The sequence below is a fragment of the Molossus molossus genome, unplaced genomic scaffold, assembly GCF_014108415.1.
Source record: "Molossus molossus isolate mMolMol1 unplaced genomic scaffold, mMolMol1.p scaffold_m16_p_5, whole genome shotgun sequence".
In the NCBI taxonomy this organism is placed as follows: Eukaryota; Metazoa; Chordata; class Mammalia; order Chiroptera; family Molossidae; genus Molossus; species Molossus molossus.
The window spans coordinates 54720813-54792901 of record NW_023425388.1 but is presented as its reverse complement, the minus strand read 5'-3'; the positions used below and the strand labels follow the sequence as shown (position 1 = coordinate 54792901).

The window sequence follows — 72089 nt, the reverse complement described above, 5'->3', positions numbered from 1 at the left end:
GCCACGCCAGCTGGGCACTTTATTAGGGTTTTTAATTATTCTCTAAAGTCACTTTTTTTCTTTCTAAAATTAAATTTATTGGGGTGACACTGGTTAATAAGATTATATGCATTCCAAGTATACATTTCTATAATTCATGGTCAGTATAGTGCATTATGTGTCCACCACCCAAAGTCAGATCTTTTTCTGTCACCATATATTTGACCCCTGTTACCTTTTAATACCTCCCTATCCCCTTTTGTAAGCACCATACTGTTGTCTGTGTCTATAAAGTTTTTTGTTTGTTCCTTTGTTACTTTCAGTTTTATATTTCACATATGAGTGAACATATGGTTCTTAACTTTTTCTGTCTGACTTATTGTACTTAGCGTGATATTCTCAACATCCATCTATGTTGTCACAAATGGCAGTATTTCATTTTTTCTTGTGGCTGAGCAGTATTCCATTGCAAATGTGTACCACATCTTTTTATCTAATCATCTATCAAAGGACACTTTGGTTGTTTCCATGTCTTGGCCACCATGAATAATGCTGCAATGAAAATAGGGGTGCATATATCTTTGTGAATAAATGTTTTCAATACTAAGATATCTCACAAATTCAAAGACCAATGGCCCAAGTTGGAACATAGTGTTCTAATAATGAATTAATGTCAGGTGTAAGCCTAGAGCATTATGTAAAAACTTGGCATACTTTCTATTACTATTAAGACAGATTAGAAAATAAAAGAATAAGAAAGATTATTTTTTCAGGTTTTAGAATTTATATTTGTTAAGTAATTTAAAAATATCTGATAAATACAAAACATACCACAAATTCAGTATCTTTTCATAATGTTTGTTGTATGGCTCATTAAAATATTTGAGTTTCAATACAAGCATTAATTAGCATGTACTTTGTTATAGAAGATTTTGTGTGGAAAATCAGAATATTTATATGTTGAACAGAATAAAAGAAAAACTTCATAAACTTTATGTAAAAATATGTTTTGAATAATTTCAATTCACTATATTCACAATAAACATGAATATACAAACAGGTAATTGCTGCATTTATAAGTTAATAAACTCAGGTTTCCCTTTGAATAGCAGAATACAGAGAAACCATCCATTCTCAAATGCTGCTCTCTCTTTATCTCAACAGGTGGGCTTCAAGCTTTTCTATACCCGTAGTTATTGCTGGAAAAATCTTTCTTCCTTTCTCTAAGCCATTCACTCCTCCCTTGAGCTCCAGTTCTTTATGATGAGATGACTCATTAAGCTTTCTTCCCTGTGGGGAGCTGACACCCAATTAATGAGCTGACACTGTTCTGTGTCTGCTCCCACTAGTGCAATAAGGCTCTGTTTACAAACACAGGCTGTTGTGCCTATTAGGGGGGGCAGGTTAAAATCTCCCTGCTGAGCCAGTTTGTTCAAAATCATAAGGCTTCTTTAAACAATGTCTTTGTGCCTTAAACATCAGACATACTGCTTTCAGCAGGATGCAAGTCACCCTAATGGCAACATCCTATTTGGCAAGTAAGGGACCAATGTGCCAAGTTTTTGAATTATAAATGGCATAAATGGTAGTATTTTATTACAAAGTTATTGCTACTACTATCTAATGTAAATACTTGCTCTTTTGTAAGATAAAATTTCAGTTTTGCAGACTTTTATTTCCAACTAAAGGTGTGATTAAATCTAGACTCATCTGTGTTGTCCTCCCTCCACCTAAAACAGTTTGCCTTCCGCATTTGTAACCCCAGCCCCTGCTAAAAGAACATTTCTTCTGTGAAATCTTTCTTGACTTCCTGGGGAAAGGGTGACTCTCTAGACAGTTTCCCATAGGAGATTTTTTTAATGTTTCTGTAGTAACATTGATCACATTAGCTCTCATATATCAATGTGAGAAACATCAATCGGCTGCCTCCTGTGCGCCCCCTACTGGAGATCTAGCCTGAAACCTGGGCATGTGCCCTGACCAGGAATTGAACTGAGACGTCTCAGTCCATGGGACGATGCTCAATCCACTGAGCCACACCAGCTCTCTTTTAATTATTCTTCTTCACTAAGGAAATGACCAAGATATAGCATAGTGCATAACACATAGTAAGTGCTTGCTTACAATTTCTATTTTCTGAATATGAGCTTCCTACAGTTGTGCTCTGTAGCTACTGGTACTCACTTTTTCTTCATCTTACACCTAAGGAATTCTGGGTAGTAAAGTACATCTGTTTCTGACCTGTGTAGATTTGACATCTCTCTTAGCTAGTGAGTTAATCATCAGCCATATCAGCATCTATGTAAAACTAGTAGACAGGTGCCAGCCATGAGCCTTCTTCTTCATACTAAGTTTTGTATAAATAATAAAACATGCTTTCATAAATTCTAGGAAAGAATAACAACTGGAAAGACTGCTAGGTAGTTACGTCACAATGGTCATCTCAAGTACTGAGGTTAGTTTAAATGGAATTGAACGAGGAAGACAGAGAGAGGGAGAAAAGAGATAGAGAGAGGAATAGAAGGAGGAGCAAGAGTCAAAGCGGGAGAGAAGTAGATAAAGCACAGGTCATGCTGAGAATAACACATTATTTTAAAAATTTTGATTTTTGTCATCAGAACAATGTGAAAACATTAGGTGGTTTTAAACAAGGGTAGACAATAAGATAAAATGTACATTTCTAAAATATTATTTTGACTGCATTCTGGGATTTGGATTGGAGGAAGGTCTAAAAGGACATAGGAAACCTAGTTTGGAGTTTATCAATAGACAGGTTATATGGCAGTTTGGGTAAGATTGGTGCTGAGTGTGATTATTGTGAAGAGGTGACAAGGCGGGATGGATTTGAGAGATATTTAAGAAATAAAAATACAAGAATTTGGTGGCAGATGTACCATGAGAAGCAAAGTGAAGAAGAGAGATGTATCAGGTTTCTAAAGTCAAACTTGCTAGATGGTGGTGTCATGAACTGAGCCACACTGGACAAGGTCTATATTTAGGGAGTGGGGTGGGATTCAGGCTCAGGGGTGAGAGGGCCTGTGTGAACTCTGGAGTTTATTTTTATATATGTTGGGTTAAAAGTATTTTGCAGATATTCATTAAAGATGCATGGAGGGAGAAGATTTTGGTTTCTAGCACTAAGAAAAAAAAGTCTGCTCAGAGATATATATTTATAGTAACTGGCATGGAGTTGGTAGTAGAAGCCATGGGCATGGATGAGAAACCTGAGGAAAATGGTGAAACATAAAAATAAGAAGGTCTAGAACTGAGTTTTGAGAAACCTCAACATATAGTGATCAGGTGCGGGGCGGGGGGGGGGGGGGTGCGTCATGAAGAGAAGGAGGGCCTGAGTTAGAAGAAAACCATTGCTTCAGTACAGAGTCAAGAAGCCAAGGAATGAGGGGATTTCAGCGAGGAGAGTTAACAAATGCGTCTGAGAGGTTAATTAAAATAAGGATTTAAAATTGTTCATGGAATTTAGCAACTTGGAAGTTATCCTTTACATAGCAGAAACTATTTCAGTAGAGTGATAGAAAGCAGAAGCCAGATTGGCATGGTTTGAAGAGTTAGTGGAAGATGAAGAAATAATAATATTGAACATTAGTAATTTATATTTTTTACATATACATAACATCAAATTTACCATTTTAACCATTTAAGTGAACATTTTAGTGGCATTAACTGCATTCACATTCTTATGCAACCATCACCATCATCCATCTCCAGAACATTTTTATTTTCCCAAATTGAAACTCAGTACCCTTTGGACAATGACTCCCTCCTTCTTCCTCCTTTTAGCAATTTATTTTATGGGAGGAAATAGAGAAGAGGTAGAGAAGGATCTGGCGTTGAGTGGCCTCCCCCACTTTTTTTTTTTATCCTCACTCGAGGACATTTTTGCATTTATCTTTAGATAGAGTGGGAGGAAGAGAGGGAGGAAGGGAGAGAAAGACACATCAACTGGCTGCCACCCACACAACCTCAAATGGGGCTGGGGACAAACTGCAACCAAGGCATGTGCCCTTAGTGGGAACCGAACCCGGGAGTCTCTGGTCCACCGGCCAACACTCTAACTGCTGAGCCACACCAGCCAGCCCCCCCCCCTTAAAAAATAAAATAAATAAGCAGTTTTAAAGGTTCTTGAGAAGAAGCCATCTGAGACAAATAATAAGAAAGCTTTTTAAGAACTAATGATGCAATGAGACATGTCTTAAATAGGAAAATGAACAGTTTTGTTGTGGAAGGAAAAGAAATAAATTAATGTGTGGCATCAAGGAAACTGGGGATTTCTTTTGTGATTATAGTCCTCTTATAAATTTTAAGGTGGATGTCATTAGTCAACAGTGAAGGGGCTGGGGGCTGCTGGAGGTTTAAAGAAAGTGGAGATGATTTGATAAAGTTACTATAGGCAGTAGCAGAATGATATAGCCCTTTTAGACTTGCTCCTGCTCCCACAAATGGTGCAGAAAATGTACCAGCTACATTATTTCAGATGCAGGAACACTTTGAATGAAATAGGCCATGAGATATACATAGTGGTGAATAGTATGGGTACTAGAATCAGACATCAGACTTAAGTTCTGACCACAGTAACTTCAAAATTTGTGAGCTCTTGAAGAAATTACTTATCTCTTAATTTTGTCATAAGTACATTGACAATTATAATGAAAATCATGCTTGAAATTTAATAAATTATCAATAATTATTGATTAGAAAATTCTTAAAAGATGGGTAATTTTCAATAGTCATTGAAGAGGAGGAAATAAGACAAAGACAAGTATGTCCAAAGCTATGAGTAACTGGAGTAAATAGAGAAGTTGAGAAATTCAGGTCAAGTTGGCTATGCCAGGATCATATTTAATGGAACTATGGCACCTAGAGCCAGAGTTTGGTTGAAACCATGGTACAGGGCTACAGTCAACTTAAAACTTACTTGGGCTGGAAGATCTGCTTCCACGGGGCTGATGGCAGACCTCAGGTCCTCATCACTAGGGCCCTCTTCAAAAGGTAGCCTGAGTGTCTTCACAACATGGTAACTGGCTTTCTCCACAATGAGTACTAGAGGAAAAACAAGGCAGAAACCACAATGTTTTTAATGATAGAGTCCTAAAGTGACCGCCTGGTCACTTTTGTCATAGTCTCTTTGTTCCTAGCGAGTCACTAATCCTAGCTCGTACTTAAAGGAAGAAGTATTACACTCCACTTCTTGAAGAAAGGAGTGTCAGAGAAACTGGGGGCATATTTTAAAATCACCACACTGCCCTTTGAGTGTGGTGGGCAAGCTCAGAACACTGTCTGTGTAGTCACCTCCTGTTCTTCACTGCATCTTTAAAATTTCACTATGGAAACCCCAGCCTTCCACAAAAATGGTTTCCAGCCTTCCACAAAAATGGTTTCCAAACCGTTGTTAGCCTAGATAATTCTTAATGTAGAAAATATTGCAGGTGAAAGTAAATATGATGTTCATCATCTACTTTACCACATAATAACTTTTGTGAATTCTGATAAAATTTTACTGAGAGACTATTCACTTAAATATCTTATGATATATAATGTGAGGGTACTAGTTCTATTTACTCTTCAATTTAATTTAAAAATTTAGTAACCATGGATTCTTGTAATTCTGAGACAACTGATAAGCATAGGAAGTTTGATTTAAGAAGGGGTCCTGTCCTAAGCATTAAAACAACAAAACATTCTCTAAGCAAGATGAGGCTCCCTTTTGTGTAGATAAAATTGCAGTAGTGACAACTTGATTATTTTCCCCAAAATATTGCATATTTCTTTGCAATTCTTTTAGAAATGTGACACACAGACATTCTTGGTTTCGGTTTCAATTATGTGAACTTGAGCAAGTCATGCCACTCTTACCAGCTTGCTTCTCTTCTGTAGACATAACATAAATAAAATATATTGTTGGATTAAATGGTTTAAATGCCCTCTGGTACAAATAGTCTTTGGTCTTAAATTTTCCATTTCCAGTTTAAAGTAAATCTTGGTAAAATCTTAAACACACACACACACACACATTCACTCACACTGTTCAATGTATATTCTTTATAATGCAAGAACATAGAGGTGAGTCTACCAGGTCACATCTGTAACACTTCTTCTATCTGTAAATTCACTAATAAATGCTGTGAAATTGTTAGTGACTATCTAGTAAGAAAGCCTACACAATCACTGTTATATAATTAACAATATGATTTTACATAATCCATGTATTATCTATATTGTCTATACCACCCTGAGTAAGTAAGATAAGAAACTCCGTAAGTAGAGGACAAGGATTTGAAACTATTTAGCAAATCTTTCAAGAGCAAATGTTTCTTTGTAGGTAAACTAGTCTCCAGAGAATTCATGGAGTATTTTTTGAGGATCCAGAAAATTTAGAGTTTTAGATTAAGTTTATAAAACTTAGACAATGGGTCTAAAAGTCATTGAACAAAAACCAATGCTATTCCTATTGACTGTGGATAATTTTGAGTGGAAGCCTTTATAATACTAAGACTATAAGATCTTAAATATTTGAATACAAATGATATGTACAAAGTACATATACAGATGTATGGATGATGGAAAAATTACTATTTGGTATAGCTATGCAGTTGAATATCCAATTTGTCTGACAGACAATTCAAAGATTATTTTAAACTACTATTAATTTCTCAAGAAACCTTCTTTTCTATAAAATAGAACACCAACTTTTTTCTTCATCAGACCCAGTCACAACCCATTCTACTATATTTCCTTCCAAACCTTTTTACATCTGCTTTTTTCTCGAGGTATTTTCACTATAAAGAGGGTGCTTGCAAAGCTCTTGCTAAGGGCTTTCCTGTAGCCTTTTACTCAAAGCTTCTCTTATTCCTCTGATGGCAATCACACCAATAAAAGATGACATCTGTGCCTCAGATCATAGTGAGCCATTTCAGGTAGGCCATGTGTTGTACCTTGACCTGACATCTATTTCTGTTCCCACCATTGTGGCCAATTAAACAGGGCCTTGTAAAGAGCCAGTTGACTGGTCGTGTGCCCGTTATCACCACAAGAGCTTAAGGGCCACAAATCTCTGTTATTACCAAGCTGTTGCTGCCAGAAGCATGCTGATTCCTGACAAAAAGAATAGATTAGGATCAATCAAATCTCCCCCAGGCTTGTCAGTGGGACTTTTAACCACACCTTCTACCTCAAACTTTCCCCTTCACCTCCTTCCAACACCTACGCAGCAGCAAGCTGACAAGGTGTCTGCCAAACCATATGTTCATAATTAGTTAACTTCTTGCCTGTCGCTAGAGGCTCCACTGATTCAGCAACAGCCCTCAAGGGTGTTGGGCATCCAATCAGACACCACCAACCAGCACCAGCCCCTCCCCTCAGCGGTAGGAGAAGAGGCATACTTAATTCCAGCTGTGGCATTGTTAAATGAATTAACTTTATCCTCAATTTAAAAAGCCAGCATGAAATCAAAGGAGACCCCAGAAAAGCAAAACAGAGAAAATGAAAAAAAAAAAAAAAAATTGCTCGTCGGTTAACTCAAGTCTGATGAATGAAACTCAACTGGCCCCATTTAGCCAATCACTGCAAAGCAGGTTTCTGGCACCCTTGTTACTTCTGGCATAATTCTTTCTTTTATTTCTCAGTTCTGTGGTTAAGGTCTCTTGTTACACACAGAGGGGATTGATGATATAATTGTTTATGAGCCAGAGGAACACATTTTTAGGTAGTAGTGAGGTTACCGGGCAGCGAGAAATTAATGTTAGACACAGCCGTGTATGTACGATGCTGGCTAAGAAATCTCACCTCAAGGTAAGAATGCTACATGTAAAATTAAATTTGCAATCTCCTCTTAGGGTCTATGCATGTTTGAGTGTGTGGGATTTTTGTTTGTTTTTTAATGGGAAAGAATTGACAAACAATGTTTTTCAAAAAGTTCTAGGGCAATAAGGGCTCTGAAATCTTTTTTTTGTTTCCATTGACTAAGAAAGAAATATCTAACATTTTTAAAAAATTGCACATTTTAATGAAATTTATTTAAATGAGAATGACTGATGAATTACTTTACTTTCAATAAAATTATTTATGCAGATGCTTCAATAAATTTATTAATATTACTTTGCTTAAAGGATGAGAAGTTAATATTAAAGGAATACCTTTTGGAGCTCTGAAAACGATGGGGAATAAATTTCTAAACTTGAAAAAACTTAAGGGTACTTTTTCTGTAACTTAAATATTATAAACTTTTAAAAAGTTTATATAAATTACTGCAATTATTTAAATTATGATGGAAAATATTAAACTAAAATATGTAATTTTAATATACTTTAAAATAAAAATTACTATAATTGTGAATGACAAAATGCAATTGTATTAAAAAAAGCTATGCTTACAAAAAACACTCAAGAAACCAAAAAATGGAAATATAAACATGCAAGAAAACAGAATATTTTAAATAAAAATAATGAGATTAAATAATTAGTTTAAAATAGTTATAAATGGGAAAACAGGTTATTATTTTAAACAATGTTCTTAAAATATTCTGATTTTGTTGTTGTAGTTGATGTTATCAGGATATTCTCTTGTAAAATAATCTGAGAATTTTTGACGATATAAAGAAGAGGGGCAGCACAACAATCCAAGATTTAGATATTTACCAAGCGTAGGGTCACTGTTTTAAGTATCAGTTTTAGATCTAATTTCATTGTCAATCACATAATCTCTGATATTATATTAAATAACCATTGAGATTGGCAAAGGCCTCAGGAGTCTTGAGTAACAGACATTGTCATGATAATATGTGGCTTAAAGTGAATTAAGAAACAAATGATGTGGTTTGGGACCAGGGAATTAAAAAACATAAGCCAAAGGGAAAATGCAGAAACCACAGATTGGTACAAGTTACAGCCAATTTTCTTAATAAACCCCTTTACAATAATGTCAGATAAGACACATCAAGCTTCCTTCCTACCCTTTATGGAACAAACCAATTAACAATCAGAGCCAAATATTTACTTTCAAACACAAATTGTCATCTTTAAAAATAATTTTTAAAACTTGTCATTAAGCACTTTCTTTAGAAATAACAACAACAAACCAAATAAGAACAATTAAACAACCTGCTAAAAAATGTCCTAGATTAACAAACCCCTTTTTATTTATTTATATATTTATTCATTTAGACATTTTAGACATACTTTTTATTTATTTTTTTAAATTAATTTATTTATTTTGGTTACAGATGTTTTTCCTTTTTTCCCCACTGATTTCCCCCTCCCCCTCCCTCCCTGCCCTGTCCCCAGTTTTGATGCCCATGTCCATTGTTCATGCATACATGCATATAAGTTTTGTGGTTTATCTCTCCCCCACCACCCCCTGTTCTGGGGATTGTCAGTCTGTACCCCACTTCCACATCTCTGGGACCACCCCATTACTCAGATTGTTATGTTCATTATATTCCACAAATAAGTGAGATCATATGATACTTGGCTTTCCTGTTTGGCTTGTATCGCTTAGGATATTACTTTCCAGGTCCCTCCATGTCATCTCAAAGGATAAGAGATCTTTCTTTCTTACAGCTGCATAGTACTCCATTGTGTATAAGTACCACTGCTTTTTTATCTATTCGTCTACTGATGGACATTTGGGCTGTTTCCAGAACTTAGCTATTGTAAATAGTGCTGCTATGAACATGGGGGTACATATATTCTTTCTGATTGGTGTTTCAAGCTTCTTAGGATATATTCCTAGAAGTGGGATCACTGGGTCAAGTAGCAGTTCAATTTTTAATTTTTTGAGGTAATACCATATTGTTTTCTTTAGTTGCTGCACCACTCTGCATTCCCACCAGCAGTGTACTAGAGTCCCCTTTTCTCCACACCATAGCCAACACTTATGGTTTGATGATTTGTTGATGGCGCCATTCTGACAGGTGTGAGGTGATACCTCATTGTTGTTTTAATTTGCATCTCTCTGATGATTAGTGATGTTGAGCATTTCTTCATATGTCTCTTAGCCATTTGTATGTCTTGTATGGAGAGGTGTCTATTTAGATCTTCTGCCCATTTTTTAATTGGGTTCTTTGTCTTCCTTTTGTTGAGTTGTATGAGCACTCTATATGTATTGGAAATTAACCCATTATCTGATATATCATTGGCAATTATGCTGTCCCAAACAGTGGGTTGCCTTTCCAATTTCATGATTGTATCTTTTGCTATGCAGAAGCTTTTTAGTTTGATGCAGTCCCATGTGTTTTCTCCTTTGTTTCTGTTGTCTTAGGTGATGTATCAGTGAAAATTCTGCTGTATGATGTCTGTAATTTTGTTGCCTACAGTTTCTTCTAGAATTTTTATGGATTCATGAGTTACATTTAAGTCTTTTATCCATTTTGAGTTTATTCTTGTGTATGGTATAAGTTGATGATCTAGTTTCTTTTTTTTTTTTTGCATGTACCTGTCCAATTTTCCCAACACCATTTATTAAAGAGGCTGTCTTTACTCCACTGTATGCTCTTGCCATCTTTATCAAATATTAATTGAGCATATTGCCTTGGGTCCATTTCTGAGTTCTCTATTCTGTTTCATTGATCTATCTGCCTGTTCTTTTGCCAGTACCAGGCTGTTTTGATTACAGTGGCTTTGTAGTATAACCTGAAATCTGGTAATGTGATTCCTCCAACTTTGTTCTTCTTTTTCAAGATTGCTGTGGCTATTCAAGGTCTTTCTTGGTTCCATATGAACTTGTGAAGTATTTGTTCTACTTCTGCGAAGTATGTCATTGGTATTTTGATAGGAATTGCATTGAATCTATAAATTGCTTTGGGTAGTATGGACATTTTAATGATGTTAATTCTTCCAATCCATGAACAAGGTATGTGCTTTCACTTTTTTTATATCTTTCTCTATTTCTTTTTTCAATGACCTGTAGTTTTCTGCGAATAGGTCCTTTATTTCTTTGGTTAAATTTATTCCTAGGTATCTTAACTTTTTGCCGCGATGGGAAAGGGGATTGTTTTCTTAGTTTCTCTTTCTGTGAGTTTATCATTGGTGTATAAGAATGCCATCAATTTCTTGACGTTAATTTTGTATCCTGCTACTTTTCCAAATTCATTTATTAAGTCTAGTAAATTTTTGATGGAGTTTCTAGGGTTTTCTATGTATAGTATCATGTCATCTACACATAATGACAGTTTCACTTCCTCCTTTCCCATTTGGATCCCTTTTATTTTTTCTTCCTGTTTGATTGCTGTGGCTAGGACTTTCAGTACTATGTTAAATAAGAGTGGCGAAAGTGGGCATCCTTTTCTTGTTCCTGTTCTTAGAAAAATGCTTTTAATTTTTGCCCATTGAGTATGACGTTGGCTGTAGGTCTTTTATATATGGCTTTTATTATGTCGATCCCTCTATTTCCAGATTGCTGAGTGTTTTTATCAGAAATGGGTGCTGAATTTTGTCGAGTGCTTTTTCTGCATCTATTGATATGATCACATGAATTTTATCTTCCATTTTGTGTATGTGATGTATCACATTTACTGATTTGCAAATATTGTACCAGCCTTGCATCCTTGGGATGAGTCCCACTTGGTCATGGTGAAAAATTTTTTTGATGTATTGCTGGATTCAATTTCCTAGTATTTTGTTAAGGATTTTGGAATCTATGTTCATCAGAGATATTGGCCTATAGTTTTCTTTTTTTTGTTGTGTCTTTTTCTGGTTTCGGAATTAGAATTATACTGGCCTCATAAAACAAGTTTGGAAGTCTTCCTTCTTGAATATTTGAAATAGTTTGAGGAGAATAGGTATTACTTCTTTGAATGTTTGGTAAAATTCCCCTGTGAAGCTGTCTGGGCCTGGGCTTTTGTTTACTGGGAGAGTCTTGATTACATCTTCAATTTCTTTTGTTGTTATTGCTTTGTTCAAGTTTTCTATCTCTTCCCCGTTCAGTTTTGGGAGACTATGTGTTTCTCGAAATTTGTCCATTTCGCTTAGATTGTCGAATTTGTTGCTGTATAATTGTTCATAATATTTGTTAATGATCTTTTGTATTTCTGTGGTGTCAGTGATTATTTCTCCTCTTTCGTTTCTGATTTTGTATATTAGGGTTCTCTCTCTTTGTTTCTTCATGAGTCTAGCTATGGGTCCATCAATCTTGTTTATCTTTTCAAAGAACCAGCTATTTGTTTCATTGATCCTTTGAATTTTTTTTTGTTTGTTTGTTTCCATGTCATTTATTTCTGCTCTGATCTTTTCTGTTTTCTTCTTTCTACATGCTCTGGGGTTTTCTTTTTGTTTGCTTTCTAATTCTTTAAGTGGTGAGCTTAGATAATCTATTAGAAATTTTTCTTGCTTCTTGAGGTAGGCCTGTAGTACTATGAACTTCCCTCTCAAAACTGCTTTTGCTGAATCCCATAAGTTTTGTGTTATTGTGTGTTCATTTACATTGGTTTCCAGGAAGTTTTAATTTCTTCCTTGATCTCCATGGTAACCCATTCATTGTTCCATAACATGCTATTTAGCCTCCATGTGTTCAAATGTCTTTGCATGTTCTTGTTGCAATTGATTTCTAGTTTCATGCCATTGTGATCTGAGAAGAGGCTTGATATGATTTCAGTCTTCTTGAACTTGTAGAGTCTTAATTTGTGACCTAACATGTGGTCTATCTTTGAGAATATCCCATGTGCACTTGAGAAGAATGTGAATTCTGCAGTTTTGGGGTGTAATTCTCTGTAGATATCTATAAAATCCATTTGACCTAGCACTTCATTTAGAGTCTGTGTTTCCTTGTTAATTTTTTGTCTAGAAGATCTATCCAGTGATGTCAGCGGGGTGTTGAAGTCCCCTGCTATTGCTGTTGATTCCTCCTCTGAAGTCCTCCAGAAGATTATTAATATATGTTGGTGTTCCTATATTGGGTGCATACATGTTTACCAAGGTTATATCTTCTTGTTGAATAGATCCTTTCAATATTATGTAGTGGCCTTCTTTGTCTCTAGTTATGGCCTTCATTTTGTTTTTTTTTCTGTTTTTATTTTTTATTTTATTATTTTTTCTTTATGAATTTTTATTTATTTCTTTGTTACAGATATTTTACCTTTTTACCCCATTGGCACCCCCCACCCCACCCCCCCTCCACCCTGTCCCCGGCTTAGTTGTCCATGTCCATTGGTCATGCATACATGCATATAAGTTCTGTGGTTTATCTCTTCCCACCCCCCACCCCCCATCCCCTCTTCTGAGGGATGTCAGTCTGTGCCCTACTTCCATGTGTCTGGGTCTACTGTATTCCTCAGACTGTTATGTTCATTATATTCCGTATATAAGTGAGATCATGTGGTATTTGTCTTTTTCTGCTTGGCTTCTTTCACTTAGGATAATACTTTCCAGGTCCCTCCATGTCGTCTCAAAGGATAAGAGATCTTTCTTTCTTACCGCTGCATAGTACTCCATTGTGTATATGTACCACAGCTTTTTGATCCATTCGTCTACTGGTGGACACTTGGGCTGTTTCCAGATCTTAGCAATTGTAAATAGTGCTGCTATGAACATGGGGGTACATATATTCTTCCTGATTGGTGTTTCAGGCTTCTTAGGGTATATTCCCAGCAGTGAGATCACTGGGTCAAATGGAAGTTCAATTTTTAATTTTTTGAGGTAGCACCATATTGTTTTCCACAGCGGCTGCACCAGTCTGCATTCCCACCAGCAGTGTATTAGAGTCCCCTTTTCTCCACACCCTCGCCAACACTTGTTGTTTGATGATTTGTTGATGGCGGCCATTCTGATAGGTGTGAGGTGACACCTCATTGTTGTTTTAATTTGCATCTCTCTGATGATTAGTGATGTTGAGCATTTCTTCATATGTCTCTTGGCCATTTGTATGTCCTGTTTGGAGAGGTGTCTATTCAGCTCCTCTGCCCATTTTTTAATTGGGTTCTTTGTCTTCCTTTTATGGAGTTGTATGAGCACTCTATATATATTGGAAATTAACCCCTTATCTGATACATCATTGGCAATGATGTTCTCCCATACAATGGGTTGCCTTTCCATTTTGATGATTGTTTCTTTTGCTGTGCAGAAGCTTTTTAGTCCCATGTGTTCATTTTCTCCTTTATTTCTGTTGCCTTAGGTGATGTATCAGTGAAAATTCTGCTCCGTGTGATGTCCGAAATTTTGTTGCCTACATTTTCTTCTAGAATTTTCATGGATTCACGGGTCACATTTAAGTCTTTTATCCATTTTGAGTTTATTTTTGTGTATGGTGTAAGTTGATGGTCTAGTTTCATTTTTTTGCATGTAGCTGTCCAATTTTCCCAACACCATTTATTAAAGAGGCTGTCTTTACTCCACTGTATGCTCTTGCCACCTTTGTCAAATATTAATTGAGCGTATTGCCTTGGGTCCATTTCTGGGTTTTCAGTTCTGTTCCACTGGTCTATATGCCTGTTCTTGTGCCAGTACCAGGCTGTTTTGGTTACAGTCGCTTTGTAGTATAACCTGATATCTGGTATTGTGATCCCACCATTTTGTCCTTCTTTTTCAAGATTGCTGTGGCTATTCGGGGTCTTTTTTGGTTCCATATGAACTTTTGAAGTATTTGTTCTAGTTCTATGAAATATGTCGTTGGTATTTTGATGGGGATTGCATTGAATCTATAGATTGCTTTGGGTAGCATGGACATTTTAATTATGTTAATTCTTCCAATCTCTGAACAGGGTATGTGCTTCCACTTTTTTATATCTTCCTCTATTTCTTTTTTCAATGACCTGTAGTTTTCTGCGAATAGGTCCTTTACTTCTTTGGTTAAGTTTATTCCTAGGTATCGTAATTTTTTTGGAGCAATGGTAAATGGGATTGTTTTTTAGTTTCTCTTTCTGTGAGTTCATCATTGATGTACAAGAATGCCGTCGATTTCTTGACATTAATTTTGTATCCTGCTACTTTGCCAAATTCATTTATTAAGTCTAATAGATTTTCAATGGAATCTTTAGGGTTTTCTATGTACAATATCATGTCGTCTGCAAATAATGACAGTTTCACTTCCTCCTTTCCAATTTGGATACCTTTTATTTTTTCTTCCTGTCTGATTGCTGTGGCTAAGACTTCCAGTACAATGTTAAGTAAGAGTGGCGAAAGTGGACATCCCTGTCTTGTTCCTGTTCTTAATGGAAATGTTTTTAGTTTCTGTCCATTGAGTATGATGTTGGCTGTAGGTCTTTCATATATGGCCTTTATTATGTCGAGATATGATCCCTCTATTCCTACATTGCTGAGCGTTTTTATCAGAAATGGATGCTGGATTTTGTCGAATGCTTTTTCAGCATCTATTGATATGATCATGTGGTTTTTATTCTTCATTTTGTTTATGTGGTGTATCACGTTTATTGATTTGCGAATATTGTACCAGCCTTGCATCCCTGGAATGAATCCCACTTGGACATGGTGAATAATTTTTTTGATGTATTTCTGGATCCGATTTGCTAATATTTTGTTCAGGATTTTGGCGTCTATGATGGCCTTCATTTTGAAATCTACTTTATCAGATATAAGTATTGCTACCCCAGCTTTTTTTTTTTTTCATTTCCATTTGCTTGAAAGATTTTTTTCATCCCTTCACTTTCAACCTATGTGAGTCTTTTGTTGTGAGGTAGGTCTCTTGTAAACAACATATATGCGAGTCATGCTTTCTTATCCAGTCAGCTACTCTGTGTCTTTTTATCAGAGCGTTCAACCCATTCACATTTAAGATGATAATTGATATGTTCTTATTTATTGCCATTTTTGTTTAGTGTGGTTCTATTTTTCTTCCTGTTTCTTCTACTAATTACAGCTGTCCTTTTAGCATATCTTGTAGTGCTGCTTTGGTGTTAATATATTCCCTTAGCCTTTTTTTGTCTGTAAAGCTCATTATTCGACCTATTTTGAATGATAGCCTTGCTGGGTAGAGTAGTTTTTGATTCAGATCCTTGTTTTTCATGACCTTAATTACTTCATGCCACTCCCTTCTGGCCTGTAGTGTTTCTGTTGAGAAGTCAGCTGAGAGCCTTATGGGGTTTTCTTTGTAGGTAGTTTGTTGCTTATCTCTTGCTGTCTTTAGGATTCTTCTTTGTCTTTAATTTTTGGCATTTTAATTACTATGTATCTTGGTGTGGGCCTTTTTGGGTTCTTCTTACTTGGGGTTCTCTGTGCTTCTTGAACTTGAATCCCTTGTTCCTTCACCAAGTTAGGAAAGTTTTCTGTGACTATTTATTTAAATATATTCTCTAACCCTTGCCCATTTTTTTCCTCTTTGGGGACTCCTATGATGTGAATGTTATTATGTTTCCAGTGGTCCCACAGTTCTCTTAAGCTGTCTTCCTGTTTTTTAATTGTTTTTTTACTTTTGGTTTTATGATTGGTTGATTTTTTTTTTTTTACCTCTTTCTAATTCACTGATCTGGTCCTCAGCTTCCTCTACTCTGCTGGTTAGTCCTTCCAATGTGTTCTTAATTTCTGCTGTTCAATGGTTGGTTTTCAATGTTCTATATCTTTACTCATGGTGCTGATATCCTTACTCATGCTGTTGAGCTTCCTCAAGATTATGGCTGTGGACTCTACCTCTGATAATTTGCTTAACTGCATTTCATTTATCTCATCTTCAGTAGAGTTCTCTTGTTGTTTAATTTGGGATTTGTTTCTTTGTTTCACCATTTTGGCTATCTCAGTGGGTTTTGGTGTTCTGCTGTTTGTGGCTCCCTCTACTAGGTTTGGATGAGCCTGGGTGGGCCCACGTTAAACACCACTGTCAAATCTTACTTTCCTGGGTAGATTTGTGAGCCCAGGAAAGGTTCAGTTATCCTCTAGCCTTTTCCTGGTGGCTAGTAGTCTCAGTTACTCAGTGCCTTGGAATGTAGCCATGGTGTTCTGCATAAGAGGATTTCCAGAGGGGGGTATAGACTCTGGTTGTTAATGAACCTCAATTTGATTTCTTGGCCTCACCTGGGAAAGGCTGAATCTCTGAGGAGGGGGGCTGCTGCTTTTCCCCACAGCTCTGAGAAGGAGCACGCTGGCCACCATCCTTTGTGGCTGCAACTCAGCAAAAACTCTGAGTGCCCTCCAAATTCTGGGTGTCCCCACAGAACCCAGTCTGCTGTCCATCTGCTGTAACCTGCAGGTGAGTGGCTGTGGCTATTTTAGCAATCTGTCCGAGCGCTCTTTGCTGTGGAGCAGGCTTGGTCTTTATTCCCCAAGGGTGCTGCTCACAGCTAATACTGCTGCAGTCCCTGGGCTCCCAGCCCGCCACCCTCTCATGCCTCCGGAGATCCCTGGGTTCCCAGCCCACCACCCTCTCATGCCTCCAGTGTCCCTCATTATATGGTCCTGTCCTGCTGCTTTACCATTGCTTTTTTCTGAGGATTTGTCTTTATTTTAGTTGTAATTCCCGTTTGGTCCTGGGAGATGTTCTGTGTAGCTTCCATGTACTCCACCTCCATGTTCAGATCCTCTATGCCTATCTTATGGGCTGCTGGTTCGCACAGGCCTCTCTTGTGCCCCTGCACCCTGCAGGACCCATGGGCAGCTGGATCGCACCATTCCTTCTGGACTCCTGCTTCCCACCACTGTTGTGGGCTGCTGGGTAGCACAGGTTTCTCTGGTGCCCCCACACCCTGCAGCACCCACGGGCAGCTGGATTGCACCAGTCCCTCTTGGGCTCTGGCTTCCCACTGCTCTTGTGAGCTGCTGGACCACACAGGCCTCTGTGGAGCCCCAGCTCCTGCTGCTGGCGGCTGGGGAGTGCTGCTGCCCCATGGGGCTCAACTCCCGTTCAGCTATTGCTGTAGTTTTTGAGGATGGGTCTCAGCTGCTGGTCTGTGCCTCTGTTGCCTGGGGATGGATGTCTGTTCCCCAGCCTCTGTTGCTGGGGGTATATCTGGACTTTGATTGGGCTGCTACTATGGGGGATGGTGCTGGGCTCCGGGGTGTCTGAGGCTTCCAGGACTGGCACCTTGGGAGCTCCACTACTGTGCACAGGTGTGTGTTGACACAGAGTGTCCACTGGTCCAATGGTGCCAGGTGCGCTGGTGGGCTCAGGTTGCTGGGCCCTAGTGGCTCCCACTGCCTCCTCCCAGGGATGACCTGGGATCTTCCAAAATGGTGGGACCTCCCTGGGGAGCAGGGCGAAGTGCCTTGAAGAGCCACTTACCAAGGTAGCTGGCTGCTTCTGTCCACAGCACAGGAACCTTCTGCTCCATCCACCTTCACGTCCACTCACACTCTCTCACACATTCACCCTCCCTCCGGTCCGGCCACTGCCATCTTCAACAAACCCCTTTTTAGGTTAGTCTCTCTGAATTTTCAAGTTTGATGTACTTTAAATACAATAAAGCATAATTAAAATAAATATGTAGTATTTATTTCATAACCAGGGAGATTATTTACACTTCTATAGTAAGAGGTCTTCTTTTAGCTTTCAATGTGATTAACTTATAATGATATTTAATTTATAATGAGTATTATATCATGGAACACAAAGATTGAGAGACTAGAAATGGGAAATCATGTTGATTAGATTTTAAGAACTGATTTAAAGGAATCTTAAAATCTTATAGCCCTGTTGCAACCAGAAATAGTGAACCACTGAAGAACAGAAAATGGTGATCTAATCTAATGAATAGGATGCTTCACAAAAATGGAGCAGTGGGGAGCTGTACAGATTGCACACAGGAAACTTACTAAAAATGCTGTGTTCCATATTGGTGATAATCACTTGGCCAAGGACAGTGAAAATGGTACTGGATAGAAAGAAACAAATACAACATACATTAACTACTGAATCAGATGGCTGCAGCTAATAAAAGAAGAAGAAATTCAAGACAATAATGATTCTGCAAACTTAGGTAGCCAAAAATGTGACAATGACAAAAAGAATGTGAAAAAAGATGATTGGAAGTCATTTTTTTTTTTTTACAGAGAAAATACTGCATTTAGTTTTAGTCAAATTAAGTTGAGGGGTGTTTTGCACAATAGGACGAAGTGTCTGCCAGGTCTAGGGTTCTGATGAGCAGATCGGAGCATTTCAGTTTGGAAGTTATCAATATGATGAAAATTACCAGATGCATGTGAATGGGTATGCTCTGCAGGGGAATGGATAGAAATCAAAAGGGGCAAAAAGATAGGCCCTAAATATTAGCTCTCAGAGAAAATGGGGTGGGGGTAGTGAAAGAAGTCAGGCATGAGAACATAGGAAGAATGTAAAGAAAAGAGTCAGGTAGCAGAATCTATGAGACTTAAGGAAATTCTGAAAACTAAGAAAAGCTAACATCATCTTGTGGAACATGGTAATCAAATATAAAGAAAATGGCTACAAATTCAGTTAAACCCAATTAACCATTATGGGCACCTTTCAAATATCATTTCTAAAACATGGGAGCCACAGTGGTCAAACAATATGAGGTATATTATAGACTCTTCTATGGGTACATATCACCCCTCAAATCGGTATAGAGGCAGTGGTGGACAAATAGAGGCAACATTTTATAATGTATAATTTAGTAAAGTATGCTTATAAGGGGTATTGGTCAATAATTTTCCTTTCTTATCCTATTACTGTCCACATTTATCTTTATTGTTGAGAGTATTCTTTATTCTTTCTTTATTTTTCCTTTCTCCTACTTGTTGATTCTGTTTTTTCTAGCTTCTTAGATTAAAAGTTTATATTGAACTTTTCTTGTTTCCCAGTATTTTATTTAAGTTTCTGAATCACCTTCTAAGTTTTTATTTCTTATACATTTTTATACAAAATTATTTCACTATAAATAGTTCTAAACACTTTATAATATTCATTGTGATCTTTTTTTCTTTAACTTATTCATTATTTAGACATGTAAACATAGGCTTTTAATTTCTTCAGTTGTACTGGCTTTGGTTTATGTTATTGATTTTTAATTTTATTAAAGAGGCAGTAAATTACCAGAGATTACTCACTAATTTCTGAGTTCAGCAAGACCAAAGAGAGATACTTACTATTATAATAATTCAAGACAAAAAAATAATAATAGAAGTTTAGACTATGGTGGTTTGGTGGAAATGAAAATAATTGAAGTTTTAGGAAAGAATTTAAAATTAAGACTGCATGATCAACTAACTATAGAAGGTGAGGATGAGGGAGGAATCAGGTATGATTTCCCTGTCTGATTCTGGCTTGAGCAGCATGGTGGATGGTGTTAGCATTTCCTGAGGCGGAGAACACTGAGAGCTATAGCGGCATTTGCATTCAGTTTTGGTTAAGTTGTGCCCGTCTGACCTATGGAATATCCAGTAGGAGATAACAAGAATGTAATAAATGCACAAACTTTGAGGTCAAGAGAAAAGTTTATGCTAAGTAAGTAAATTTTGAAGTCATAAAGTTATAGAAAGTCATTGAAACAATGGCAATGGATCAGTTTTCTCAGGAAAATTTCATAGAATAAGGAAAAGGACAAGACTGCAATGCAAGCCTGAGCAATTCTAATGGTCCACCAGAGGAGGAAGAGTTAGCAATAGAGACACAGATAAAGAATGTAGAAGGCTTTGCTATCATGGTAGACAAGAGAATGGAGTATTTTGAGAAAAAGGGAATCATAAGCAAAGAGATGTCATTAACAATGAAGTTAAGAAGAATGATTAGGGGCGGGAGGGGGGAATCAGTGGGGGAAAGAGGAGAAACAGCTGTAACAAAAATAAATAAATTAATTAAAAAAAGAAAAAGAAAGCTTATACTTCACCTAAACGTTGCAGAAGTCTAACATGAAATCTCAGGGATGTGGAGGTCAACATACATAGTCCCTTCTTCATGCCTCGCCTTCATCAAAGATGTGTGTGAACAGGTGTATTCACAGATAGTTGCAAAAGAGACCAATAAAAATCTACTACTATCTAAAAAAGAAGAAGAAGAATGATTAAAAACTATACCAATACTTTAGTGTTATAAATGGTAAGACTTTATTCTTTTTTATAGCCCAGTAATATTCCATTGTATATATGTACCACATCTTCTTTATCCACTTGTCTATTGATGGGCATCTGGGTTGCTTTCATATCTTGGCTATTGTAATTAACATTGCAATGGACATAGGAGTGCATGTATATTTTTGAATCAGTGTTTTAGATTTCTTCAGATACATTCCCAGATGTAAAATTGCTGGGTCTGAAGGTAGTTCTATGTTTTAGTTTATTGAAGAACCTTCACAACTGATTCTGCACGAATCTGTATTCCTACCGACATCCTCGACAACACTTGTTTGTTGATTTATTGATAATAGCCATTCTGACAGGTGTAGGTGATATCTCGCTGTAGCTTTAATTTGCATTTCTCTGATGATTAGTGATGCTGAGAATTTTTTCATATGTCTGTTGACCATCTGCATGGATGGACTGGGAAGGTATTATGCTAAGCAAAATAAGTCAAACAGAGAAAGGCAAATACCATATGACTTACTTATATGTGGAATCTAAAGAACAACATAGGCAAACAAACAAAACAGAAACAGATTCACGGATACAGAAAACAAACTGAGAGTTGTCAGATGGAGAGAGGGTGGAGAGGATGGGTGAAAAAGGTGAAGGGAGTAAGACATTACATAATAGTTACAGAGATGTAAAATACAGCATAGGGAATGTGGTACATAATATTGTAATAACTGTATGGTGCTGGGTGGGTACTAGAAATATCAGGGGGATCACTTTAAGAATTATATAATTGTCTAACCACATTTTAGACAAATATAAACTTTTAAATATAGACAGAAATAAATCAACAAATGTATCTTCAAAAACTGTATTGATACTTAACATTTATTATAGGAAATTAAATTATAAGCCTGTGATTTCCAAACTGAAGTTCCCATTGGTATTATTACTGAAAGTACTACTAGAAATAACAGAGATTTTAATACTTCAGGAAGTCCTGTGAAATATGTATATTTTATCAATAGGACTGAATGGAGCTGTCCGATCACTAAATCAAGTAAGAATTCTAACAAACTACCATGCAATGAGTGCCTACCATACTCCAACAAAAGTGATAAGTATCTTATACAAAGCAATCTCAACAAATGTGTGGTTTCCATCGGGAGCACAAAATGGTTTAAACAAGTAAATGCCTACTTTAATAAAGACATCAGTAAATCTCTGCATTTTGTTTTGTGTTTTATGGTTGGCAAACACTTTCACACTGTTTCTCTTAATTGTTACTTGTGGAAGGAAAAAAAAAATATCTTCTCTTCATATATCTGCCTTAACCCATAGAGAAGGGAACTTCTGTCTATAGTTCTGACTCTTTCTTTACTCCTTTTCTGGTTTATACCCATTGGAAGAGGGGTTGGTCATTGACACTTCTGAATATGGGTTGGTGAGCAGCTCATATTTTGCTGGTAGGCAGGCTCTGTTTTCCGTAAGGGAAATGCTCTGCTTTTCCTTTTACTTCTTGAACTCGGGTGCCACAGTCTGTATGCGTTGTGCTCCCTTGTATAAAGCACACTAGTCATGTAGCTGTTTGGGTACTTTCCTTTTACAATATCATCAATGCAGGCTCTACATCTATTCTCTCTGTTCTGTCTGTGCTACAAGATGAGGTATACCAGCTGTAAACATTTGTGTAACTAGTTGGGTAAATGAAGTTTTTGCAACAAAACTAGACATTTTAGATTAAAAAGAATCTTAGATGTCCAAGGTTAACTGCATTTCCACATCACATTTTATCAACAGGCCCTGCATTAGGGATTATCAGGTGAACTTCAAATTAATTCTCTCTCCTCAGTAGCACATTCTTTTTGTTTTGTGTATTTTCCCTTAAAATAGTAAAGCCAGAGAAGAAGAGATGAATATATTATCAATTAAAAAACTGAAATCCAGAGGTCTTGTAACTTAACCATGGTCAAACTCTTAATAAAAAGCAGACCCAGGATTTAAATCCATCTTTTCAGTTTACTTTTAGTATTCCTTCACTTAATCTATATTTTTTCACATAGACAGTGTGTACAGTAATTAATTTTGATCAATCAAAATGCATGCAGCATTTTCCTTCTATAAAATCTTTGTCATATTTTTATTCATCAATAACCCCATTAAATATATCAAGTTTAACACCCTGCATTATATGGACTTTATTTATTTTAGAAAAAAAGTAGTGCTTCAAACTTCAGGAGCAATATTTTGGGAGTGGGAGCAAGAGTGAGAGAGAGGGAAAGGAAACAAGATAACATTAAATGTTAAAATAATTTTCATGCCTACGTAAGAAATAATATAGTATCACTTGAGTTGGCTTGTCTTCTTTATACAAGCATTATCCAAATGTGGGGTTCTGGATATGCTCAGAACTTTGCTAAATCAGAAAAGACAGAGAAAGAGAACAAATGCAGAGTCACACTTAAATACATGGAACAAAACCATAGCCATTCCAGACCTAAAATACCATAGTAACAAAGCTTAGCTGAGTCTCATGTGAATGATGAGTTCACAACAAAACTTCTTGAGCCTTCTGAGGAGTGTAAACATTCCGGGAGACAACAAATGGAATACTTGATACTGGAGAATATAGAGCTGATGGAACAGAGAAAACAAATATTTAAAACGTAGATATAAATATTTCTAGAAATATAAGGGAGGATGTTGAAATTTAAGAAGCAAAAATCAGTTGGAGATGTTAGTTGTAAAAAATATAATTGCTGAAATAATATACCTGAAAAAATTGGGTGAGTTAGAATGGATACAGCCTAACAAAGAAATGGAGGTGAGACAGAGACTTATTGATACCAGGATTACCAGAAACGAAGGGAAAGAATATAAAAGAACCATAAATGAGAAGAATAACTGAAATGTTCCCATACTGAAGCCATAAAATCTCAGATTGGAAAGGTTTGTTGAGTTTCAAGCCTCAATGAAAAGAAAATCCCAACACCTAAAGACATACTAAAATATAATATCAAAGATAAAATCTAATAGATTCCAAGACAATAAGAAAATAGTCTACAAAAGAAGCAAAGAATCAAAATAATCCGGTCTTCTTAATGACAAAAATATTGAAATGGTCCTAATTTAAAAATAATAATTAACTTCTCATCAACCTATATTGTACTTAGGATGATAGATAGATCTTTGTTTTCCACAAACTTTACAAACTTGTTTCCTTTGGAATTTAAGAAATAGCTCATAATGCTTTTATTTTTAAGTGGAATTTTAAAAGTACACAGGGCCTTTACAACTTTCCTTTTACAATATCATCAAGCAAAAAAGTATCATAGTTGAGAATAATGACTTTTAGGATCCTAATCTCATGATTGTACTTTGCTTCCACTGGTTTCTAAAAGTGCAACCCATATTTTTATAAATTTAAAAATAGAAAATTCAAGACCAGGTTGGTATTTAAACAAAATTAAATTAGCCTCATGCTAGAAAGACATATTAATACACAATTTTATAACTGCTGCAACATATATTTCTTTCTCATATACTTTAAAGTAAAAAACGGAATCAAAATTCTCATTGGAACATGGATTGTTATTGAGACATATTCCCTACTTAAATCATGGAATATTAGAAAAGTCTTCAGGATGCCCCCTCTAGTGTCTGAAGGATGCAACAGCTCACTGGCAAAGGATTTGAAAGTTGAGTATTTAGAGTGTTTTTCTGTAAAGTGGCTCAGAGGGACCCCGAAGATCATCAACTCCAGCCCCCATTTTGTTTACAAATATGAAATCTAAAGGTCCAGATAGAAAATGGCTCGTGGAAGGTCACACTGAAAGCCAATGGCATTTCAAGTTGTAGAACTAAGGTCTCCCAACTCCAAAATCACAGTACAATCTATTCTACCCTGGGTACTTGGATTTGGGCCAAGAAGGCCCAGAGTAGAATCAAAGTAAGGAATTTGGAGGATGTTGGATTTCTTTAAATTGAAGGGGGATAGAGTTGAGGGATGAACCATTGTTATAAAGGAGAAGACAAGAAGTTTAGCAAAAAGGGCTAAGGAACCACCGTTCTCCATTTAAAGAACAGGACCCAGGAGATGAGGATGAGGGATTAAGGTTTATGCTACTTGAGAGTTTATTGCTAGATGATTGAAAATCTTAAAAATGAGCATATGCAAAAATATGGATTTTATGTGTGGGTCTGAAGATAAGATCACTAATGGATTTTTAGCTGCCAATTTCCCACTTATTAAAATTTGTTACTTATCAATTATTTTCTTCTTGTTCTCACCTGTCTCGATAAAGCTGGCGACAATGAAGAACATGAAAATGTCATAACAAGGCAATGATAATGGACTGGCAGTGGGTTTATTAGTTTAAAATAGTCATGATGTATTATCTTTAAATAGTATGTCCAACATTTAGCCTCCCCATTCTTCCCTTAGAATGCAGAAAGGGCAAAGTCTCTGGAGAAATACTCCCAGAGTGTTAAAACAGCCTACTCTCTTTATCCTTAAGTGTATCCTTTATCCTTAAGGATACTTACGTTTGACTGCATACCATTGTTAAGAATTAGTCTGTAAAAAATATTCAATCAGTCCGGCCAGTGTGACTCAGTGGATTGAGTGTTGTCCCATGGACTGAGAGGTCCCGGTTTGATTCCCAATCAGGGCACATGCCTGGGTTTTGGCCTCGATCCCCAGCGGGGGAGTGTGCAAGAGGCAGCCAATCAATGTTTCTCTCTCACCTCAATGTTTCCATTTCTCTCTCCCTTCTCTCTCTAGAAAATCAATAAAAACATATTTAAAAAAATATTCAATTATTTTCTTTTTGATGAGTGTTGAATGTGAGAGTATGCTATGAAAATACAGATGTGTAGCAGGGAGCTCATAGTCTGATGGGAAAAATACATTGTCTAGTACCTTTCAATTCTCAGCCCCCCTTTTAAAAAAATTATATTTATTAATTTGTTTTTGTTACAGATGTTTCTCCTTTTTCCCCCATTGACATCCTCCTCCCCATCCTCCCCACCCCTTTCCCAGCTTTGTTGTCTATGTCCATTGGTTATGTGTACATGCATATAAGTTCTGTGGTTTATCTCTTCCCCCAACCAACATCCCCTCTTCTGGGGTTTGTCAGTCTGTACCCTACCTCTATTTCTCTGGGTCAATTTTGTTCATCAGTTTGTTTAATTCATTATATTCTACAAATAAGTGAGATCATGTGATATTTGTCTTTCTCTGCTTACAGCCCTTTTTTTTGGTCTTAGCAATATGGAATGTGATGCTAGCACATTCTGGAGATGTATTCCAAAATACACATTGCCAGGTGCTAAGATGCCTAATATATGAGTTTCTCCTCACCCATAATACCAGTGTAGAAGGTCAGTGAACAAAGAAGATATGGCTTGAGTGGGAACCTGACAGGTAGAAATGTTTCAGAAAAGAAGCTTCCACATGGAACAGTGTGAGTATTGAGTAAGAACATGCTAGATATGCTTGGGGAATAGCATGTCAGCGGATGAGTATGCCTGAGTCTCTATGACGTCTTTCATAGGATGAACTAACAAAACTCCTCAAGACTGACTTATTTACACATTAGTTCACTGGTCTGTGCCAGGCAACAATGGTAAGAACTTAGAGATAAATACAATGTGGTTGCTTCTTTGAATATTTATAACCACTCATTATTTGCATCCAATTTCTGTGAAGTCCCCTTTAGAAAGAAAATGACTTCATAGGAATCTCATTTTCTTCCTCAACTTCCATTTTCATCAAGCATTATGGAATGAAGGTAAATGCTTAATAAGCTAAAATATATTAAGAACCATACATGTGCCATGCACTATTCTTAGTACTTTTACAACCATTATCTCAGTTTGTGTTTGGCAAATCTTTCACCAATGGGCAGTACTACTGGACTTCCAGTTTAAGATAAACAGTCCAAATATCAGAGCATTCTCAGCAAAGCCTCTCCATCATAGCTTTCAGCAAGTTGCTGTATTTAAGATGGTATATACAATATTGTATGAATCCTTTGTATTTTTTTTTATGTCAAAACATTTAAGTAAATCTCATAGAGCTACACATAGGAACGTTTTAAAGATCTAATGGAAATGTTATTTTAAAAAATGTTGCAAATGATTTTTAACCCGTGAACAACTCTATCTTCTTAAAAAAACAGAATGCATACTAGAGTAGTACATGTTAAGTATGATGGGTGTGCCCTGGTAGAAGAGGAGACAGAGGAGGAGATCTAACTTCCAACTGCAATTATACCCCGATGGCAAATAATATTTCCTTCAAGATTACATTTCCCTTTTTTAAAAAAACAGAAATCACATCAAATATAAGTGTTAGCTTTAATCCCTTGCCACTAATTTTCCATCTTCCCCAAATTCAATATTCTACCTAAGAGTATTCAGTTATTCATGAGAAGAACCTAAATTCAGCAAATTATTCTACAAATGAGTACTCCAAAAGCATGGCTAAAATGAGTCCTACACTGTATTCAGGGGGAAGAGAAGAGATCAAAACACTTGTAAGTAGCTTTGGGACATCTTTTGTAACTTCACTTTGTCCCATTATCTGACAAGTCCTCTGTTTTTCCAGTATTTGCTCACATGTTCTTCCCATGCTTGCTCTCTGACTTCAGGAAGGTATCTAGTTCCTTGATGGGTCCGTTCTCTCCAATTTTTTCAACCCTCTTAAGACATTTTCCTATATGTTGCAACATTTCTACCACTCCTTTACCCAAACTTTCTAATTTGTCACAACATTGAAGTTCCTCTAAAATGTCAACAAACTCCCAAATGCAGATAATTTCAAACAGACTTTTTATTTATTTTCTACCCCTGTGCTACTTATTACATAATTCAGTTACTACATATCCATCAGACTTTATTTTCTCCTTCTTCACAGAAGAAATATAAATTATCTAGTAAAGACTTCCTCAATTTTCTATCAAAGTGTTTGTCACATAAATCTTCTTCCAAACCTTTTATCACCTTTACTCTGTTTTCCTATTGAAATGCTAATCCCTACTCTTTCTCTGAATACTGAATCCTGCATCCTTTTAATCTCAAAGGGTACTTATTTTATTAATAATTTTGCCTTGTTCATAATTAAAGACTCAGTGTTAATAGTACACCAATTCTGCCCACAATGGTACATAGATTTATGATAATGCCAACGAAAACTCCAAAAGGATTTCCCTGGCCATTGTGGCTTAGTAGATTGAATGTTGTCCCATACACCGAAAGGCCTCTGGTTCGATTACCAGTCAAGGCATATGACCATATTGTGGGCTTGATTCCCAGTCAGGGTGCATGTGGGAGGCAGCTGATGGATGTTTCTCTCTCACATCAATGTTACTCTCTCTCCCTTCCTCTCTCTCTAATATCAGTAAAAAATAAACAAACTCCAGTAGGCTTTCATGAAAATTGACAAACTGACATTGAAGATGTAAATGGTCAATAGCCCAGCTTTAAAAAGAACAAAGCTGGAGAAAAAATGGCGGTGGAGTGAATGGAAGCTACACAGACCATCTCCCAGGACCAAACTGGAATTACAACGAAAATAAAGACAAATCGTCAGGAAGAAGCAACCTAAAGGCAGCTTGGAGGACCACATAACCAGGGACACTGACTCAATTCTGGTAGGCTTGCAAGGATGCGAGAGGGGGCCGGGAGCCCATGGTCCGCAGTGGCCTGGGCTGGGACCTGCTGCGGCCTTGGCAGGGACCAGCACACTCAGCTGGAAGCTGTGATCTCGGCTGGGTCCTGTGGCCTCGACTGGGACCAGCAGCTGTCTCGGCTGGGACCTGCGACCTCAGCTGGGTGCTATGCCCTCAGCTGGAAGCTGCTGCAGTCTCAGCCACCCTTAGCTGGGAGCAGTGCCCTCGGGTTCAAGTCCCAGGCGGCTCCACAGTGCAGAGCCCGGACAGAGGCTAAATTGGCAGCAGCCACTCACCTTGGGCTCCAGCGGAGGGAGGGCAGACTGGACTGGAACTGTGTGGGGACACTCGGGATTTGGAGGGTGCTCAGAGCTTTTGCTGAGTGCAGCCATGCAGGACTGTGGTCATCTTGCTCCTTCCCAGGGCTCTGGGGAGAGGTGGTGGCCCCTCCCTCAGAGATTCAATCCCACCCGGTGGCCATTGAAATGCTAATTAAGGCCCATTAACAACCAGCATCTGCCCCATCCTCCGGAAATCCTCTTACACTGAGCACCTGAGGGAGTTTTTCAGTCAACTCAGAAACCAAGGTTCTTCAGGTGACCTCTACTAATAGCCTCCAGGCAAAAAAGCTAGAGGATAACTACCATTCCCTGGGCTAGCAACTCTAACCAGAAAAGTTAAGACTTGACAGTGGTGTTTAAAGTGGGTCCTCCCTGCCTCATCCAAACCCAGGAGAGGGAGCCACAAACAGCAGAACACCAACACCCACAGGGAAAATTTGGCAGACTCCAAAGCCCACTGTGATAGCCAAAATGGTGAAAAACAGAAATAAAAGCCAAATGAAAGAACAAGAGACCTCTACCGAAGATGAGATAAATGAGGTGCAGTTAAGCAAGTTAACAGAACTAGAATTCAGAGCCATGATCTTGAGGAAGCTCAATAGCATGTGTAAGGACATGAGCACCATGAGTAAAGATATAGAAATGTTGAAAATCAACCAGTTGGAAATTAAAAACCACCAAGGAGAAACAAAGAATGACATATCAGAAATAAAAAACACATTGGAAAGTCTAAATAGCAGAGTAGAGGAAGCTGAGGACCAGATCAGTGAATTAGAAGACAGGGTAGAAAAAAATCAACCAATCAGAAAACCAAAAGAAAAAAATAATTAAAAACAGGAAAACAGCTTAAGAGAACTGTGAGACAACTGGAAACGTAATAACATTCGCATCATAGGAGTCCCCGAAGAAGAAGAAGATGAGCTAGGTTTAGAGAATATATTTGAAGAAATAGTGATAGAAAACTTCTCTAATTTGGTGAGGGAAGAAGGTATTCAAGTTCAAGAAGCACAGAGAGCCCCAAGTAAAAAGAACCCAAACAAGCCCACACCAAGTTACATAGTAATCAAACTGCCAAAAATTAAAGACAAAGAGAGAATCCTAAAAGAAGCAAGAGATAAGCAACAGGTGACCAACAAAGGAAACCCCATAAGACTCTCAGCTGAATTCTCAACAGAAACACTACAGGACAGAAGGGAATGCCATGAGGTAATCAAGGTCATGAAAAACAAGGATCTGAATCCAAGACTACTCTATCCAGCAAGGCTATCATTCAAAATAGAAGGTCAAATAAAGGGCTTCCCAGACAAGAAAAAAAAAAAAAAAAAAAGGCTAAGGGAATACATTAGCACCAAACCAACACTGTAAGAAATGTTAAAAGGACTGCTGTAATTAGCAGGAGAAATAGAAAGAAAAATATAATCACACTAAACAAAAATGGCAATAAATAAGAACATATCAATAATCACCTTAAATGTAAAAGGATTGAATGCTCCCATAAAAAGGCACAGAGTAGCTGATTGGATAAGAAAGCATGACTCATATAAATTGTTTACAAGAGACCATCTCACAACAAAAGACTCACATAGATTGAAAGTGAAGGGATGGAAAAAAATCTTCCAAGCAAATGGAAAGGGAAAAAAAGTTAGGGTAGCAGAACTCATATCTGATCAAATAGATTTCAAAATGAAGGCCATAACTAGGGACAAAGAAGGCCACTACATAATATTGAAAAGATCTATCCAACAGGAAGATATAACCTTGATAAACATATACGCACCCAATATAGGAGCACCAAAATATATTAAAAATCTTCTGGAAAACTTCAAAGGAGAAATTGATAGAAATACAATCATAGCAGGGGACTTCAACACCCTGCTGACATCACGGGATAGATCCTCTAGACAAAAAATTAGCAAGGAAACACAGACTCTAAATGAAGCACTAGACAAATGGATTTAATAGATATCTACAGAGAATTACACCCCAAAACTACAGAATTCACATTCTTCTCAAGTGGACATGGGACATTCTCAAAGATAGACCACATGTTAGGGAACAAACTAAGTCTCTACAAGTTCAAGAAGATTGAAATCATATCAAGCATCTTCTCAGATCACAATGGCATGAAACTAGAAATCAATTGCAAGAAGAACATACAAAGACATTTGAACACTTGGAAGTTAAATAGCATGTTATTAAACAATGAATGGGTTACTGAGGAGATCAAGGAAGAAATTAAAAACTTCCTGGAAACCAATGAAAATGAACACACAACAACACAAAAATTGATGGGATGCAGCGAAAGCAGTTCTAAGAGGGAAGTTCATAGCATTACAGGCCTACTTCAAAAAAACAAGAAAAATCTCTAATAGACTATCTAACCTCACAACTTAAAGAACTAGAGAGCAAACAAAAAGAAAACCCCAGAGCAAGTAGAAGAAAGGAAATAGTAAAGATCAGAGCAGAAATAAACGACATAGAATCCAAGAAAACAATTCAAAGGATCAATGAAACAAAGAGCTGTTTTTTCGAAAAGATAAACAAGATTGATGGACCCTTAGCTAGACTCACCAAGAAACAAAAAGAGAGAGAACCCAAATACACAAAATCAGAAATGAAAGAGAAGTAAATGACGCCACAAAATAAAAAGAACAAAGCTGTAAGATTTCAAAATTTAATTTCTAGTAATTAAGACTGTGTGGTACAAGAGGAAAAAAAACAATTGTATGATCGCTTGATTTATGATACATAACAATGGTGAGACTACAGGGCAGTGGAGAACATCTGTTTAATAAATATGCTGAATCAATTGGGTAGCTATGTGGAGGTGAATCGTAACTTCTATCTCACATGATACAAACATTACTTCAAGTAACTGAAGATATAAATATACAAGGTAAAACAATAAAACCTTTAGAAAAGACAATAAAAGATTATCTTTGTGAATAAACTAATCCAAAAATTTCAAAACTGGGAAACAAAAGAATTACCATAAAGAAAATACTGATCGCTTTAACTATTTTATCATTCAGAATTTTAGGAGATCAAGAAAAGACCAATAAAAATGCAAAGACAGCTCACAGAGTAGATGGCGATACTTTTATTTAGTATGATATAGATACTCGATAAACTTTGGATAAAATTAATGAATAACAGATAAATTTTGGGTTCCCATTAAATATTTCATTATTTTTGGAAACTATGTGCTTACTAAATGCCAGGGACTGTGCACTGGAAACTTTAAATACATCATTTCATTTGTTCTTCACAATGACTATGCACAGTATATGATAACATATTTATAAAGAAATTGAGGTTCAGGGGTATTTGGTAATTTGTTCACAATCTCATGTCTAGTAGGACCAGAGCTGTTATTTAAGCCAGTTCAAATTCAAAGTCCAAATTTTGCCTATAGTCTATTTTGGTTGACTTAACTCAGTATCTAGATGCATACATACATATTTTATGTGATCTACTCCACAGATAGAGTGCATATTAAATTATAAATAGGACAATATTTGAGTGTCACTTTTACACCACAGACCTCTCATTGAGTTCTTGAATTTGAATAATCTAACAGCTAAGTGAGCTTGAGGCAGCACTGCAGGGGAAGCAGGAGAGGAAAAGAAAACTTCAGCGAGAAGAAAAGAAAGGGCATTCTAGAAAAAGTCCCACTGAGGAGACATGGAAACATGCTAGCAGACATCATATAGCCCAGAAACAGATGAGAGGTATTTCAGTGTAATAGAAAGATTGTACTGGCCAGAAATCTAGAGAATGTATCCAAGAAAGAGCATTGCTAGGTCTTAAGTGTAAGCCTGGAAAAGTTCCATGATCTTTCTGCTACTTAGATTCTCTTTCCATAAAATAAAAGAATTGAACCAAAGTGTCTCAGACATTAAATGAATCTTTGTGTATCTACCAAAGGCAAGGAACACACACAGCCTTTGCAAAGCGAATACCAAATTTGTCTACAACTATTGCATTTCTCTTACATTTATTTTTCAAAATTATTGATTAGTCACATTTCAATCAATGTTTTTAAAGAGTAAACTTATTTCTTGTAAACGTCAGGTTTCACTTCTACCAGGAATGTGTTCTATATTAAACTGTAGAGAGTTCAGTATTATTATTGAGCCAATGACACTGATTCATTATGTGATTTTCTGGGGCATTTTCACACATTATCCTTTCACATATCCACTTTACACAGATGATTCTTTTATGAAAGTGAATACAACTGTGCAAGTCTCTGGGCTACACAAACAAACAAACAAACAAACAAAAACACTGTAGATCTGCCAATATCCTATAGAGGGCACTATGGTTTTAGCTGACTCAGTATTAAATCCAATTTCATTGTAAAGAATATAACTCTTTAAAAGGATAAGAGGAGGAGAAGCAAAGGAACCCTTATTATGAAGTATTATATAATAATTATAAAATACTTGACATATACCAAAGTAAAAGTATTTTAAAATAGTTCAAACAGAACTATTTTAATTTTGAATAAAGTCATATTAATTTTTTTAATTAAAAAATCTTTATTAATTTATTGTTGTTACAGATATTTCCCCCCCATTGACACCCTCCTCCCTATCCCCCCACCCCCGCCCTGTCCCCAGCATTGTTTTCTATGTCCATTGGATACGCATACATGCATATAAATTTTGTGGTTTATTTCCCCCTCCCCACTTCTGAAGTGTGTCGGTCTGAACCCTACTTCTATGTCTCTGGGTCTATTTTGTTCATCAGTTTGTTTTGTTCATTATATTCCACAAATAAGTGAGATCATGTGATATTTGTCTTTCTCTGATTGGCTTATTTCGCTAAGAATAACACTTGCCAGATCCCTCCATGTTGTCTCAAAGGATAAGAGATCTTTCTTTCTTACAGCTGCATAGTATTCCATATTTTAAGATTTTTCTAGTGTGACTGAATTATTTGTTTTTTGTTTTTGCCACAATTTTATTTATTTATTTTTTTGCATTTTTCTTTATTGTTAAGAGTATTACAGATGTACATCCTCCCCCACCATTGACACCCTCTTCCCCTGTACCTTCACTTCACTGTTTTTAATGGGTGAGCAGAATTCCTTTATAAGGTTATATGTTAACTTAAACTATTCAGCTCCTTACTGAATTTTAGATAACACAATTAATGCTGTGATGTACATTTTTATGTGAATTTATGTCCTTATTTCTGAATATTTCTTTACAATATGTTTTCAAAGTAGACTTAAGGTAAACCGATATTAACATGTAAATACTCTTTATGTCTATCAAACTGTTTTACCAAAATGTACCAATCTACCCTTGTGTGACTAGCTTTGACAACACTGAATTTTACACTAGGAGTAGATAGTGGGCAAAATAGAGTTTAAAAGCATTATTACAAAGGTCTCCTAAGAATAGCAGAGGAAGGAAAAAGAAAGTGAAAACATTTTTAAAAAATCACCTTATTGCAATAGAAAAAAAAAAAAAGATCAAATAAAATTCTTTCTTTCTTTTTTTTTTTTTTATTCTTATTTTTTTATCCTCACCCGAGGACATTTTTTCTACCTTTGTTCAGATAGAGTGGAAGGGAGAGCGAGGAAGAGAGAGAGAAACATCGGCATGAAAGGGACACATTAAGTGGCTGCCTCCTGCATGACCCCAACCAAGGCCAGGGATGAATCGCAACCAAGGTATGTGCCCTTGACTGGAATTGAACCCATGACTCATTGGTCTGCAGGACAACGCTCTAATTGCTGAGCCAAACCAACCAGGGCTAGAATGCTTTCTTAAGGTAAAAATTGAATCAATGAAAGTCAGTATATAATTTAGTTTCAAAGTTTGGGCTAGACCCAGTCTACCTAGTTTCAAAATCTTGGTCCCACCGCTTACTGTGTAATATCGGTAAAGTCTCTCAATTCCTCAGTAGTTAGATATGATAATTATGTCTACCTTACAGGGTTTTTGTGAGGACTCAGTAAGATCATATAGATTATTATATATTGTCAACTATAACCTAAAACTAATCTAGAGTATGAACACTTAGAACATGTACATAGTAACACTCAATAAATGTTATTAATATTATTTTCTTTCAGTTAAATTGTAGTAGAGAAACGTGTTGCAACATGAGTACTGAGAAAAGAAAGGCAACCATTAAATACTAAAAAAATATGGTACAATTTCCAAATTAACAGGGTGACAAATGGAATGACTACCAACACGATCAAACAAACAAAAAATTAAGGAACAAAAAGAAAAGAGAGCCCAGTTAAAAATAGTCAAATACGTAAAAACTTACAATAAAATGAAAGATATAAAATGTGGCTCAAGGGATTTTTAGAGCAGAGAAACTTCTAAGAATTTTAATATTAGTAACTATTTGTTATTTTCTTTTGTAAATATTCACGTTCATTGCACGTTTTTACTATAATTTAGCTTTCTAATTTATTTATATACGTTCTTTTATTATTTACTCTCCTTTCCAGAATATTTAAGGCTTCTTAAAGGAATAGAAAAATACATGAAGCTGCCTTTAAAAAAATAGAAGAGACAGCCCTGGCCGGTTTGGCTCAGCGGTTAGAGCGTCGGCCTGCGGTCCTGAGACCCGGGTTCGGTTCCCGCTAAGGGTGCGTACCTCGGTTGCAGTTTGTCCCCGGCCCTGGTCGGTTGTGCGGGTGGCAGCCACTCCATGTGTTCCTTTCACATCGATGTTTCTCTCTCTCTCTCTGTTCCTCTCTCTCCCTCCCACTCTACCTGAACAAAAAATGGAAAAATGTCCTCAGGTGAGGATAAAAAAAAAAAAAAAAATAGAAGAGACAGAAGAAATTAAAAAAATGCAAGAACATTAAGCAGGACCAGAAGGAGATAAAATTTAGTTCCATAAAATCCTGTACCTTTCTATAGGCAGGTCACAGATAAGGTTGTACACTTGCACAGCCAATGGAAAGAGGGAAACTTGGACCAAATTCTCAATATATATATTAATTTTGATATAAAGAACAAAATTGGTCAGGGGATAGTTGGCGAGCCATGAGAAAAGATTACAATATTCAGTAAAATAGAACAATTTCAATGACATGACAAGATTCATGTGTTTATAGTGTACAATAAAAAACTAAACCTTTGCATATATTACATGCCTCTCCCTTTGTATAAGACTTTTTTTTTTATCCTCACCCGAGGACATTTTCCCATTTTTTGTTCAGATAGAGTGGGAGGGAGAGAGAGGAAGAGAGAGAGAGAGAGAAACATCGATGCGAAAGGGACACATCGAGTGGCTGCCACCCGCACGACCAACCAGGGCCTGGGACAGACTGCAACCGAGGTACATGCCCTTAGCGGGAACCGAACCCCGGCCTTTCTGGACTGCAGGCCGACACTCTAACCGCTGAGCCTAACCGGCCAGGGCTGTATAAGACTTTTAAAATAAAATTGTGCTAAAAATATCTTGACTTTTCCCTCTTTAAAAATTTGCTTAGACATCCCCCATGCAGCCATAATATTAAGAATATGGTTGTTCTTATATTATAAATATTTTAACCTGAATAATGATGCTTAAGCAAGTGGCATGATATGGCTAATAAAACTGTAATTTAATTTCAGGATTTAATATCAGTTTTTCTAAAGATATGTAGAATAACCAAAGAGGACATTACAATAATTTTTTAACAGTCTTAAATTATTGTAAAATAAAAACACAACAGCTCAATAACTCATATTATTGGATGGGACACTGATTGGATGGCACATTGGAGATCCAGTTTCTGGTACTAGCCTTGCGCTTTACAGTAAGTGAGCTTGGGCAACTCAACAATCCTGGTTGCATCATAGGAAGTGAGAGGAAATCAGATGGGATGATGTCTAAAGCCCCTTTCTATTCTACAAATTATGAATGCAGAGATCTAAAACCATGGAAATGGCACAGGATCAATGAAAAAGGTTCTATTTTGTTTTGTTTCTAAACAGGAGCTAGTTCTGCACATGAGTATGGGGGACTGTACTGCCCAAGGCATATCTGGTTGGAGAAAATGCCTCAGTTCGGGAGACTGTCACACTTGGAAGGCTATTAATTTATTCAGTATTTAATACTTTGGAAACATAACTGACTACACTCATCTAGACAAAGCCCTTCAATAACTTCCCTCTGATCTTAGGATAGAGCATTTCGCCTGCATGCCTTGTTCTCAGCCTCTCTCTCCAGCACCATTACTCACACTTTCTGTTTCTGGTGTGTATTTTGGGGGTCTTGGCATGTGCTTTTTTGTGTTTCCTGTTGCATATTTTCCTTTTATTCTCTATCTGTTGAACTCGGATTCTTTCTTCAAGTTTTTGCTAAAATGTCATTTCCTCAGGAAAATAAACTTGACACCTCAGTCTTCTCCCAGTTCTCCCTGTTCAAAGTGTTAGGAACAACGGGTTCAACATTCCCACAGCACACTGTAAGTCCTTCTTCACTGCAATTTGCATGTACATGAATATATGTGCAATACTTCCTCCTAGACTATAAAAGCCATTAAGAGAGAGAATGTCTGTTTTGTTCTGTGTGTTAACCTCAGTGCCTATATTATGCAGCATGCAATGGAAGAGGAGCTTACCTACTTTTTGAATGCATGCCTGCTTGCATTCAATAAATAAGCAAAAAGCAAAAGGCTTTCTGGCCTTTGATGGAATACCTTCAGGGATGAAGAACCTACTATTGCTTAAGGAAAAGAATTTTTTTTTTGACAACTCTGTTAAAAGTACTTTCAACTATTGCACACAAATCTGTGTCCCTTTAAATTTTTATCTCATTTTCTGTTTTGGCCTCTGACTTTACCTTAAACATATCATCTTGAGAGTTATCAAATATATGAGATTTCTCTGTTCCATATATACATTTTCAACCACAACAGAGACACGTTTCCAGTGCAAAAGGAATAGAGCAAGCTGATGCCTACGGAAGATGACTAATTGAAGGAGCGTCAGGGATGAGAGGCCCAACTTTGTTCTACAAAGAGCAAAAGTAAAATACTTAACTTGTGGTTTATTAGCCTCAACAACCCAAAAGATTCAGTGAACCAGTTTCACATTATTCTCTGCTGATTGCCCACTTCTGTGCCTATTTTCTCCTTATATTCTTTTTATTTATTAAATTGGACATTTTATGCAAGATTTGTCATCCACTTTACTTGTGTATTTTTCAGTTTCCTGGAAATCCTGTTCCGTTCACAATCTGAAGTTCCCAGAAGCGTAATTAAAGCATCAATGTGGGAGGAAAATTTATTTCGTGACCCTTATTTTTGACTTTTATTTTAATTTTTAAAATGTTATTGGCTTTATTGGGGTGACATTGATTACTTCTCCAAAGAGGACATACAGATGGCCAATAGATATATGAAAAGACGGTCAACGTCACTAATCATCAGATCAATGCAAATTAAAACCACACTGAGATATCACCTCACACCTGTCAGAATAGCTAACATCAGTAAATTAACATATAGCAAGTGTTGGCAAGGATGTCGAAAAAAGGGAACCTTTGTGCACTGTTGGTGAGAATACAGATTGGTGCCGTCATTGTGGAAAACAGTATGGAGTTACCTTGAAAAGTAAAAAATGGAACTGCCTTATGACCCAGTGATTCCACTTCCTGGAATATATTGGCAGAAACCCAAAACACTAATTCAAAAGAATGTATGCACCCCATATTTTCATTTCAGCATTGTTCACAATAGCCAATATTTGGAAGCAGCCCAAATGCCCATCAGTAGATAAGTGAATAAAAAACTATAGTATATTTGTACAATGGAATACTACTCGGCTATAAAAAAGAAGGAAATCTTACCTTTTGTGACAGCATGGATGGACCTAGAGAGTATTATGCTAAGTAAAATAATTCAGTCAGAAAAAGATAAGTACAATATGATTTCACTTATATGTGCAATCTAATGAACAAAATAAACTAACAAACAAAATAGAAACAGACTCACAGATATAGAGAACAGACTGACAGCTGTCAGAGGGGAGAGGGGTGAAGGGCTGGGTGAAAAAGGTGAAGAGATTGAGCAAACAAAACAAAACAAAATATCTCCTGACATAGACAACAGTGTGGTGTGGTGATTACCAGAGGGAAAGGGGGTGGAGGATGTCTAGGAGAGTAAAGGGAGAATAAATGGTGATGGAAGAATTGACTTGTGGTGAGCACACAATACAATATACGGATGATGTATTATAGAATTGAACACCTAAAACCTACATAATTTTATTAACCAATGCCATCCCAACTTGGTGACATTAAACTTGTCCTTGAACCCTGATAACTTATGGCTTAGTATAAGATGCCTCACAAAGTTCCTGCAGCCAAGTTCTCTTTTTATTCTTAAGGCATAAGCTCTTAGTACCTGGGTTGCACTCAATATATCTTTTCACTAAATGTGCTTCTGCTACTTAAAATGCCTGGTTCTAAGGACCCAGTGACAGTGGAGGAAAAGATGCTGTAGGAATGGGGATAGGCAGTGATCCTACTCCACCACCAATATTCTGACCCACTGCTGCCGCATCCTGTCTTCCAGATCACCCTGCATCCCTATGCGAATTCTAAATTTCAGCAAAACTCTCCTCCTATCAGAAAGGACAAAATGTTCTCTGTCCCTTTAAAGATATGCATGGAAATTAATTACAAAGAGGCTTCTTATCTTCCAACATTTTAAATTGTGAGTTTCTATCATTAAAAATACTTTTAAGGCCCTGGCCAGTTTGGCTCAGCGGTTGGAGCGTCGGCCTGCAGTCTGGAGAGATCCGGGTTCGGTTCCCGCTAAGGGCGCGAGCTTCGGTTGCAGTTTGTCCCCGGCCCTGGTTGGTCGTGCGGGTGGCAGCCACTCGATGTCTCCCTTCACGTCGATGTTTCTCACTCTCTCTCCCTTCCTCTCTCTCCCTCCCATTCTATCTGTACAAAAAATGGAAGAATATCCTCGGGTGAGGATAAAAAAAAAAAAAAAAAAATACTTTTAAGGAGCATATTGTAGTATTACCAGCGTACGAGTGAAATGTAAAGTATCTGAGGTTACTGGTAATCTAGTCTTTGTGAATTTCTCCAGTTATCAAAAGCTCACTATTCACAGAGTATCCAGTTCTATCCTTATGTAGTACTGGGTGTTAGAAATACCTTTCTTTTTAAAACTGAAATCTGGCCAGCTTGTTAATTCTACCTACTGACACTAGTTCTGTTTAATCTCTTCAAGACTTTTGTTTCAATTTGAAGGTGATAATCATAAACTGTTTAATTTTCTTCTTCTCTATATAAAAGACCCAAATCTTCTTGTATTGTAAGATCTTAGTGTCAAAGCCCCACTAAGTCTTTGTAGTTATTGACATTTTTGGAGCAATGCAGTATTCTTAAAACATGGCTATTTTGTTGCAAAGCATTCTTTCTTCTATCTGTAGATTCATACGATTTTTAAAGTTTTAAATTTGTGGGGAGAAAAAAAAATAAAGCATTTTTCTCCCACCTCACCCTTTACCCTACATATTTGGATAAAAGTAGAAACATATGAATATTTATTTTAATCAATATACACACAGATATCTATCACTACTGTTCATGTTGCTTTAATTTTAAATATGATGCTATTCTATAAAACATATCACTCTGATCATACATATGATTTCATATATATTTTGAGAACTTTTTTTCTGATTTTAAAAGCAAAACATATTCCTTGTGAAATTTTGAGAACACATGAAGATGAAAATAGAATCAAAATCACAATACTTCTTTTATGAAATGATAAACATCATTAACATGTTGGTATATTTCCCCTCTTTTTTTTCACTTGTATGACTATACTTTTATGCACTTTAAAATAGTGAACATAATGTTTTTGCCCATGTCTAACCTTTTTTAAAAATATTTTCTATGGATGCACAAACTATGGACATGGTATAATTTATTGAAAGAGACTCTTTTATTAGATATTTAGAAGGTTTTGCAAATATTTGTTAAACTGATATAATGAACAAAGTTGTACATTATTTTTAATCAAATTTATTATCTTCAGAAATTAATTTGTTTTTGTTGACTTAGAATATATGGAAATTTTAAAGTCCTAGAAATATATTTGCATATAGCTGAATTTCATATATAGATATTTCTTGATTACATATGTTTTAATACATAGGATACAATTATTTTTGAACACACACACACAGAGCAATAAATAACACTCCTTTCTTTCCTGAGCTAAGAAATAAGTAATATACACAAAGATAGATATATAAAAATAGCTAACTTTATCACTTAAAAAAAAAGTTTTATTGTCAAACATGTCTTATATGTGTAGTTTTAATAGGCTTCCTAATGTGCATTGCGGAACAATGCAGATTTTCTTGCACTATCTCAGTGACAAGGACAGCCACACACAACTCTAATTGGGACAGAGGCTTCTCTGAAAGCCTTCTTTAGGGGAAGCAGAGAAAGTAGGTGCCATGGATGCTGACATTAACATAGGGAAAATGGTTTTCCGCTTCCAATTTCATCAATCAAAAGAAAAATCTGTCCTCTTCAATAATAGTTGCCCCTTTATGGAAAAATGAGGAGTGGAGAATATGTCTGTTTCCCAAGTATTTCAACACGGTGAGCATTGTGAATTCCTCCCAACGCATGCATATGTATATATGCAAATATATAAGCATGTACATTTATACACATCTAGATATATAGACACGAAAAATACACAAATAATAATTGCTCATAAATTTTTAAAAATATGCAAGTTCGGCAATATGCTACCTGAGTTTTTACAAATTGCATACTAGGATAATAAACCATTTATTTTTATTTTTATTTTATTAATTTGTTTTTGTTACAGATGTTTCTCCTTTTTTCCCCATTGACACCCTCCTCCCCATGCCCCCCACCCCATCCCCAGCTTTGTTGTCTATGTCCATTGGTCATGCATACATGCATATAAGTTCTGTGGTTTATCTCTCCCCCCACAACCCCCCTCCTCTGAGGCTTGTTAGTCTGTACCCCGCCTCTATGCCTCTGGGTCAATTTTGTTCATCAGTTCGTTTAGTTCATTATATTCCACAAATAAGTGAGATCATGTGATACTTGTCTTTCTCTGCTTGGCTTGTTTCGCTTAGCATAATAAACCATTTCTTAAAGAGTTCAGTCAATTTGCTTGCTTGGCTTTTGGTGCCCCTCTCACCTGTAAATGAAACCAGTGAAATTTATGTGTGTGTTTAAGATTATTGGCTATGATTTGGTCATACAGTGTTAATGCTGCTGGCCTACAGGTGATGGCAGAAAGGCCTCTGGCTGGATAAAGCAAAAAAAAAGGTTATGTGCACTGTTTTCACCATGACCCTCTTTTTCTACATTCATATAGAATTGTAGAAGTTTTACTTTATTGCTTCCATGGTACTTTATTTAAATTCTAATGCTTCTGTTCATTCATTCTAATGTCATATAGCATTATTAATATCATAGAGACTGTAATTCTTTGTATTTTTCTCAGATTGACTTTGGATGTATAAATGCCTCTACTGGCTAGAGGTTAGCATTATGCTTTCTTTCTTTCTTTTTTTTTAATGACAAACAAATATGGAAAACAGAGTTTGACTAGAAATGCTCAAATTTCATTGTTACAAATTTCAGGTAAGTTTCTTCGATTTGATGATAACTAAGGTAATTTTGCCACAAATTATTGGGTTAGTAAGAATTCAGTCAACATTTTGTACATTTGTAGATTATAAAAATATGAAATTATAACTTCACCGTAGCTTAACACCTTATATCTAAATATATTCCTTTGTCTTCTTTTCATGAAAGAGGTTACATTATTTCAGGTTCTCTGATAATTTCAGGGCTCAATGGAATCAGGTCTCAGTTGTCCTGTTTTACTATTACACAATGGACTAAGCTTTTTGAAGAAACCACCGTGACGTCTTTATTTTCATTATCTTCAGGATGGAATTGGGTGCTATGATCAGTGACAATTTACTTTCAGGTCTTTAATGTCTAGTCAGTAATCCATCCACTAGTCTCTCAAAAATCCTAAGGGCGATTTCAGGAGCAATGAATGCACTGAAGCCTACTTTATGAAAACATTGCGGCTTCTGTACCAGAAATTCATTTTATTTCAAATTATAATTGAGCTAGCATATCTCTGAAGTATGGGTATCATAATAACTCACTCTTTTAATTATATTCTAATATGGTTAGAGAAAAATATCAGGGAGCAGAGTTGCATTTTGTTTTGTTTGGGATTCCACATCTCTAACCTTTGTGGTAATGCCAAGTTAATTTCACTGTTTTACATGTATTTTTATAGTGGTATTGAGATTATTCCAATTCGGCCAGATTGGTTGTCACAGAGCAGAGGTTCCCAACCAGGGCACCAAATCACAATGACTTAAAGGCCTGACAGGGCCCGGGAGAAATATAGCCCCCATGCCTGTCAACAGTGAGGATAAGCCTTGAGTCTTTATTCCAGCTGCTTTTTAAGTGCTATCTTAGGAGAAAAGCCAGAAAGCAATGCTGCAGAGTGCAGAACACGTTTACCTCAAATGTGCCACAAATACAGACCTGCATCTAATTGCTAGCTAACCCTCACTATGAAATAGTTTGTATTTGAAAAATATACCCTTACACTTGAGTATCTTCAATCTTGTGAGTAACACAATCATATATGATTTTCTTTAATGTAATATCATCAATATAATTGAAAAAGCAGGCAACCACTTAATAAGGTAATAAAGGGCAAAAGCTCATTATAAAGCTATTGAAATAAATTCTTGCTCAAATAAGCAATAAAATAGTGTAATCAATCTCCATTCTCCTCCCTCCCACACACACTCTTCTATATAATGCTAATCTGAGTCAGGATTGAATGGGACATATTATTCTTTAACTTACCCAAGGCCTTTTTCTTTTCTGGCTGATAAACTGATATCATTTTCTTAAGCATTTTACTTATTTTGTTGCCAGAATTAACAGTTTGGTTTCTTTTTCATATCTTTTCTTCATGTATGTGTGGGTTGTCACCATGGCATAAGTTATTCGTAAGTGATGGTTGCCAGAAGCCATTCTGATATGTAGGTGGTGAGGAGTACACAAGACTTTGTCCATATAAACATAATTGATTTCTACACATTATTGTGAAGAGGTGAAATTCAAAGCTATGCCTTCACAAACTAAATGTGTCACGGTTCTCCAGACATGCTGAAATAAAATATGCAAATGTTAAATTTCCCAAGGTAAATTATTACTGCACCGAATTATCTCTAAGGGTTACGCTTTTCTTTACTTAACTGTGAAAGCAAAAATACTATCTTTTTATTGCCTGGAGATCCAGCTGCTGAAGCTATAGGAAAAAGCTATGCTTGTAAAGAGAATTTAAAATTGTTCTTTTATTGTATATGCTACTGAATTCACTAATGAGGTAGGTAATCGAATAAAGTGTCCTCCAGGGGTGAAATAAAAGAATATTCCATATGCCAAACTATTTATCTCCTTGGCCCACCTCTGATCATACTCTACTCTTTTCTGTCTGAAGGTTTGGTTTGTGTGCAGGTCAAATTACCTGCTATTTTGTTATATCTTTGCCCTGGCAGGAGGCAGTGCCCTGATTCAACAATTGGGCTGTTATTAGCCAGCTCCCCTTTAACACCATCACCTCAGCCACAATACAAAAGGCAGTTTTTAACTGAACTTAGTATTCATAGATGAGAAAATATCCATATGTGTTACAATCAGTAAGAAAATTGTACCTCTTTCTTTCAAGAATATAAATTAAAAGCAATCAAAAGATTTCACATTATTGCTTACTTGACTCATTTAAAAAAAGAAAAGAAAATCATCACACAAACAACTCAAAATAGTAAGACTTATACCTAAGCAGTAGATCTGAAATAAAAAGATGTGCTTAAATCAGAACTTAAGAATTTGAAAATTTTTCCATCAGTGTATGATTTCAAGAAAGCTTTTCAGATTTATGTCCAATTGTCAATAGCTCTTCACTGTTTAACTTGAGTGGTTCTCTGCGAACAAGCATTTGTGTGCTTAAAACCCATGAAGACTTTATTAAAAAAAATGTTTTTTTTTCTTTATTGATTTTAGAGAGAGAAAGGGAGAGGGAGAGAGAAAGAAACACCAATGAGAGAGAATATCGATTGGCCACCTCCTCATGCCCCCCACTGGAGGTCAGGCCCAAAACTTGGGCATGCGCCCTGACCGGAGATCAAACCAGTGACCTCTTGATGCACGAGTCAATGCTCAACCACTGAGCTGCACCGACCAGGCTTATCAAAGAGTTAAAAAAAATTTCTAGCTCTCAAAAAATACTGTTTTTCAAATGTACCTTGCATTTTCAATTATTTTAACAAGCAAGGCACAGAAGCACACATGTTCAAAAGGAAGTCTTCTACACCCAATAATAATAATAGCTACTATTCATAATGTAGGCAGTAAATTAGGAATATTCAAGCATTGGTAGTCACTTTTTAAACCTCTCAAATAGGTATTTCTTTTTTAATTTGCCAGAGGAGCTAACTGAGGACTTAGAAAACATAATAATATAGCCCCAGGTGATTCAATCTCAGAGGGTAGAGCAGGAATTTCAACCAGGTATAGATTTAGATACGAAGCCTATGTCCCTTATTTGTATACCATGTTTTCACAATTGCCCATTTGAGTCATTTTTTAAAAAAATATGTTTTTTATTGACTTTTTAGAGAGAAAGGAAGGGAGAGAGAGATAGAAACAGCTATGTGAGAGAGAAACATTATCGGCTGCCTTCTGCACGCCCCCTACTGGGGATCCAGCCCCAAACCTGGGCATGTGCCCTGATGGAGAACTGAACCGAGACCTCTCAGTCCATGGGATGATGCTCAACCCATTAAACCACACTGGCAGGGCACTGAGTCACTTTTAGAGTCAAGAAATGTCTTCCACAGACTAGGATGTCTCATTTATGACAGTTTTCTGAAAGAAAAAAAACTCAATCCCCCCCCCCACCAGTGCTCTTCGCAAAACTAACTAGGGTTTTCTACACCCCAAACAAGAACGTTGATTTTTACTACCTGAATGAGTTGGGATCTGTTGTTCCCCATTATCTCAGGGTCATATTGCCAGGGCATTCTTGGCCCTTGCGCAGTGAGAGCAGAGAGGGGACCATTCATGACTAATCCAGGCAGTATCCTCCTGGCAGTCATCTTCCAACCATCTTCTATCCACTTAAAAATGCTTTTGAATAAATAGCATTGGCAAGGGGGAAAGGACTCTGGGAAGTCTGGCACCTTCCCCCTTTTCCTCTTCTATTCTTTTCTTATTTTTGGACACAGAGCACTTAATGAACATCTGCTGTGTGCTAGTTACTGCTAAGTGCTGTGGATGATAAGTACAATGCCAGGCAGAATAAATAATTGTCAAAACTGGCTTAAAGGAAGGGCTATGCAAGCCCAAATCAGAAGCTGTCTCGATTCCTGCACCATGCCTGTATTTATTTGCTGGGGCTTCGTAACAAGAACCACAGACTGGGTGGCTTAAACAACAGAAAATTTATTTTCTGGAGGCTGGAAGTCCAAGATCAAGGTGTCAGCTGAGTTATCAGTTTCCCCTAAGGCCTCTCTCCTTGACTTGCAAAGGTCTGCCTCTGGCTGTGTCCTCCCATGGCCTTTTCTCTGTGCATGCCACCCCTGTGTCTCTCTCTCTTCTCATAAGGACACCAGCCTTGGTAGCCTAGAGCACCATATAGCATCTCAACCTTGATTACCTTTTTAGAGGCCCTATCTCCAAATAGAGTCACATTAAGGGTTACAGAGAAAACATATAAGAGGGACCACAATTCAGTGCATACAAATACTCATTGGGTTAATGGTTATAACTTGCAGTAGAAAGGAGTAAAAGAGAAACAAGGAAGAAAAAAAAAGATTATAGTAGTTAGAAGCATGGATGCTGGAGCCAGAGGTTCAAATTCCACATCTGCCTGTACCTAATGATGAAAACACTGGTCAAGTTTCTTAACTTTGGTGCAGTATTTGCCATCCTTTAAAAGGGGGACAATGGAAGCGCCTGCCTCCTAGGTTGTTGTCAGTTGAAATAAGTTGGGTATTAGTTGTAGATGAAAGTTGTTTTTTTTTTTAATCCTCACCAAAGGACATTTCTTTGCATTTATCTTTAGACAGAGTGGGAGGGAGAAAGGGAGGAAGAGAAAGAGAGAGAAATATGGACCTGAGAGAGACACATCGGCTGGTTGCCGCCTGCAGGACCCCAACCAGGGTGGGGACGAACTGCAACCAAAGTACCAGCCCTTAGCAGGAACCAAACCAGGGACTCTCTGGTCCGTAGGCCAGCGCTCTAACCACTGAGAAAAACCGGCCAGGGCTGATGAAAGTTTTTAAAGATGATATTACTTTTCTTTCACCTCTGGATGTAAAGTCACAGGAATTGTGAGAATAAAATGCAAAAGAAAAGATGGTGGGAATCAAGCACTGTAATTGAGAATTACTAACACTGATTTTTCTTAATTGTAATAATTTATTTATAAAATAATAGTTGTGAAGCTAGGCCCAACCCAGAGACAGGCACTTGAGATTCTTAGATTTGTAACCCAATTCATTCTTGAGCACCTCATTGCATGCTGGAAATTGTCCCAGGCACTTCGGAGACAGCAGTGAACAGAACACAGACCTCTATTTCCCAGAAGCTTGCATTCTAGAATGGAGATAGATCGCCTCCACATTTAATACCCACTTTAGGAGTTAGGGGAAATAAGCTATATTAAATAGAAGGGGGGAAAAAGCCAATCAACTCATGATGTCATACAGCAAGTTGATATTTATCACGTGGCCGGGGAAATGAACAGGAGCAGTATTAACTCTGGGGCCTGTTGCATGGGCTTCCCCAGGTGATGTCCTGATCCCCGAGACGCGGGTTTGGGCTGACCCTGAGCCCTGGCACGGGACCCTGCGCCTCGCGCGGGCGGGAGCCGCTGTTCGCCCCGTCGGCCCGGGCCGCGCGGTCACCGCCACCCCTGATGCTCCGGGGCAGGCAGCGAGCCGGCACCGCGCGGGTTTTGAAGCTCTGCTGCGCACCTACCCGCAGGTTTCAGGTCCGGGCAGGCGGTCGCCCTGAATGCTAGTGATTTGGGCTTTGGCTGGATGCCTCCTGACCTACGTCACCAGTTTGACAGCCTCACACCAAATGAGAGGGCGGCGCTGGCCGGGAGTCCCGGGCGTCACCCGCAGCTCCTGCAGATTAGAACTCGCCTCTCCTAGCTCCTCCCCTCAATGCCATTTAAAACTCCCACCAGCTTTACAGAAAAATTAAGAGTGGGCTCAGTTTCCGCAGCGCCTTCTTTCACTGCAAGATGGTAAGTGAGGAGCTTTAGCCAGTTCGCTGGGGAAACCTGGGGTTGCCGAGAGCCAGTAAGCTTTGCATTTAGAATTTCTTCCACCTTAGAAGCAAGATTTCTCTGCTACCTGTCAAGATAGCTCTTCTCTGCTGCCCATCTCCCTTTTCTTCTTCCCTATCTTCTTCTTCTCCCTCTCTCTCTTTCTCTTTCTCTCTCTCTCTCTCTCTCTCTCTCTCTCTCTCTCTCTCTCTCTCCATCTCTCTCATCCTTTACTCTGTTATTTCTACTCTCTGTACTTTCTTCCAACTTTCTCTCCCTGTACACCTGCACTCACTTTTCAGTCCACCTGTTTCTTTAGTTTATGCACTTATTTGCAAACACTTGGACTTGACCTAGTCTGGGGCTATTTGGGGTTTGTTTTCTTCTCAGGTGTCAATTGCATAATAGCTCAGCTCTAATTCCAGTAATAACCTCAGGGAAAGAGCTTTTTTATAATAAAAGAAAATAGTACTTGATAAACCTTTGGCTGCATTTCTTTGGTCTGCTCTGCCCAAGTTGGACATGCTTCAAAATGGGACTTTTTCAAAACTTAATTTACCGGGAACATTAACAAAGTGTGACTTTTTTTTTTTTTTAAACTTAACTTTTTTTTTTTTTTTCTTATTTGTTTTCTTGTTGTCTATGTTATGCTCAAAAGAGTCCTCAAATGCAACAAAAAACTTATAGTGGTCAAAAGAGTTTATCCAAAGCTGGGCTGTGCTGCAATGAATGGCTTTTACCTGATTAAACATTGACAAATAATTATAAATGGGTTGTTGTACAAATTAACCCAGGAAGGCTGCTGCATACCTGCCCCTGCCTGGACATTTGGAAAGGCTGTGTTTGAGGAGTAGGGAGCAGGAGGGTGTTCACTGGCTCAGAACACCGTGGAGAAAACATGCCAGGAGTTAGGAGTGGCAAGATAACTTTGGAAGGGCATTGAGACCTAGTGATGGAGAGACCTAGAGTTTGCTGTCTCTGCTGACTAATGTATTTCAGCTTTTATTTTGTGTTCACTTGGAGTGATTTTATGCTCCTGTTAGGAGTAGGGAGCAATAGCTATTTCGTTATCTCTGGATTATATCTATGAATCTAGCTCAGACCACTCAGTTACCACAGGATCCAGCAGCATTTGAAGCCAGAGGAAGGAAAAAGAGACAAATGGGGCACATTTATAATTAAGAAAATAAGAAACTAAAATAAGGAGATTAGATTATAGTTTGTTCTTCTGTTTATTGCAGCCTTAGTATTTTTTGTCTTTCAAGGCCATTGAAAATATAATTAAGATATTTGCTTGAAAGAGTCAAAGAGTTCTTGTGTCTTTTACTCATTAAGTAGAAATCCTTTTCCTTAGATCCTGAGGAGCCTGTTAGATGACTCAGACAGGGCAATAGCGAATACTCCTGGATCTATAGAAATTTGGTCCAACTAATAATACTAGCCTGTTCTTAGCTGAGAGGGCCTTAGCAAAGTATGGGTAAACCAAAAAGCTGACTCCCTTCCAGTATTTATATTTTGACCACTCAAAATTAACCTGGGACCTATATTTAGCACCTTTACTCTTTTTGATCCAATGCATGTAATTTTGGAATTTTTCTCCCACCTTTCCTCTCTCCAAATCCCCATCACCCCATCTCCTGGGAACCCCCCTACCCTTCATACTGATTTTCACAGAACACCGTTCTGCCTTGCCAAGACCAGTACTTTGTAGGAGGTCAAAGCTATAATTGCCCGTATTCCACTACAACGTCAGAATCTAGTGTTGACGTTTCCACGGAGACTTGGGTCTCTTTCTGGGCTGCTGGTCTCCTGGACAACAGGGAGCCCCAACAAGCACCACAGGCACAGGGTAAGTTCTGCTCTTCTGCTTTCCTGGTAGATCTGAAGTCCTTTTCCAGCCCCCATAGTTGCAAAGCACCATGGGTTGGAACTCTGTCAAAGAAGGGATGGTATGGGAAGTTGAAGAAAGCTCGAAGACTCCTGCATTTTATAAGCTAAATAAACCATTCTTTTGTACTTGCCAGACAGTGAAAATGGGATTCTTCCCCTTGCCTGCTGGACAATCTGTACTATTCCCATTACTTTTCAGTCCTTGAAGATTTCCAACTCACTGAGGACGTTTGGGTCTGAGTCAAAGTTTTTAATCAATACTTGTGGGGTGTTTTTGGAGTTAAGCCACAAATTAGAACACTTCTTTTGGAGTTGCCCTAGGTATGAGAGAGAAGCAAGGAGAAATACTCACTTAATATTTCATTTCATAGAGGAAATTCTAGGAACAGTGTCTTGTAAGTAGAGAAAATGATTCCTTTTTGCCCAAAGAAGACTTCAGTTTTGGAGGGAAGTATAACATTGATGGAAAATTACATATTAATTTTGACCTGGTGCTGAGTAAAAAGTATTTATAAATACTAAAAAAAAAATTCTCTATTGACATTCAAGTTTCTGAAAGAAAACTCAGACACTTCAGAATTAAATATCAGCACTGTTGATTCTGCCACTTTTTTTTTTTTTTCAAATTTGAGAAAAGGCACAAAAAGCCCCGACCTGTTGAAAAACACGTGTATCAGGAAGAAGGTTTTTCAGTTTTTGCTCTCTCCCACAGCAACAGAGAAACAGAATGCCCAAGGTTATGAAACCAAACAGTGTATAACATTTTATTCTTGTCTCCTTATTCATCATTCTACTTTAATAAAAAACATATCAGTAGTATTTGTTTAAGTAGAGAAAGGCAAGAGTCAGAACTGTACGAAGTGAGGAGAAGAAGGCAAAAGTAAACCAGTTTAGTCTGCCCAAGGGTCATTTTTTTGTTTGTTTGTTGTTGTGTTTTTTTGTAGGTATAGATTGCTGTGAAATATGAAAACAAAAACAAAACCACCTATTTGAAAAAGCATATTAAACATCCAGAGAATGACATTTGAAATAGATAAGTTTAAATTACTTTTGAGATTTTGTCAATGTCTTCAGAAAAGCAAGGTCCAAATTATTTTAAAGTAGAAATTGCTGCTACAGAGAATTCGGCACAGATATTCTCCATCAAATTTAACCGATAGGCAGACGGGTTGAGATTTTCATCTGGGGACAATGGTGGCATCAAAAATAGAATTTAATTCTAGAGCTAAACACTACATTTTTAAGAAGATTGAAAATGAAATAGAAACATAGTAAAATTGCAATGATATGCCTAGTGGGGAGAGGATTAATAAATATTTGAGTGAATTAATAATGCAGATGGGAGAGTCTTTATAAATTTAGCCATCAGGAATACATATAATAAGGAGGAACATGACTTGTTAGCTCTTAAAAATTCACCTCTGTAGCCACTCTGGCATATAGTCTATAAATATTTGTCTTTCATGGCATGCTGCCCCCTACTTAAAGGTTTAAATACTTTGTTTTTCTGTGTGGAGGCAATGGCTATTTTTGGAAAAGAAATGGAACCTATCTGAAATCCTTTGAAGAGTTCTTTATCACACAAAAACTGCAAGTGTGTTTTCTCAGTTACCTATTTGGTGTTTCCACATAGAATCATCTAGTGACTCGAATTTCCCTTTTCCTAACTCTTGTTCGTGGGAAGAGGCTCAGCTTTCCTCCCAGCTCTACAGAAACAAGCAGGTATGTATAGATAATCAGAACACTGGGACCTGCCATGTTTCCTGCAGTCCACTCTCCACGTTGTTCCTTAATGTCTCTGCTTCTTTTCCCTTGTACATTCATGTGCCGACTTTCAGTTTAGGGCCAAAGTGGATATAGTCTGTAGAGTGAAAAAAGTGAGGTGATCATACTAACGAAAAAAACAAGTAAACAACCCCCTGCTCCCACCTCTCCTACACCACCATCACCACCAACAACAACCAAAACCCTCTGGGAAGACCAGGAGTCAATCCCCGGCTCTGCACATCTTACCAGTCGTATGATCTCTTTTCCTTATCAATAAAATGGAAATATTTGGGCTGTCTTCCTCTGATGGCGGTTGGGAGATCAAATGATATAATGAGTGTGATAATATTTCCAAATCATAAACATAGCTCATCACTTGAAGAAGGAATAATAATTATAAGTTTTTTACAGAGATTGCTTCATATTTCATATTTTGCCTGTCGCTGTTCCCGAGAGAGAAATTTAATCGAGTGGACACACAAACAGATCAATCTGAGGCTGAGGGAAGCCAACCCACCTTTTTTTCTTCTTCCTTTTCTTGTCAGGTGCAAGGAAGGAGTCCAGCAAGACCTTTCCAAACACCCTTTTCTATATTTAAACAATTGCATGCAGTTCATTTTTCTACATTCCTTCCCTTGTGGTCACAATTTTTAAGTCATATAATCTCTTCAAACACTTGGCAATGAAAAAACAATTCAGGGCACAGAACTGAACAATCAGGTGGTAGGTGGGTGTAGATTGAATTTAGGCCTCTGAGGACAAGGGCTCCCTGAGGTAGAGTTCTTAAAACAAACAAAATAATAATCGGGTTTAAGCAGGCTAAGGGTCGGTGGCACTATTACAAGGTTACAGAATCAATATAGTCGCGCAGCCTTCACCATTGTCTACTTTTTGCAGCTCCAAGATACTCTGGTGCAGAAGGAAGAAGAACTTGCTAGGTTACATGAAGAGAATAATCACCTCAGACAATACCTGAACTCTGCTTTGGTTAAATGTCTTGAAGAAAAAGCCAAGGTATGTAAGTCTCCCCTTTATAAGGGCAGAGTGGTGATTTGAAAAAGGAGACCATTTAGGTAAGACTCCTCGATTAAATGGAAGAAGTGTACTAAACAATGTGCCTTCGAATGCATTTAGAGGAAGGATGGATTTTTCTAAACAAGACAGAGCACTTTCAGAAGAATTTAAAAAATTCAATATGTTTTTATTGATTTTCTAGAGAGAGAGAGAAACATCGATGTGAGAGATAGACATCGATCTGCTATCGATCTGCTGCCTCATGCACACTCTCCACCCCCACTGGGGACCAAGTCCATGTGCCTTGATTGGGGATCGAACCCAGGCCTTTTGGTCCATGGGACGACGTTCAATCCACTGAGCCACACAGGCCAGGCACGAAAGAATTTTTATGTATCGTTTCTTGGAAGCAACCAGATTAGAAATTTTAGTCATATTTTACAAAATAAGTTGCTGAAGAATCAAAAGCCAGTCTAGGGAATTGCTGGGACAACAGAAATTAATCAAAAGACAGAGTTAGCAAGCAGGATAGAACACTGGAGAGGAAATCAGGTCCGAGAGACACTCGGTTCTTTTACGGTCTGTTTGACTTCTGGTGAGTCAGCCCTTAGGGCCTCAGTTATCTTCATCTATAGATGAATGGTTTAAAAGATCTTTTTAAGAATCTTTCCAGCTCTTGCCCTGGCCGGTTTGGCTCAGCAGTTAGAGCATCGGCCTGTGGTCCAGAGAGACCAGGGATCGGTTCCCGCTGGGGGCATGTACCTCAGTTGCAGTGTGCCCCTGGCCCTGGTTGGGCCGTGCGGGTGGCAGCCACTCGATGTGTCCCTTTCACATCGATGTTTCTCTCTCTCTCTCCCTCCCACTCAATCTGAACAAAAAATGGAAAAATGTCCTCAGATGAAGATAAAAAAAAAAAAAAAATCTTTCCAGCTCTCAATTGTCATGAATATAACTGGAGCCCAGATTTCTTGACTGGCAATCAGATATTGATAATTACATTATCTTTTAATGAACATTTTTTCTTACACTTTAAAATGAGTTATTCTAATTCAAGGGTAAATAGCTTGCTCATAAACTTTTTTTTGTTCTTCATTTCTTTGAATTTTGTACTTTTTGTTACCTTTTTGCCATTCTTCTATTATTAGTGCTTCTATCAATCTTGACCTTACTTCTAGAGAAGCCAAATTATTTGATATTATTTAATCTGAATTGATGATCCTTCTTACTACTCTCACTGGACATAACAGTTCAGAGGAAAAAAGGCATATTATTTTTTATTCCTTTACAATTTAGTTAACATTGTTTAAAAAAAAAAAGGGGAGCACATCTCATTGTTATTAGCCTGGGCTCTTAACTCGAGAAAAAGAAAAGTTATCAAATTAGTAAGTGAAAATAATTAGGCAGTTTTTTCTCCCATGTTCTCAATTTTGCAAGATTTAGAATAATATAATACGGATCACATAAGAGTGCTTTGAAAGTTAATGAAATAAGAGGAAGCATTGTTACATAGTGTTTCCTTTTTGGACAGTAATTGCAACTAATTTTATTTTTTAGTTTTTCAACTTTATTTTTGTTGTTGACACTATTACAGATGACCCCATCCCCCATCCCTTTGCCCACCTCCTCCCAGACTCCACCCCTCTTTCCTCTGGCCATCACCACACTGCTGTCTGGGTCTGTGGGTTGTACATACACGTTCTTTGGCTAATCCCTTCACCTTTCATCTAGTTCCCTCTGAAAGCTCTCAGTCTGTTCCATGTAGCCATGCCTCTGGTTCTATTTTGTTTGTCAGTTTATTTTGTTCATTAGATTCCACATATGGTATTTGTCTTTCTCTGACTGGCTTATTTCAGTTAGCATAATAATCTCCAGGTCCATCCATCTTTTTTTACTGCCACATAGTACTCCATTGTGTAAAGGTACTACAGCTTTTTAAAAAAATTCTTACCCAAGGATATACATTTATTAATTTTAGAGAGAGAGAAACATTGATCTCAGAGATGAACATTGATTGGTTGCCTTCTATATGCATCCTAACTAGGGACTGACCCACAACCAAGGTATGTGCTGACCAGGAATTGAACTTGCTACCTTTTGGTGTGTGGGATGACACTCCAATCAACTCCAGTCCGGCCAGGACCCACAGATTTTTTTTATCCACTCATCTACTAATGGGCACTTGGTCTGTTTCCAGTTTTAGCTATTGTAAATAATGCTGCTATGAACATAGGCATGCATATTTATATCATACAATATCATATCATCTTTCTGATTGGTGTTTGGGGGTTCTTAGGATATATTCCCAGAAGTGAAACCATTGGGCCAAATGGAAGTTCCATTTTTAATTTTTTGAGGAAACTCCATACTGTTTTCCATAGTGACGGCACCAGTCTACATTCCCACCAGCAGTGTACTAGCGATTCCTTTTCTCCACATTCTCACCAGCATTTCTTGTTTATTGATTTATTGATGGTAGCCATTCTGGGAGGTGGGAGGTGATACCTCATTGTAGTTTTAATTTGCATCTCTCTGATGATGAGTGATTTCTTCACATGCCGATTGGCCATCTGTATGTCCTGTTGGAGAAGTGTCTATTCAGGGACTTTGCCTATTTTAATTGGATTATTTGTCTTCCTTTGTTGAGTAGTATGAGTTTTTTTATATATTTTGGAAATTAACCCCTTATCAGATGTATCATTGGTGAATATGTTCTCCCATATAGTGGGTTCCCTTTTCATTTTGATGATGGTTCCTTTTGCTGTGCAAAAGCTTTTTAGTTTGATGTAGTCCCATTTGTTTAATTTTTCCCTTTATTTTTCTTGCCCTAGGAGATGTAATGACAGAAATTCTGCTACCTGAGATGTCTAAGATTTTACTGTCTAAATTTTCTTCTAGGATTTTTATGGTTTTGTGACTTATATTTAAGTCTTTTATCCATTTTGAGTTTATTCTTGTGGATGGTGTAAGTTGGTGGTCTAGTTTCTTTTTTTTTTTTTTCGCATGTTCAATTTTTCCAACATTGTTTATTTAAGAGACTATCTTTCTTTGCTCCATTGTATGCTCTTGTCTCCTTTGTCAAATATTAATTGACCATATAGGTGTGGGTCAATTTCTGGGTTCTCTGTTCTGTTCCATTGATGTGTATGCCTGTTCTTGTGTCAGTACCATGCTGTTTTTATTATAATGACTTATAGTTTGATATCTGGTATTGTGATCCCTCCAACTTTATTCTTCTTTCTCAAGATTACTGAGGCTATTCAGAGTACTTTTTGGTTCCATATACATTTTTGGAATATTTGTTCTAGATCTGTAAAATAGTCTTCGGTATTTTAAGAGAGATTGTGTTGAATCTATAGATTGCTTGGGGTAGTATGGACATTTTAATGATGTTGATTATTCCAATCCATGAACATAGTATATTCTTCCACTTGTTTGTATCTTTCTCTATTTCTTTTTTCAATATACTGTAGTTTTCTGAACACAGGTATTTTACCTCCTTGGTTAAGTTTATTCCTAGGTATCTTTAAAACATTTATTTTTCTTTATTGATTTTAGAGGGAGAAGAAGGGAGAGAGAGAGATATATCAATGATAGAGAACACCAGTTGGCTGCCTCTTTATGTCCCCCTACTTGGGATTTGACCTACAACCTGGGTTTGTGCCCTAACCGAGAATCAAACTGGTAACCTTTTGGTGCATGGGTCAACCACTGAGCCACACCAGCTGGGCTAGTCCTAGGTATCTTAATTTTTTTTGTTGCAATGGTAAATGGGATTTATTTATTTATTTATTTATTTATTTATTTATTTATTTATTTTTAATCCTCATCCAAGGATATGTTCCCATTAATTTCTAGATAGAGTGGAGGGGAGGAAGGAGGAGAGAGAGAGAAAGGAAAACACCAATGCAAGAGAGACACATCACTTGGTTTCCTCCCACATGACCCTGATTGGATCTGGGGATCTAACCTGCAGCCCTTGACTAGGAATCAAACCCAAGACCCTTTGGTCCTTGGGCCAATGCTCTCACCACTGAGCCCAGCCAGTCAAGGCAATGGGATTGTTTTTTTTGTTTTAAATTATTATTTCTGAGAGCTCATTATTGGTGTATAAAAATGCCATCTATTTCTAGATGTTAATTTTGTATCCTGCTACTTTGCTGAATTCATTTATTAAATCAAGTAGTTTTTTTATGGAGTCTTTAGGGTTTTTTGTGTACAATATCATATTATCTGTGAATAATGACAGTTTTACTTCCTTCTTTCCAATTTGGATGCCTATGCCTTTTATTTCTTCTTCTTGTCTGATTGCTGTGGGTAGGACTTCCAGTATTATGTTGAATAAACACATTTTAATTATTCTTTAGAAAGAAATACAAACATTTAAAATTATGCATTATTTTACAATTATTTGATTGTGAAAAATTACACCATTGAAATATTTTATTAATTTAAAACAAAAAAAAAATCGTGTTTTATCATATTTTTTCTGTGTTTATGGGTTATTTATTTTTAAATTTTTTATTAATCTATTTTTGTTACAGATGTTTCTTCTTTTTTTCCCCATTGACACCCTCCCCTCCATCCCCCCCACCGCATACCCAGCTTTGTTGTCTGGTCCATCGGTTATGCGTATATGAATATAAGGTCTGTGGTTTATCTCTTCCCTCCCCCACCACCTCCTCTTCTGAGGATTGTCAGTCTATACCTTACTTCCACGTCTCTGGGTCTACCCAATTACTCAGACTGTTATGTTCATTATATTTTACAAATAAGTGAGATAATGTGATATTTGTCTTTCTCTGCTTGGCTTGTTTCGCTTAGGATAATACTTTCCAGGTCCCTCTATGTTGTCGCAAAGGATAAGAGATCTTTCTTTCTTACAGTTGCATAGCACTCCATTGTGTATATGTACTACAACTTTTATCCATTTGTCTACTGATGAACACTGGGGCTGTTTTCAGATTGTAGCTATTGTAAATAGTGCTGCTATAAAAATGGGGGTACATATATTTTTTCTGATTGGTGTTTCAGGCTTCTTAGAGTATATTCCTAGAAGTGGGGTCACTGGGTCAAATGGCAATTCAACTTTTAATTTTTTAAGATAACACCAGATTGTTTTTCATAGTGGCTGCACCAGTCTGCATTCCCACCAGCATTTTACTAGAGTCCCCTTTTCTTCACACATTCTCGCCAACACTTGTTTGATGATTTGTTGATGGCGGTCAGTCCTACAGGTGTGAGGTGATAACTCATTGTTGTTTAATTTGCATCTCTCTGATGATTAGTGATGTTGAGCATTTCTTCATATGTCTCTTAGCCATTTGTATGTCCTGTTTGGAGAGATGTCCATTTATCTCCTCTGCCAATTTTTTAATTGGGTTCTTTGTCTTCCTTTTGTTGAGTTGTATGAGTACTCTATATATTTTGGAAATTAACCCCTTATCTTATGTATCATTGGCAGTTATGCTCTGCCTTACAGTGGATTGCCTTTTCATTTTGATAATTGTATCTTTTGCTGTGCAGAAGCTTTTTAGTTAGATGTAGTCCCATATGTTCATTTTTTCCTGTTTCTGTTGCCTTAGGTGATGTATCAGTGAAAATTCTGCTGCGTACGATGTCTGAAATTTTGTTGCCTACATTTTCTTCTAGGATTTTTATGGATTCATGAGTTGCATTTAAGTCTTTTGTCCATTTTGAGTCTAGTTTTATTTTTTTTTGCATGTAGCTGTCCAATTTTCCCAACACCATTTATTAAAGAGGTCATCTTTACTCCATTGTATGCTTTGCCACCTTTGTCAAATATTAATTGAGCATAATGTTTTGGGTCCATTTCTGGGTTTTCTGTTCTGTTTCACTGGTCTATATGCCTGAACCAGGCTGTTTTGATTACAGTAGCTTTGTAGTATAACCTGATATCGGTATTGTGATCCCACCTACTTTGTCCTTCTTTTTCAAGATTGCTGTGGCTATTCGGGGCCTTTTTTGGTTCCATATGGACTTTTGAAGTATTTGTTCTAGTTCTGTGAAATATGTCATTGGTGTTTTGATGGGGATTGCATTGAATCTATAGATTGCTTTGGGTAATATGGACATTTTAATGATGTTAATTCTTCCAATCCATGAACAATGTATGTACTTCTACATTTTTGTATCTTCCTCTATTTCTTTTTTCAATGTCCTGTAGTTTTCTGCAAGTAGGTCCTTTACTTCTTTGGTTACGTTTATTCCTAGGTATCTTGCAAGGCCGGTGGACCCCGTCCCACCTCCTCTCTGGGATGGAGGGGCGCTGGGGGCCTCCCACTTATTCTACACCTCTCATGTCTCTTCACCATGCCAGACTAGAGTCAAGCTTAACAGGTTCTTCTTTCCCTGCTGATTCCTCTAAGCCCGTTCCCTTGGCTGTGGTTTCGCTGGATGGTAGGTAGGGACAGTGGGAATCTTGTTCATACATTCATGTGTATCGCTAATTAGATGATGAGGCATTTGGCAACCTTAAGAGAGTCATAGTCACTCCCGCCATTTACCCGGCTTCATTGAATTTCTTCACTTGGATATTCAGAGCACTGGGCAGAAATCACATCGCGTCAACCCCCGCAGAGGGCCTTCACAATCATTTATTTATTAATTTTTACTCAACACCATCTCTGTTTTCACCCAGCCCCCCAACTCATCTCTCCTGATTCTGTCTAGATTCAGATGGTTTAGGTATAAATCTAGGCTGAATGAATTTAGCAAATCATTAATATACTTGAGTCTTAGCAAATTTTAATAGTACTTAAATAAAATGAGATCATGCATGTAACCTATGTCTAATACATGATAGTTGCTTATTACTTTCCTGGATTGAAATTTTAAAGACATCATTTATGCCTTTCAACTTCAAAATAACTAGTAAAAAATTTAAATTGGAGTTCCTAGGTGGTAAATTCGCATCATAGATCTAAATTTAGAAACAGAAGCTAACCCAATCAGTTTTACTTGTGCATGTGTGTATGCATGTGAGTGTGAGTGTGTGTGTATGTGTGGAAATAGAAGTTCAATCATTTTCTAAAGACTTAAGGTGACTAGTTACTGAAGTTAGTGTAATTAAACAACAGAAAAAAAAAAAAAAAAGATCTCACTTGATTACCTGACTGTGTATATTTGTAAATGTTATTTCCCCAGAAATTGCTGTCATCAGATGATTTCTCCAAAGCATATGGAAAATTCAGAAAGGGGAAGAGGAAACCCAAAGAGCAAAGATATTTTCCTTCTGAGATCCACCATGGCAAAAATGCCAAGAGAAACCTCTCTAGTGAATTTGCTAACTGTGAAGAACAATCTGGCCCCCCTGTGGATCCCTGGGTCCTTCGAACACTTGGGTTAAAAGACCTCAACACCATTGATGACACCTTATCAGCTAACTACAGTGCCCTCTCCTCTCACCCCCAAAGAATCACCAGCACATTTCCCCAGTTTCCAGAGGATGCAGTTGATTATGAAAATACCCCGACCGAGGATCTGCAAATTGACTATGGAGGTGAGAGAACAACCCCTTCCCACAGCAATGCCAGCCCCAGGGAAGATTTTCACTTCCTTTCCCAACTTCCAAATCCTCCAGGAGGGCTGCAAACACTTCCTTACTATACTTCTGATGTGTCACCCAATAAGACAGAGGTGGCATTTTCCACATCCCTGAGCCCTCACTGCAATGTGAAAACTCATTCCTTCCACCAGGGACAAGCCTTTGTTCGTCGAGATGAGGAGGGAGGCTGGAAGTTTACCTGGGTCCCTAAACAGTCTTAGTGACCCCTCTTCTATCACGAAGGACTGCCATGGATTGTGTTTACAAGGACCTCTCTTGCACTTGAACCTGTCTATGTGGAATACAGAAGCTATTTCCCAGACTGTCTCCTGCCACTTTAAATGTCACTCTCAATTACCCACTTAAATCTGCAGGGAATGGCTTCCAAGAATCTATAATGAAACATGCCTGCTCTTCTTTCACCTAAATTTGACTTACTTACATACCAACACCTGCTGATGACTTCCTCCCTTTGCCTTGTACTTGAAAAGGTGTTTCCAATTGCCTGTATATTCCTTTGAGACCTACATATGCTGTTCCAATTATAACACGTCTAACAGATTTTCTTCTTTCATCAAGCAGTTTAAATGTGCAAAGCTTCCACACTGTAACTTGTATCCCTCTCCCGCGCCTCTTCATCTCTGAAAACTGCCTGTAGAAGGAGCGCTATTATTGCTCTAAGTACCTGTTATTGAGTGTTCAAGTAGCTGAGGTGGGGCAGAAACAAGTCTCTTGGACCCTCATCATTGCCTGAAGTCATAAAGCAGATATGAGTAGTGTTATATGTAGTGCAGGTCAGTAAGGTGAGTGCCTCAGAGAGGAGTTGACAAGGTCTCTTCAAACAGCTGTAACTCTACTGATAAGTAGTACCACAGATAAATCAAAGGATTAAAGATCATTAAAATTACTTCAAAATGCCCCATGGTATCAGTTTGTATAGGCACCTGACATTGTCTCAAATAAATATGGCCCACACAAGAACATTTTTGAGGGACTTGTGGTAAGAGAACAAGTTATCCTAACTACCCGGATGCTGACAAATTTATTCTTAGTTCTGCCATTGTCTCACTCATTTATTCATTCATTTTTTCAATCATCAACCCACCCAAAATGTTTCTAGAACACCCACCTTGCATCAAGTACTGTGCTATGAGGTGGTAAAAAATATGAGCAGGTTAGACACTGTGGCCGCCCTCATGAGACTCAGAGCCACACATCTGCTGTGATCTTGAGAAAGCTGCTTCCTTAGTGTGAGAATTCAGTTTTCCCAGCTGCAGAGTGTGCAGAAGTTGAACTAGATAACTGCCAACATTCTATAAATTGAGGCTGGGTCCCATCAGCATTACTCCAACACTGCCATCCCAGGTCGCTATTCTCTTTAGTTTTAATAGTCATTGCAGATATGTTGGGCGAACTTTATATATAATTAAAAAGAAATGTGAGCCATTTGTAGTTAACTCTAGAAATCATTGTACTGCTCATAGTATTTTTTTTTTTTCTGGTATAAGCCCACTTTGCAGGTTAATTCAATTTGTGTGAGAATTACTTGCATCTAACAAATAGAGACATTGGTCATTAAGTAAACATGCATAGATTTAATGCAAATGTTGACATAAAGGATTTCTCTCTTTCTACATAAAAAATGAATGTGTAGTGCTCATGTTAGTTCTTCTTTCCAATCCCCCAAGCTGCCAATCCTTCTCGGAATAATTTATACAATACTGATGTGTGTTTGGGCTTTTTGGGGCCAAATTTCAATTAATAATAAAATCCACTATGTTGAATCCTTGCCCCATTTTTGTCTTTTCCACCTCTTAGTAAGTTACATTGTACAAGCAATGCCTGAAAGCATAAATATGCTATTTAGAATTATTTGTAACTAGGACATGCCTTTTGTTGCTGCTTTTTTATTTTTATTTTTTGCTTTATTTTGGTGATCTGTTTGCTGAGCAAATAGCCAATTTTATAAAGTTTTGTTATTACCCAGTTTTCTTTACATTTAATGGAAGGGGAATTCAAATTTCACCTAATATTGTCCTCCAGAATATTTTAATGACTTAGAAAGAGACATTTTATTTTGTATAAAAACAAAAACTGCCTTTCCAATTTTAGTATCTGTGCCCCTTGTGGTAGAAATATATCTCTTTTTAAAAAAACACATTTAAGAATTAGAGTTGATTGCACTTTAATGCACTAGAAATCAAGAAAAAAACACAACTATTTCAGAAGTCTAAATGATCAAGTTGTAAAACAAAATTGATCAGTCAACAAATATTTATTTTGCATTTTTATGTGTCGTATCATGTATTATGTACTATAAAGAAACATCCAGCTTAGCACAATGCATTTGGTATATAAATATAAGGCACATAAAATGTAATAGCCTTTGAAAGAAATGACAGCACACTTGTGGTAAATTTTGATAACTTGCTCTGGCTTGAATGGTAGCATGCAAGCCAGGTGGTAGCATGGAAGAAAATTACATCTTGAAATCATATCCACACATCTTGTATTCATTTGAATTATGTACAGAAAATAATTTTGTTATGTTTGAAAAATGGGAAATTTTTCTCACCTGAGTATGTTCTAATTTTTAGGGTTTTATCATGCTCCTCCAGTAAACCATAGTTAATATTTTTACTAATATAATGTGAGAAATAAAAACGAAATACTTCTGTGATTATGATGAATATTTTTATATTGTATATAAGATTTTCTAATAATGGATTTTCTTCTCCTGGTTTTAACTATAATCCTGTTGATTTACATCTCTTTTGTATGATGTATAAGACCAGACCAACATCGTCAGCATTTAGGGTTACAGGTTCTTTCCTTTATCCAGAATTCATTAATGAGACTTTCAGAGGTTAAAGAGTTAAATGCTTTGTGAGCATAGTATGCTCGTAATTAACCTCTTATAAAAATGGTAATCGAGTATCAATTTTTAACATTTGACATTATTTCAGATATTCTCCGATCATCTGAAAATAAATCATAATTGAATCTCACAGGTATCTGAAAAATAAGAGCAACTGGAAAGCCTCACTTAAGGTGACATTTAATTGATGAGATTATTTCAAACTGCAGTGATGCTAAACTAGTTTTGAAAAATCGGAAGAAAAGAAACGGTGTGAATCAATGGAAAGAATTGCTCAATTTGATACAAGGATTGGCAAAAGGAGGTTTGCAAAGTCTTTTTCCATATAAACAGCTATAAACCTACTTCGGCCTACTCTTACATTTCAATAAAACAGAAATTTTAAATAAGTATTACAAATGAATTTCAACAACCGACCTGCATCACAAGTACAGGGGAATATATAAAATTGATACATCTAGTGATAACTTTCTTTTTTAATAATTCACCCAAGGAAATGTTTTTATGGATTTTAGAGAGAGACTAAGGTAGGGAGAGAGGGAGAGAAACATCCATTGGTTACCTCTCGTACATGCCCTTACCAGGGAATGAACCCACAACATTTTGGTGTACAGGGTGATGCTCCAGCCAACTGAGGCCCCCAGCCAGGGCCATCCAGTGATAACGTTTTATAAGGTTACCTCTTGCCTATAAAGTCAAGGTACAAATTTAACAATTGTTTCAGTTTACCAAAAGATTCACATTAAATATTAATTATACATTTTTCTCTACTTTTCATGAAGCCAAATAAAATTGGTTTACAAGTTATACATATATGTTATATGTATATTTCTTAACATATTTGTCATATTTTTATCTACATTATTTTGTTACATGAACATAACCAGAGATCCAGTTCTAATTCTTACATTGAATATTCTATAAATGTAAAATATAATTTAACACTTAATATTTTAAATGCTTATGATTTGTTTGTGATTTTGTGATTTAAAATATTTTAAAATATCTGCAAGTCAGTTTTGTAATAAATTTATGTCTAATAAATAAATGACAACAACTTTTTAATCCTACCTTTGGCCCTTATTTTAATAACACTTTTCAATGAATGGAACAACAGACTAAAACGTTTTCTGTACTCATTTCTGTCATAAATTTTACGTCATAGAATATGTAATTTAATTCACAAATAGTGGTATGAGTAATAATTGAGGCATGTACTCAACACATAATAGACACTTCTGCCAGATTCTATAGAAGCTATAAAGGTGAAATATATACTCAGACTAACTGGACTGTAAAAGAGAGAAACATAATTTTAAACATGCTTAATTAAAACAAGGAATAATTAGCTTCCATAATTGAAAATTTTATGCTTTAGATATGGCTGGATCTGGGTGCTCAGTCAAGATAGTTAGGAATCTGGTTTGGGATCTAAAAAAAGACTGATGCTTAGGAATGGGTTCTGGAGTGGTGTCATTATAGTACTTTCCACACAGAAGCATGACAGACACCAGATGGGCTAAGCAACGTGGGCTCCAAGAGCAGCAAGCGATACCCTATAAAATATTGTCTAATTTTGTGACATTCTCCTTGTCCCTCATGTTTACAATCCTCCCCCAAATGAATAAAGCCTCAATTACATTTTTTAGACTGCTCGCAGAAATACCATGAGGAATTATGAAAATACTGCGGTGTCTGCATATGAAAATTGTGGGTAGATTTTCCCCGAGGCCACTATATAGGGCATCTATCCCCAGGGGAAAGGTTAATATCAAGAGAGAATAGTTTGAGCCTTTCACACCAGGCCAGTAACCCATTGCTACCTGGACAGTCTCCTATTACCAGTTATGCATCACCTGCATTTTATTTAGTTTTCTTACAGGAATATTTGACTTCTTTTTCTTTCTTGGAGAAAACTATATCTAAAACTCACTCACACTAAATGATCCTTGAATCTAGATGTCATCAGAACAGGTTTCCCACTTGATGATGAGAAAAGTGAATCTAAATGTTATACAGATATATTCTAATAAGTCATTGAAGCCCAAGGTAATCTTGGTACAGACTTTAGGTCCAGTTCTCTTTCTACTATATCACACAATGGTGATGTTTGGGACCAGTACATGTACTTATAGTCTGCAGACTGTCACATACTACTTTAGGCCTCAGACCTAGAAGCCTGAAAGTATGGAAGGGCCTTACATTTTTCCTTTCATTTATCAGTGAACTATTATGGGGTTTGAGACTCTCTTAACCCCATCATTGCTAAAAGGGATTGTTCATAAGAGACCCAAGTCATCTTCTACCATTTCAAAAAGAGAGACATATATACATTGAAATCTATTGCAGACATTTGGGCCAACAGAACAGGATGGAAAAGGTAGACTAGTCATGGGCAAGAGTATTAATATGCTTCTTAAATAAAAATAAATGGTTAGGTAAATTAAAAGGGAAATGACTCCTTCTCCCAATTACTGCTGGTAACATAAAGAAAAGCCTGAAGTGGCTCTTGATAAACAATGCTGGTGAAATCTCACCCTCCCCTCAATGCGACACAGATTTTAGACCCGTTCAAGTAATGGCATTACTCCCTTTTCTTTCCTGTCAATTCTTTTAAGCATAACTCTAAATGAAACTAAAATATTTGAAGGATGTTTATAACGCGGAGCCCACTCTTGCTAACGCATTCTATCCTTTCATTTTGGAAATCAGGGGCTAAATATGATGCCCTTTCAGGGATACAGCAGATTTTTTTCCATGTCTTTTCCAGATTTTTAATCTGAAATAATAAGGTATAGAAAGGATGTTTCATGTAATTTCTCACTTTAAGTATCCTTAATATCCAAAGACTGGCATCTCTGGGATGAGGCCCACGATCTCTGATCCATAAGCAGGAGTTTTCTAGAGGTAATATTCCCTCAGGGCCCTCCAGCTACTCTGAAGCTGAGAGTAGGAGAAACCTTTTAATGTGTGTGGAGTAAGTAGTCGGAATATCTCCTTATGATCAGGCAAAAGGCCAAAACACACCATCCTTTCATTTTGGCCTCCTAAGATTTGCCACCTCATAGGAGATAGAGTCCTTCTTCCATCCCAGGCCCACAGGGGCGTCACTGTGGGTGGACCCCGGTAGTGGCATCGGCACAGTGCAGCCCATGACCCCATCCATTGATAGAGCCGTGTGTGCACCCCAGGGATCTCAGCCTCCTTTGGGAGGAGAGCATCATATTGTCAGAGGCATAGTATTTCCTTCTCCTTGTTTTAATGATCATAAGTAGTCGATCTAGCTCATCCTATTGTCCTTACTCCAAATGTCTACAATAGTTTTGATTAATATGCTGCTTTCCTTTGAAATTATAGAGGATGAATACAGTTTTCTGTGAGCCATTCTGTTAGCAAAAAGGAAGAAAAAGGGCTGGAGACTTAGAAGAGACCTTTGATAAATGTAAAAAAACATACTTTTAATGACTTTGGCGTGGCCTTCTAGGTTTCTTTCTACAGTAATTATTAGAATTTAGTCATGTCAGTAAATCAGAATACAGACAAAAATGTATACCTCCCTCCTCTAAAGTGCAGCAATATGATGAAAAAAGAGCTTTGGTCAATAAATTGGGCTCCTTCACTCACAGTTGTACAACCTCAAAAATTAATTTAACTTTCCTTAGCCTTGGTCTATTCATCTATAAAATGGAAATAATGTTTGCCCCACTTGTCTTGTAAGTTTGTGAGATAACCTTATAATTGTTAAGGACCATGTGTAAGTTAAGACTCTGTCATTTACCACAACCTTCACACAGAGTGAAAGTCTATTTCAATTTAATTCTTGGGAGAAAAATGTTGAAATTCTTAAAATACAACATTTAAAAACCCGTTACATTTTTGTATAGATTCAACTAGTAAAGGAGACCAACTTTTATAGTTCTCTTTTAAAATACTCTATTTCTCAAGACTGAGTCAGGCAGACCCTTCACAGACAAAGGTATAGGGACATTGTTCTTGGTTCATATTCTTGGTTTCAAAATCCTACTTTAAAAAAAAAATGCTACTCTAATATTTCCTTAAAGATCTTAAATGTATTGCAGATATAACATGAGGACTAGGGAGAGTTTATGGTAGTTAGGTCATCGTGTTTTTGGAATGTTCCATGAGAAGAGTACGTAGCCCTACTGCTTTCCTAACAGTAAAACATGAATAAAGAAATTTCCCTCTTGGAGCCAAATGGAGATATGCATGTGTATAGTGTAAAAATGAGAAAAGACAGCAAGCAAGGGAATACAATTTGCAGGATTATTCATGAAATAATGGTGGCCAAGGCGTGGAAACAACGAAAGTGTACTTTGATAGATGATTAGATAAAAAAAGATGTGGTACATATGTATAACAGAACACTACTTAGCAATAAGAAACCCGAAATACTGCCATTTGTGACAACATGGATGGGTCTTGAGAATATCATGCTTACTGAAATAAGTCAGACAAAAAAAAATCAAGAACCATATGATTTCACTCATATGTAGGACATAAAACTGAAAGTAACAAATGAAGAAACAAGACAAACAAAAATATCATAGACACAGACAACAGTATGGTGGTTACCAGTGGAGAGGGGGTGGGGAGGTAGTGAAGGGTAGAGGAGGTCGAGCATATGTTGACAGAAGGCGATCTGGCTTTGGCTGGTGGGCATATAATGCAATATACAAATGATATATCATAGAAATCTACACTTGAAACCTGTATCATTTTATTAAACCAATGTCACCCCAATACATTTAATTTAAAAAAAAATAATGTAAAATTTTGTTTTCTTCCCATCCACCTTGGATGAAAGAGCAGAGCAACCTGGAGTTCCAATGTTGTTTAAATGAAGGAGATTCCTGTGGTTGATCAAACACTGCAGATGTTGCTGGGTGCGAAACTCTTAACTTTGTAAGCTGCCCATCTCCCCGGCGATGGGCATGAAGGGCAGGAGACTCTAGGGTGGACAGCTGGAGAGATGAGCTGAAGTTAGGGGAAAGGGGTTCTTAGAGTTAAGACAAAGCTATATATCCCGTGAGGAGTATAATCATATAACTTATTTTCCAAGCTGTGACATTGTTTTATTTTTTATTAATTTTTTAAAAATGTTACCATTATTACAGGAGTCCTCTTCCCACCCTCCTTTACCCACCTCCGCCCTTCCCTGCCTTCCCCTTCCTTGGCCTTTACCAAAGTATTGTCCATGTCCATGGGGTGTGCATATATGTTCCTCAGCTGTTTCCTTCACCTTCTTTATCCAGTCACCCTCACTACCCCACACCCCCTTGGGCACTGACCAGTCTGTTCCCTGTTTTCATGCTTCTGGTTCCATTTTGTTTGTCCGTTTATTTTGTTCATTAGATTCCACGTATTAGTGAGATCAGATGGTCTCACTGTCTTCCTCTGACTGGCTTATTTCACTCAGCATAAGAACGAATATATTCTTTCTGAGCGGTGTTTCAGGCTTCCTAGGATATATTCCAAAAGTAGGATCACTGGGTCAAAAGGCAATTCCATTTTTAACTTTTTGAGGAAATTACATATTGTTTTCCACAGTGGCTTCACCAGTCTGCATTCCCACAAGCAGTACCCAAGGGTTCCCATTTCTCCACATCCTAGCATGAGACATACTAAACTGGAAGAAATATTGGGACAATAGGTATAACCCTAGACTCTTGCAACCAAACCAGACATTTGACTAAATATATAGAACAATCTGTTCTATTTTGGAACTGTAGTTGTTTTGTGAAAGAAAAAAAATTTACACTTCTAAATATTTGGAAGAAATAACAAAAAAGTCCCAGGTCTTATTATTAATGCCCCAGTTACACAAACAGTAAAGAATTGTTCTATGTCAAAATCACAGTTATTAGGACAACCCCATCTAAGCCTTGAAAAACCAGAAAGAAATTCTATGAAGGGCCAGAAAGAAATTATTCAGAATCCTGAATAGTCCTGAAGAAGTTTTGTCTCATGCTGCAAAATTTTGTGTCTGATAGTGCATATTTGCGAATGTGCATTTGTTATGGCTCTCGTTTATTTGGAAAAATTCTGAGGGATGTGGAAAATGCAGGTTGTGATTTAAAAATTTAACTGAATAAAATTACTTCAATAATAGAACTGACACATAACTTATTTTGCTAAAAAATATCATTAAAACCCCCAAACCCTCTAGATGATTCTGTCAATTGATAAAGAAATTTGAGTTTTGAGTTCTGAGTGGTTAATTTTCAAAATTAATCACTTTTTGATTATAGATGGGATCCATGCTCATTTTCAAGGACCATATTTTATGGGATCATTTATTATCAAAGAAAGAGAGGAATCTCATATATTGTAGATATCTACAATTATTGTGGATAACAAAGTAAATCAGTTTCTCAGCTCCACTTTTTCTTCTTTTATTCTTCAAGACATTAGAAAGTGTAAAGAGCAATGATTTGTGTTAAGTGTATTCAAATTCACTTTATTATGTCAATATTTTAGTTTCCCTTTGTATTTTTCTATTTTCTTAAAATGTTAGAAAATGATAACCCATATAAAAATATGAAACAACATCAATTTGATTGTCCTTCAATACCTTTTCTATCATCATTACAGATTTTTTTAGTTATTTGAAAGATACCAATTACCAAAAATTGCTTCCATGCAAAATATTGATAAAGGTATTTTTTCTGTTACTGTTAATCAAATATCTTCAAATTATAGTTTTATAAAGTTTTCCTAATAACATATCACATTATTATATTTGCATATGCATTTATAAACTCTACATTTCATTTTTATATAGAAAAGAAATGAGTTATGAAATATAAATTAAATGATAAAAGCAAAAATATAATTGTAAGTTTATTACATGAAACATTTAAATAAATGTACAGATTAAAAAAAAAAAAACAAGAAACAGAAATGAGAAAAACAGTAAGTATTTTGAATGAGGAACACTGGAGAAAAGAAGAACTTTGAATGACATTTTTCCCTCTCATGTATGTTTCTGTTAATATCCAAACCATAACAATTTGCAGAAAAACTAAAGAGAGATAACAAGCAAACATAATGAACAGAGGTCATAGTGATGAACATCTGATGAATTTCCATCCTCCCAAAGCAATGAATCATCAAGTATGTGCAATGCAAAGCAATATATATAGTGGCTGAGTTTGACATTTAAACGAAAAATACTTGAGCCGTTTTGTTTTTATATGAGATGATGAATTTTAAGTCAGGGGAAATAAGCATTCCATAACCTTAGCTAATTAGATCATTCTATTAGCTATCTAATTATGTATTTCCAATTCAGCATTTTAAATAAAACAATACCGCTATTAAGATTAATGTAATAAACTTTATTCAATTTTAAATATTACTTATGTTAACTGATTAATGTAAAAAGCAGGCAATGTCTATAACATACAATGATTAAAATACCCATGTGTGCATGTGTGTGGATAAAAAGTATGTTATATGAGACATAGCTTTTTGAGGGGAGAAGGAGGCAAGTTTACTTTGCTGCGGAAGAGGGAGCCTAGACACAATTTCCTTCCAGAATCTCAAAGGGAAAGCAGCGCAGACACCTTTTTTATTTATGTTATTGCCGTTCATCTTAATCTTTTAACATGTTTCTGCTGTCCAAGAGGTCAGATATTGTGACAAACATGGCCATCTGCTTTCTCCCATCTCCTTTTTCTTCCAGCTTGTCCATAATCAATTCTACAACCCTGCCGAGGAAGCAATTTTCTTTCCCTGAAGTGTGGCAGTCAACCTTATTACATTGCAATATTATTTTCAATATCAAAGCTGAATTTCAACATTTTTTTCCCATTTGTATTACTACCATGACAATTCTAACCCCCTACCAAGCCGGAGATAGATGGCATACAATATGAAAGAAAAAAGCATATTACTCTGTATAAAATAATAGTCATCTTGTTAAGTATGAAAGAAGTAAGAAAGTGCTCATGTTACATTTCTAATCTCATAGGTTTTGTATTCTGACCAATAGGCTTTGGAGCCTATTATAACCAACACTGAGGGCTATTGCTATATTAGATGATTTTGAAACATTGAGTCTCCAATTCTACAAAGGCCAGTTAAAACAATCTTCACACTGTGTCTAGATTCAACTAAAACTGAAAAAAAAAATCAATTGATAAGTTACAAAAAAGTTTTATTTCTCCACAATTTAGAATGGATTATCATTTTCCACTTAATAGTTCTGTGGCTTTAGGCATACTGCTTAATCTCTTCAGGACTTTGCTTCATTTTTACAAAATAATAGTGCCAAACTCAAGTTTTGAGGCAAAGATTGAGTTATATTGAAATATTTAGAACTGCTTCTAACACACAGAGACATTTTAAATATTATTAGAATTATCGTCAGCAGGATCATCTATAAAGAAAAGCTTCAGTATAGAATATGAAAGCTTGGCAGTATAAGTTATGAGAACTGAAAGAGATTTTCAAAATTATCTACAACTGCACATAGCTTCTGGACAAGGACAAAGACTGAGTGGGAATTACGGCCAGCCAAATTGCTTTGACACTTTCCCACCATATCATGGGGTGGTCTTTATTATAACTGCTGCCATCAGTATTTATTAGACCCATAAGACCTACTTAAATCTCATCTCTGATAAGGCCTTTGCTTTACTTTAGAGTTGTGAAGGTAAGAGGAAACTAATGATTTATTT

General features: G+C 36.9%; 1 protein-coding gene across 1 annotated transcript; it reads left to right on the top strand.

Annotated features, from left to right (window-relative positions):
* Positions 1-18636: 18636 nt before the first annotated feature.
* GMNC (geminin coiled-coil domain containing) lies at positions 18637-60907 on the top strand. The gene is made up of 6 exons (XM_036242501.1): positions 18637-18736; positions 47789-47985; positions 49949-50123; positions 51798-51886; positions 52829-52945; positions 60110-60907. Exons 1-6 carry the CDS (start codon positions 18637-18639, stop codon positions 60728-60730), a joined length of 1299 nt encoding a protein of 432 aa, XP_036098394.1. The 3' UTR covers positions 60731-60907.
* Positions 60908-72089: the final 11182 nt, after the last annotated feature.

What these genes read in the sequence shown, in the direction of transcription:
- GMNC (XM_036242501.1), top strand. Translation starts at nt 18,637, where the DNA reads ATGGAGCAGTGGGGAGCTGTACAGATTGCACACAGGAAACTTACTAAA. An exon ending in GGCCAAGGACAGTGAAAATG is followed by an intron (nt 18,737 to 47,788) that starts GTACTGGATAGA and finishes GGGCTTCCCCAG; the next exon opens with GTGATGTCCTGATCCCCGAG. An exon ending in AGCTCTACAGAAACAAGCAG is followed by an intron (nt 51,887 to 52,828) that starts GTATGTATAGAT and finishes TACTTTTTGCAG; the next exon opens with CTCCAAGATACTCTGGTGCA.